The following is a 71,021-nucleotide window of genomic DNA, read 5'->3' as shown; positions in this document are numbered from 1 at the left end:
AGAACACAGGACAGCACAGGAGAACACAGGACAGCACAGGAGAACACAGGAGAACACAGGAGAACACAGGAGAACACAGGACAGCACAGGAGAACACAGGAGAGCACAGGAGAACACAGGAGAACACAGGAGAACACAGGACAGCACAGGAGAGCACAGGAGAACACAGGAGAACACAGGAGAGCACAGGAGAGCACAGGAGAACACAGGACAGCACAGGAGAACACAGGAGAACACAGGAGAACACAGGACAGCACAGGAGAACACAGGACAGCACAGGAGAACACAGGACAGCACAGGAGAACACAGGAGAACACAGGACAGCACAGGAGAACACAGGAGAGCACAGGACAGCACAGGAGAACACAGGAGAACACAGGAGAACACAGGAGAACACAGGAGAGCACAGGACAGCACAGGAGAACACAGGAGAACACAGGAGAACACAGGACAGCGCAGGAGAACACAGGACAGCACAGGAGAACATAGGAGAACACAGGAGAACACAGGAGAACACAGGAGAACACAGGACAGCACAGGAGAACACAGGAGAGCACAGGAGAACACAGGACAGCACAGGAGAACACAGGACAGCACAGGAGAACACAGGAGAACACAGGACAGCACAGGAGAACACAGGACGGCACAGGAGCACACAGGAGAACACAGGACAGCACAGGAGAGCACAGAAGAACACAGGACAGCACAGGAGAACACAGGAGAACACAGGAGAACACAGGACAGCACAGGAGAACACAGGACAGCACAGGAGAACACAGGACAGCACAGGAGAACACAGGAGAACACAGGAGAACACAGGAGAACACAGGAGAGCACAGGACAGCACAGGAGAACACAGGACAGCACAGGAGAACACAGGACAGCACAGGAGAACACAGGAGAACACAGGACAGCACAGGAGAACACAGGAGAGCACAGGACAGCACAGGAGAACACAGGAGAACACAGGAGAACACAGGAGAACACAGGACAGCACAGGAGAACACAGGAGAGCACAGGAGAACACAGGAGAACACAGGACAGCACAGGAGGACACAGGACAGCACAGGAGAACACAGGACAGCACAGGAGAGCACAGGAGAACACAGGACAGCACAGGAGAACACAGGAGAGCACAGGACAGCACAGGAGAACACAGGAGAACACAGGAGAACACAGGACAGCACAGGAGAACACAGGACAGCACAGGAGAACGTAGGAGAACACAGGAGAACACAGGACAGCACAGGAGAATACAGGAGAGTACAGGAGAACACAGGACAGCACAGGAGAGCACAGGAGAACACAGGACAGCACAGGAGAACACAGGACAGCACAGGAGAACACAGGACAGCACAGGAGAACACAGGACAGCACAGGAGAGCACAGGAGAGCACAGGAGAGCACAGGAGAACACAGGACAGCACAGGAGAGCACAGGAGAGCACAGGAGAACACAGGAGAACACAGGACAGCACAGGAGAACACAGGAGAACACAGGACAGCACAGGAGAACACAGGAGAACACAGGAGAGCACAGGAGAACACAGGAGAACACAGGAGAACACAGGAGAACACAGGACAGCACAGGAGAGCACAGGAGAGCACAGGAGAACACAGGACAGCACAAGAGAGCACAGGAGAGCACAGGACAGCACAGGAGAACACAGGACAGCACAGGAGAGCACAGGACAGCACAGGAGAGCACAGGAGAGCACAGGAGAACACAGGACAACACAGGAGAGCACAGGAGAACACAGGAGAACACAGGACAGCACAGGAGAACACAGGACAGCACAGGAGAACACAGGAGAACACAGGAGAACACAGGAGAACACAGGACAGCACAGGAGAACACAGGAGAGCACAGGAGAACACAGGAGAACACAGGAGAACACAGGACAGCACAGGAGAGCACAGGAGAACACAGGAGAACACAGGAGAGCACAGGAGAGCACAGGAGAACACAGGACAGCACAGGAGAACACAGGAGAACACAGGAGAACACAGGACAGCACAGGAGAACACAGGACAGCACAGGAGAACACAGGACAGCACAGGAGAACACAGGAGAACACAGGACAGCACAGGAGAACACAGGAGAGCACAGGACAGCACAGGAGAACACAGGAGAACACAGGAGAACACAGGAGAGCACAGGACAGCACAGGAGAACACAGGAGAACACAGGAGAACACAGGACAGCGCAGGAGAACACAGGACAGCACAGGAGAACATAGGAGAACACAGGAGAACACAGGAGAACACAGGAGAACACAGGAGAACACAGGACAGCACAGGAGAACACAGGAGAGCACAGGAGAACACAGGACAGCACAGGAGAACACAGGACAGCACAGGAGAACACAGGAGAACACAGGACAGCACAGGAGAACACAGGACAGCACAGGAGCACACAGGAGAACACAGGACAGCACAGGAGAGCACAGGAGAACACAGGACAGCACAGGAGAACACAGGAGAACACAGGAGAACACAGGACAGCACAGGAGAACACAGGACAGCACAGGAGAACACAGGACAGCACAGGAGAACACAGGAGAACACAGGAGAACACAGGAGAACACAGGAGAGCACAGGAGAGCACAGGAGGACACAGGAGAACACAGGAGAACACAGGACAGCGCAGGAGAACACAGGACAGCACAGGAGAACATAGGAGAACACAGGAGAACACAGGAGAACACAGGAGAACACAGGAGAACACAGGAGAACACAGGAGAACACAGGACAGCACAGGAGAACACAGGAGAGCACAGGAGAACACAGGACAGCACAGGAGAACACAGGACAGCACAGGAGAACACAGGAGAACACAGGACAGCACAGGAGAACACAGGAGAACACAGGAGAACACAGGAGAACACAGGACAGCACAGGAGAACACAGGACAGCACAGGAGAACACAGGACAGCACAGGAGAACACAGGAGAACACAGGACAGCACAGGAGAACACAGGAGAGCACAGGACAGCACAGGAGAACACAGGAGAACACAGGAGAACACAGGACAGCACAGGAGAACACAGGACAGCACAGGAGAACATAGGAGAACACAGGAGAACACAGGAGAACACAGGAGAACACAGGAGAACACAGGACAGCACAGGAGAACACAGGAGAGCACAGGAGAACACAGGAGAACACAGGACAGCACAGGAGAACACAGGACAGCACAGGAGAACACAGGACAGCACAGGAGAACACAGGAGAACACAGGACAGCACAGGAGAACACAGGAGAGCACAGGACAGCACAGGAGAACACAGGAGAACACAGGACAGCACAGGAGAACACAGGAGAGCACAGGAGAACACAGGAGAACACAGGAGAACACAGGACAGCACAGGAGAATACAGGAGAGCACAGGAGAACACAGGACAGCACAGGAGAGCACAGGAGAACACAGGACAGCACAGGAGAACACAGGACAGCACAGGAGAACACAGGACAGCACAGGAGAACACAGGACAGCACAGGAGAGCACAGGAGAACACAGGACAGCACAGGAGAACACAGGACAGCACAGGAGAGCACAGGAGAACACAGGACAGCACAGGAGAACACAGGAGAGCACAGGACAGCACAGGAGAACACAGGAGAACACAGGAGAACACAGGAGAACACAGGAGAACACAGGAGAACACAGGAGAACACAGGACAGCACAGGAGAACACAGGACAGCACAGGAGAACACAGGACAACACAGGAGAACACAGGACAGCACAGGACAGCACAGGAGAACACAGGAGAGCACAGGAGAACACAGGAGAGCACCCGGTGCTGTGTGTCCTGTCCCCACCCGGCAGCCAGATGTGCTCAGCGGATCCCGTGGGGCCGGGTCGCAGCCTCTCCTTCAGGGGCACACAGCAGGGCTTCTTGTCACTAGGCTCCACCTTCTAGAAGTTCCACCACCTCCTGGCTGTGCTGCAGGCTGGCCATTAAGAGCACACATGTGGCTCTTTGGAGGACATTATTAAATCACTCATCACTGAGTGCCAGGAAAAGGAGCCGGGCTAGGACCCACGTCCCGCTCTCTCAGAGCACAGTGTCTGTCTGTCTGTGGCTGGACTAGGACCCATGTCTGGCTCTCTCAGAGCGTGGTGTCTGTCTGTCTGTGGCTGGACTAGGACCCATGTCCGGCTCTCTCAGAGTGCAGTGTCTGTCTGTCTGTGGCCGGGCTAGGACCCACGTCCAGCTCTCTCAGAGCACGGTGTCTGTCTGTCTGTGGCTGGGCTGGGACCCACGTCTGGCTCTCTCAGAGCGCGGTGTCTGTCTGTCTGTGGCTGGGCTAGGACCCACGTCCAGCTCTCTCAGAGCGCGGTGTCTGTCTGTGGCAGGGGTAGGACCCACATCGGGCTCTCTCAGACCACAGTGTCTGTCTGTCTGTGGCTGGACTAGGACCCATGTCCGGCTCTCTCAGAGCGCGGTGTCTGTCTGTCTGTGGCTGGGCTGGGACCCACGTCCGGCTCTCTCAGAGCGCGGTGTCTGTCTGTCTGTGGCTGGTATCTCCCTATGGTCTCTTTCTATTCTTAGGAGTTCTGTCACGGCCACTGGCGTCGATTGTGCACGGGCTCTACGGTGCTTTCTGCCAAATCTTTACTCTCCGCTGGTGTAATCCATCCATCGCACCCTTACTAGCACTTACGGGAGACTAAGGTCTGGAAAGGCGAATGAACGCACTCAGAACCAAGTTCTCACCCTGGTGGTGTGAGACAGAGCCCCTGACCACCGCCGTCACCACCGCTCTCAGACCCGGCTGCTCAGGGCCCAGCCGGAGCCCTCTCCCCCAGCCAGCAGCCCAATCCCTGTGCTCCTCCCACTGCTGGCTGGAAATCGCATGGATTCCATCTTTGTGGCGTGCCAAGTTGTCCTTATGTGCGTTTGGATTCTGAAAACCTCGATGTGCTGCGTATTGGAGGATGCAGCGCGCCGCCGCCCGGTCTGCACAGCCCTCCTGCCCGGCGCGCCCTCTCGACGTGCTCCCGTGGGCTGCAGGCGGCTGTGAAGCCGAGGCTCTGAACCAGACACGCTCGGAGCCGCCGGTGCTGAGCGCCACCACGTGGTCAGGGAAGGATGGAGCAGGCGCGTTCCGGCACGGCCCGCTTCAGCTCTGCTCTAATACAGACGTCCAGGGGCATCAGCAGCTCTGAGGGCGAGGTGCGCAGGCTCCCTGCACGCCTTCAGCCCCGGAGCTCACTTGCACATTGCAACGGCTCCCGACTGAGATGGCACCACCTGCCCTCATAGCGGAGTCCTCGCTACCTCATGCTACACGTGCGCCTTGTGCCACATCACCCGAACATCGCCCGGCATGTAAACACGCCATTCCTACCACCGACGTCATACATGTAAATCACATGCTATTCACACCCCCCCATGCACCATGTCCTGCACTGCCATACACTATACATCTCTCTCTCTCTCTCTCTCCCTCTCTCTCTCTCTCTCTCTCTCACACACACACACCATAATACACACATTGCACGGTGATCCTCTGGTTGACTTATTAGGATCAGTGAAAAGGAAGAATTAACCCAGTCAGGAAGGCAAGAAGTCCGGATGTTTCCCCAACGGTCCTACTATTTAGAGACACAGAGAGAAAGGTACACTGTCTCCCGGGGACCCATGGCACCCAGGCTGCGGAGCAGCCTCGTGCTCTTGGTATGGGAGAACCCTGCGTGTTGGACCCGGGGTGGAGGGGGTCCCCGAGGCTGGGCCTCCCAGGAAGGGCCTCCGGGCTCACTGGTGTGAAGGAGGAGGGAGGGAAGGGACAGGGTGGAGGTAGAGATTAAAGCGCCTCCGCTCTTCTGTGTGCACACTTCATCACGAGCCTCATTTCCAGAAGGAAATGCGTGAAGGTCAAAGAGGTCAAGACTCAGCTCAGTGGAGCACAGCAGACAGGCAGAGTTGAGTCGGTCCCGCAGGGAGACTCAGAGCCTGCTGCCACTTCTGCAGACAGCAGGGGCCAATACAAGAGGTGGCATCCGTCCGTCTGTCTGTCTGTCTGTCTGTCTGTCTGTCTCTCTCTCTCTCTCTCTCTCTATCTATCTATCTATCTATCTATCTATCTATCTATCTATCTATCTATCTATATCTATCTATCTATCCATCCACCTACCTATCTATCTATACATCCCTAAACATTTCCTCCAGCTTGCAAAGCTCTCCCACAATGACGGTCATCTTACAGGAGCCAGAGTGCAGGAACATTCTGAAGACATGGCACAGCACAGAATAGAAAACACAACAGCAAGCCCCAGCCCCAGCCCTGACCCTGGCCCCGGCCCCGGCCCCGGCCCCTGCCCCGGCCCCTGCCCCAGCCCCTGCCCTGGCTCCAGCCCCTGCCCTGGCCCCAGCCCCTGCCCTGGCTCCAGCCCCAGCCCCTGCCCCTGCCCCGGCCCCAGCCCCTGCCCCTGCCCCAGCCCCTGCCCCAGCCCCTGCCCCGGCCCCTGCCCCAGCCCCTGCCCTGGCTCCAGCCCCTGCCCCGGCCCCTGCCCCAGCCCCTGCCCTGGCTCCAGCCCCTGCCCCTGCCCCAGCCCCGGCCTCTGCCCTGGCTCCAGCCCCTGCCCCTGCCCCAGCCCCTGCCCCGGCCCCTGCCCCGGTCCCTGCCCCAGCCCCTGCCCCGGCCCCTGCCCTGGCTCCAGCCCCTGCCCCTGCCCCTGCCCCAGCCCCTGCCCTGGCTCCAGCCCCTGCCCCTGCCCTGGCTCCAGCCCCTGCCCCGGCCCCTGCCCTGGCTCCAGCCCCTGCCCCTGCCCCAGCCCCTGCCCCGGCCCCTGCCCTGGCTCCAGCCCCTGCCCCTGCCCCAGCCCCTGCCCCGGCCCCTGCCCTGGCTCCAGCCCCTGCCCTGGCTCCAGCCCCTGCCCCGGCCCCTGCCACTGCCCTGACCCTGGCCCCGGCCCCGGCCCCGGCCCCTGCCCCGGCCCCTGCCCTGGCTCCAGCCCCTGCCCCTGCCCCAGCCCCTGCCCTGGCTCCAGCCCCTGCCCTGGCTCCAGCCCCTGCCCCTGCCCCGGCCCCTGCCACTGCCCTGACCCTGGCCCCGGCCCCAGCCCCGGCCCCGGCCCCAGCCCCAGCCCCCGCCCTGGCTCCAGCCCCTGCCCTGGCCCCAGCCCCTGCCCTGGCTCCCAGCTTCTGTCTCCTGAGGGTGACAGCAGAGGAAGCCTGAAGGGTCCAGGCTGAGCCGGGTGGAGCGAGCCGGCCGAGTTGGCCGAGCCGGGCGAGCCAGTGTCGAACCGACTCCCTCTGGCCTCAGCTGCGGCCTTGGAATCCCCCTCACCTTCTAGGTCTGTCCGGACGCCGGCTGGGAAGCGGCTCCCGGTAGGGCTGGGCGGGTGGGAGGCGGCTTTATAGAGCAGGTGCGGTGCAAGCAGAGGCAGTCTGGGCTGGGTGGGGTCTGAGAGGCCGGGCTGGGCCGTGAGCCTCTCGTGCCACACACGTCTACACGCGACCGACGCCCTTTACCGTAATCCTGGGTCACTGGCATTTTCTTGTGTCCGCGGTGGCTCCCTAAGTCACTTCCTGACCCGGGAACAGCACCCCTCATGCCAGCGTAACGAAAAGCCGTTTCTTTATTGTCCCTGAGACACGAAAACAGCCCCTGCGTAGATAAAAAAGCAAAGCACAGGAGGAGGAAGGACGGAGCTGGTTCCACGGCAGACAGGACGGCGCGTGGAGCGCCCCGCGGCCGGGGCCGATACAGGAAGCCACGGACCGGCAGGCCCCGCTCCGAGCCAGCCAGCCCTGCGCCGGGAGAGCAGGCCTGCGGCCGCCGCGGGCCGCACACGCGTGAAGGCTGCCGGAGACGCCGCCCGCCGCCCGGCCACACAGCTCACCTGTGTGCCGTCCCGAGGAGCCGGCCAGGCCGCCCCGGGTCCCGCCACGTCCACGACGCTATGGCGCCCGGGCTTGGACTGTGTGCCTGAGTTCCCGCTGCTCACCTCTCTCGTGTCCTGACACCCCACAGATACGCTCATGGAGAAGCAGCGGGGAGCAGGTGAGCCCCAGGGCACAGCCCGCCCAGACCCCGCCTGCGCTTCTGCGCTTAGTCTTTGATGCGCTTGGCTCTTAGAAATCAACACTCCTTAGTCATGCACTCCACTGGCCTGGGATTTAGCCTCCCCCTCCCTCTCTCTGTCTCTCTTTCTGTCTCTCTCTCCCCTCTCTGTCTCTCTCTCCCCTCTCTGTCTCTCTCTCCCCTCTGTCTCTCTGTCTCTGTCTCTCTCTTTCTCTTCCTCCCTCCTCATGAACTCATGAACTCAACAACTGTTTTTGAGCACCCCATGTTTCTCTGCTCTAGACATCGGGAGGCACCTGTGATCAAGGAGACAAAAATCTTTACTTTCTTTGGAGTGTGTTTCTTGGAGGGGACACAGAACATCCCGAAATAAATAAGAAAGCCACAGGGGAGGTCAGAACGCGAGATCTGAGGAAAGCAAGACAGGGTAAGGCGTCCACACTGCTGGAAGGCGGGGTAAGGCGTCCACACTGCTGGAAGGCGGGGTAAGGCGTCCACACTGCTGGAAGGCGGGGTAAGGCGTCCACACTGCTGGAAGGCGGGGTAAGGCGTCCACACTGCTGGAAGGCGGGGTAAGGCGTCTACACTGCTGGAAGGGCAGGATTCAATTTGAATCAGAAAGTCAGGATTGTTTGAGGGAGGAGGCAAAACAAGAGTCCTACGCTGAAGCAGAGCTTCTGGCCATCTCTTCTAGAAAGTACGGTCAGCACCCTAATTCACCAAAAGAAGACAGAATGCCTGTTCTAACATCAGCTCAGGGATGCAAACCCAGAACTGAGGCCACTCCCAGAGAAGCACCCTGGGTCAATCTGCAACAATTATGGCTTTTCCTTGACCCTCAGCCAAGCTGGGGGCGAGCTTCAGAAACGTAATTATGTTCACATACTTGCCCAAAACAGTATAACATATAGAACAAGTTTGACCAAGCATATTAAAGACCTCTATGACAGAATTATGAAATATAATGAAAGAAATTGAAAAAAAATTGAAAGACTTCTGATGATAATGGACTGGGAGAAGCAATGTTGAAATGCCCATACTCCCCAGAGCTACTTAGAGATTCAACGTAATCCTGGTCAAATGTAGAACTAGAAAAGGCAATACTAAAATTTATATAAAAGCCACAAAAGATCTCAAATAGGCAAAGCAACCTCCACAAAAAGAAATATGTAGGCAGGGGCTGGGAAGGTGGCTCAGTGGTAGAGCACTTGCCTTGCATGCATGAGGACCTGGGTTCGATTCCTCAGCACCACATAAGCAAAAAGAAAAAAGCCAGAAGTGGCGCTGTGGCTCAAGTGGTATAGCACTATTCTTGAGCAAAAAAGCTCAGAGACAGTGCCCAGGCCCTGAATTCAAGCCCCAGGACTGGTACAAATACATACATATAGATGTACTCTGTCTCTGTCTCTGTCTCTCTCTCTTGGTGACATTGTCCAAAACAGAACTGGCACAATACATACATATGTATATATACACATATATGTATACAATGGTGACATTGTCCAAAAGTGAAATGTATGCATGATCTGAATTGTGAAATGGTAACCCTTCTGTACAATACCTTAATAAAAACAATAAAAAAGAATAAAACTAAGCCAGCCATCTCCTGCCATCTATAAAACTCAAAGCGGATCAAATGCAGCTGGGCTTGGTGGTGTAAAAATTCAGGAGCATCTTGAGTTCTAGGCAGGCTAGAATGCATAGTGAGTTTCTGTCTCAAAAGACAAAAAAAGGAAAAAGGAGCTGGTTGTTATGGCTTGAATATGCGCTGTCCCTCAGAGAGGGGTGTGTTGAAGGCTTGGTCTCTAAGGTTTGGACTCTCAGAGCGGAGTGGGTCATTCGGCTCTGACGCCATCCGTGAATGAGCCGATTGGTGACGCCATCCGTGAATGAGCCGATTGGTGACGCCATCTGTGAATGAGCCGATTGGTGACGCCATCCGTGAATGAGCCGATTGGTGATGCCATCCGTGAATGAGCCGAGGGATGAGTTCCCAGCTGCAGGGACTATAGGAGTGCTAGAGGGAGCTGGAGAAGGCCCTGGAGGTGCGCCTCGGACTGTCTTGGCTCTGGTCACTGGGTTTCTCACTCTGCTTCCTGTTGGCTCTCAGGGGAGCCGCTTTGCTCTACCCCACGCATCCCACCTGATGTTCTGTGTCATCCTGACTGCGGAACCAACCAGGCCAAGTGATCACAGACAGAAACCTCTGGAACCATCAGCCAGACAGACAGACAGCCAGCCAGCCAGCCAGCCAGCCAGCCAGACAGACAGACAACCAGCCAGCCAGCCAGCCAGCCAGCCAGACAGACAGACAGACAGACAGACAGCCAGTCAGACAGACAGACAGACAGCCAGCCAGCCAGCCAGCCAGACAGACAACCAGCCAGCCAGCCAGCCAGCCAGCCAGCCAGCCAGACAGACAGACAGACAGACAGACAGACAGCCAGCCAGACAGACAGCCAGCCAGCCAGACAGCCAGACAGCCAGACAGCCAGCCAGCCAGCCAGCCAGCCAGCCAGACAGACAGACAGCCAGCCAGACAGCCAGCCAGCCAGCCAGACAGACAACCAGCCAGCCAGCCAGCCAGCCAGCCAGCCAGACAGACAGACAGACAGACAGACAGACAGCCAGACAGCCAGACAGCCAGACAGACAGACAGCCAAACAGCCAGACAGCCAGACAGCCAGACAGCCAAACAGCCAGACAGCCAGACAGCCAGACAGCCAAACAGGCAGACAGCCAGACAGCCAGACAGACAGCCAGACACCCAGCCAGCCAGCCAGCCAGCCAGCCAGACAGACAGACAGATATAGATAGATAGATAGATTGATAGATAGACAGATTGGCAGGTATTTCCTGCTTTTAAGTTATTTCTCTCCGGCATTTTGTCTCAGTGACGGGAAAGTAATTGACATATGAGATGTCTGGCATTTCTATCCCCTACCCAAGAAATGGTGCGACTCACACTGCTGGTAACAAAAGTTGTCCCAATTTTACAATACTTCCAGCCAGGCACGTGTGACTTATACCTGTAATACTAGCTACTCGGAAGGATGAGATCTGAGGATCGTGGTTCAAAGCCAGTTCATGAAGAAAAGTCCCCAAGCTTCTTACCCTCCAAATAGCCACCAAAAAGCTAGAAATGGGGCATTGACTCGAGTGGTAGAGCACTAGCTTGAGTGAAAGAACCGAGGGACAGCTCCCAGGCTCTGAGTTCAAGCCCCAGGACCGCACCACAAAAATTTAAATTAAGTAATGAATAAATAAACTTTTGTAACTCTCTAGAACACTCTGTGGGGATTGCGCCTCCCAGCTGAAAACTATTGGCCTACCACTGAAGCGTTTAATGGAAAGACTGACTGGTATACACAAACAAAAAAAGCAGCTGTTGGTCCTAGTGGGTGTGTGGGAGGGACATTCATACCACATTGAGGTCAGTCATTGTGAAAGCATGACTTGAATTATCAGCCACATGGCTAGGTTCTGCTGCAGGAATAACTCTCCAGAAGAGAGCCCTACAGGCTAACAGGATGAGTATTTATTTCTCCTTCTGCTTCAAGTCTGCATGCATGGGTAGAAGCAGCCTGGCAAAGTGGCAAAGCCAGTGTCATGTCACGTTACTGGGCAGGGGGCAAGAGCGTGCCCTCCCACGGACACCAGAAGGAGAAGAATCCGTGCAAGTGGCTCTGGTGACGACTGTCGCGGGTTCAAACGCACCCCTCACGATCGGTGACATTTGCGCTCACTGCTTAGTCTTTCTGTGGCCCTGCCATGGGTCTGGGCTTCACGTGAACCTGGTCAGCTCCAGCTGGTACCAACCTCAACGCTCACACAGCCCACCCTCCCCTTTGCCGGATGAGGAATTTGAGGCTCAGTGAGAGTTGATCCAAGTGTCCCAGTTCTCTCCTATACCCACTCCGCGCCAATGGTTCTCAGCTCAGGAAGATGGAGGCTGTGCTGCCCCTCATTCTCAGCTCCCAGAGGAACGGCCAGTCAATGGTAGCGTCCAGCTCCTGGCCTAGGAGGAGCCGCCACGCTGACAATTCCCGGAGACCCGCACACAGGAGAACAAGGCCCCTTGGAGTGTGTGAAGCCTCTACCTCCCACTACAAGGGACAGGTGAGATTTGCATAGCTCAAGGACAGAGCTCTTGTTGTGTAAAGGTGGAGGAGGAAATAAAGCCTGCAAACATTCCATCTCTCTTTATGGCATGCATTCATAGACCTGCCCGTGACTAACCCACCAAAATCCTGTTCTTCCTGGATGGGTAAAATTGGGACAACAACTTGAGCCAAGCAGGGCTGAGGGGAGTCTTGGGGGTGAGAGAATCGAGCCAGCACGGGGCAGCACCCGGAATGGTCATTCTAGAGGAAGGCATTCCACGGCGCCACTGCCGATCCAGGACTCCACAGCCCCAGTGTACACACCGGACAGTGCCACTGCCGATCCAGGACTCCACAGCCCCAGTGTACACACCGGACAGTGCCACTGCCGATCCAGGACTCCACAGCCCCAGTGTACTCACTGGACGGCGCCACTGCTGATCCAGGACTCCACAGCCCCAGTGTACTCACCGGACGGCGCCACTGCCGATCCAGGACTCCACAGCCCCAGTGTTCTCACCGGGCTCCTTACGGGAGCCGGGACATGAGGGGTATAAAAGCTTACCCTTTTCTCTCTTCTCTTATTTTTATTTCTTTGCCAGTCCTGGGGCTTGAACTCAGTCCTGAGCGCTGCCCCTGAGCTGCTTTTGCTCAAGGCTAGCACTGCACCACTTGAGCCACAGCCCCACTTCTGGCTTTTTCTGTGTATGTGGTGCTGAGGAATGGAACCCAGGGCTTTGTGCATGCTAGGCAAGCGCTCTACTGCTGAGCCACCTTCCCAGCCCCAGCTTACCATTTTCCTGCACAGACTCTAGATGGGCAGCTGGCATGTCTGAGCACGCTGTGGCCGCTGCCGCCGCTAACACACTCCTAGCCTCGCTTCTGCGGCTCCTCCAGGAGCACTTCCATGACCCTGGGACCTAGAAGATACACCAGATGTGAATGGGCCCAGACCTTGGTCTGCGCAAACCCCCAATCTGGTGTGGGGAGGGAGACAGGAGACCAAGCACGAGGATTCCAAATTTGAGCCCCAGAGCTTTTGTTCAGACGACGGAGCCTGGCCAGCCATGGCTGTTCATCCCCAAGCCTCGGCTCGGGTCGCCCGGCGGGCGTGGTCCAGGGTCGGGTGTGGATGGGACAGCGTGGCCTGCGGCGGGACTCCCAGCTGACATCACGGCGCTCTGGAAAGCCCGGTGCAGAGATGCCGCAGGGACAGCTGGGTAAGCTGGGCCTCGTCGCTTCTTCCCCGGGACAAGCTGACCCGAAGCCCTGATGCGGGTGCCGTGGCCGTGGGAAAGCACGTGCACCCAGCTGCTTCTCCCGGGCAGCCACGGAGTCACAACCCAGAAAGAACTTTCTAGCTCCCGGGGAAGCAAGCGAGGGGCAACGGTGGGGATTCAATGGTGACCCGAAAGACAGGTAGGGGAGACACAGCAGCTTCACAGCACTGAGACCGAGTCTACAGGAAAAAAGAGAGGTGAAGAATGAAAGAATGAATGAACCAAGCAGTGCCTCCAGGCCTGGCTTCTCCGTCGAGATCTTAACCCCGCTGGAACGGTGTTGTGAAACGGAGGATGCGGGAGGGCCCGGTTCTCCTGGCTGCCATTGGTGAGTGCCTTCTAAGGGCACCTTGGAGCCGCGTGAGGAGACCACGGGGAGGTGGAAGCCCGCGGGGAGCCCTCGCCAGGGCTCAGTTCTTCTGCCACCATAGCTTTCCGATTCCCACCTCTGTGGGCTGTCGGCCACCTAATCGATGATACTTGCTCCAGCCACTAACTCTGACGATAACCACCTTTGCTTCCCAGACCTGCCATAGAGAAGTCCATCCACTGGATGGTTCAAACAACAGAGATTCTGTCACAACTCTAGAGACCAGAAGCCTGAGCTCAAGGTAGGACTGTTTCCCCTGGAGGCCTGGGGGAGACTCTACCCCTCACCTCCCCTAGCTCTTAGCCCGACCAGCCGCCCCGCACCCTCCAGGCTAAATCATTCCATGGCTGCTTCCACCGCGACCTGCATCGCATTCTGCATTTCTCTACTCTCTTATAGTCATCGTGGATTGGAAACCACTCTAAGGTAGTGTGCCTGCATGTCAACCTGATCACATCAGCCATAATCCTATTTCCAAATGACGTACTGTGTCTGTTCATTTCCTGAAGTAGGAGGCTGTGTGTTTCCCACAGCCGACCCCGGTAACCTGAGCCCCGTCCACGTGGCCGGAGGTGACCTGCACGCGGCCTTGGGACTGGGCGAGGGTGTGTCCTGCTGAGGCCATTCGTGGCTAAATGCTGGTTTTGCCCCGGGGAGTGTAAAGAGGTACCCGGCTGGTCAGGGTGCAGCCGGGTGCCGATCGGGGGACAGAACGCGGCGGTGCTGTGTGTCTGTGCTGTGTGTGATGGCCACCGCGGAGTCTGTGAACAGGGGAGCCCCTAAATAAACACATGACATCCTTTCCTACCGTGCCTCCAATGCAGTCAGAGGAGCCGGGTCCCACGGTACACCAGACAGCAGCAGCCGCCCCAGCCTCTCCCCGTTCTCCAGTTCTCACTCCTCACCTGTCATCTGGGTGGCAGCACCAGCTCCAGAAACAATGCCCTGTGAACATGCGTCAGCCACTCTGAGCCGGCCCTCTGCTTCTTAGTTGGTTATTTTGCTTTCTTGCACTTGTAATATCTCCTTGACCTCAACTCAAGGCCAAAACTACAAATAATAACAGTAACTATAATAAATAGCCAAGACTTAATACGTCTGAAACATCTTTGAATCCTCACAAGAATGTAACATAAATTTGTATGCCTTGTAATAATCTTTATCCATGAAAATTAATATTTTAAAAAGTAAAGCACGAGCAAAGATGTACTAAGAAAAAGATGTAGTCCCACAATTCCAGGGTTATAATGGGTGTTGGATCCTTGTGATCGTTCATGGATTTTCATTATTAACTTAGTATACAATTAACATTAAAATTTGTTAAAAAATGAACTGAACATTAAATGAATTTAACATGTGAGGCACTGTGAGTCTAGAAAACCCATAAATTCAAAGCTGAGATAGGGAGGCTCATAGTTCAGGACTAGCCTGGGCAGAAACACTTACAAGACCCCTTCTCAGCCAACGAGTTGATTATGCCTTTAATCCCAGAGGCCAGGCTAGCCCATGCTAGCCTTTCTAGGTTCATCAGACTCCATGTTCGTGGAGAGAAGCTGGGTGTGGTGGGCGGCATCTGCTTCTCATCCCGGCTGCACTGGGAAGCCTAAAATAGGCAGATCAAAGTCCAGGTATTGCTGAGCAGGAAGTGAAGGCCTAGCTCAGTGGTTGAGCACCTGCCTAGCCAGCACAAGGCAAAGAGTTCAAACCTCAGCAACACACACACGCATGCACACACGCATGCACACACACGCACACACACATGTGCACACACACACGCACACACACATGCATGCACACACACACAAATTCAACATGTGCAACATCTAATCCTTTGGAAGAGTGCTTGAGGAAAAGGATATGTGTGGTTGCTTGGCAGCAGGGTGAGTGCTTTTAGGGCTGGAGGAACACTCAGATAACTTTCCTCCAGTGGCTGTCACTAAGTGTTGGGCTGAGCTGCAAAGCCGGCGGCCTGTACGTGTCATCAAGAAGACACAGCAAGCAAGCAGAAGGGTGAAATCATGAATATTTTACTTTCACTGCTGATATTTTTCTTTGAAACGCATCTCTTGTAGGTGCTGTTCCTCAAATCGTTCATTTTTTACTGACTGGAGTGCTTTATTGAGGAAGGACACATTGTGTAACTCAAAAAAAATTTCCTGTTTGGTCAGTCAGGACCTGGGTGCTGTCCCTGAGCTTTTTTGAGCTACAGCCCACTTCCAGTTTCTGGTGGTTTATTGGAGGTAAGAGTCTCACAGACTTTCCAGCCTGGACTGGCTTTGAACCGTGATCCTCAGATCTCAGCCTCCTGAGTAGCTGGGATTACAGGCATGAGCCACCGTTGCCCGGCCTGCCATTCGATTTTAACTTTTTACTTACAGATATACTAAGCATTGGAATAGACATAGCGTCCTCACTGCAGAAGAGTGGTTTGTGGGTCACATGGCCATGGCTGTCCTCTGAAGACATGGGGTGGATTTTTTCCAGAAGTTTCCTTTTGAAATTATACTACCCTGAGCTCTGGACACAGCCTTGTTCAGCTGGGAAAAACCATTGGAATGGTTTCTAACAAAGGCATCCAACAGTGCGCGTGAATCAGGCGGGGAAACACCAGCCAAGCATTGTTTTACAGATCTCCTAGTGTTCGTGATTTTTTGACAAAATAGCGTGTGTCTAGATGGTCTAAACCGGCCCTCCATGTTCAGTTCCTTTGTTGAAAGCAAATGGGGAAATGATTATGAGTCCTGGATAAACAAAAACAAGACACAGATTATTTTTGATAAGAAATAGGAGAGGGCCGGGTGCCAGTGGCTCACGCCTGAAATCCTAGCTGCTCAGGTGGCTGAGATCTGAGGACAATTACCCACCAAGAAAGTCAGAAATGGAGCAAAAGCTCAAGCGGTTGAGTGCTAGCCTTGAGCACACAGGCTCAGGGACAGTGCCCAGGGCTGGCATGGGAAAAAAAGAACCAAAGAAATACTAAAAGGTATTTGGGTCCAAAACAAGAGACACCAGATTATAATTTGACTCGATGTCAAAAACAAAGAGCAGTCAGACCCTGGTGGCTCAAGACTAATCCTCGCTCAGGAGGCTGAAGCCAGCTTGGGCAGTAAAGTCCATGAGATGCTTTATCTCTAATTAACTACCAAAAACCTGGAGATAGAACTGTGGATCAAAGAGGTAAAGCACTAGCAAAGAAGTTCAGGGACAACACATAGGTCCTGAGTTCAAGCCCTGCAACCGACAGAAAAGGGGAGTGAGCATTGGTAAGTATAATTATAAAGTTACAAAAGACAATATAAAGGCCATCTCGTCTTCTTTCTTCTCCTAAAATTTAAAAATTCATCACAAAAGCATATGTAATGTGTGTTTTACCTGTAACACATAAAACTGTAATATACTTGGTAAGAACAAAACTCTATTGGGGCAAGATGGTTATTCAAAACCACACACTGTACCAGGCACCAGTGGCTCACTTTCTAATAACAATAAAAATTCAAATCACACAAAAAATTAGTAAAAGGGGGCTGGGAAGGCGGCTCAGTGGTAGAGTGCTTGCCTAGCATGCATGAAGCCCTGGGTTCCATTCCTCAGCAGAAAAAGCTGACGTGGCGCTGTGGCTCAAGTGGTAGAGTGCTAGCCTTGAGCAAAAGAAGCTCAGGGACAGAGCCCAGGCCCAGAGCCCCAGGGCTGGCAAAAAAAAAAAAAAATTAGTAAAAGGGGAATAAAAGACTAAAAGGATCTATATAAAAATCAAATATATATATTTCATTTGTATATTTTGTATATACATATGCAAAGAAGACATTTAAAATAGCGAATATAAATTTGTTTTGTATCAATAATAATATTGAATGTGAATAAATTTAAAAAGTGTTGATATGGGAAGAAATGTAAAGAGGTTAGGGAAGGCGTCTGGAAGAGGAGAGGAGTTGAGTGATAAAGAAGGGCAGGCGGTCTAGGAAGAGAAGGCAAAGCACGAGCAACGGGTTGATTGCGGTAGAGAGTGTGTCTTGCCTAAGGAATTGAACAAAGGAAAATTACTGAGAATTCACCAGGTAGACTCACACCTTCCTCCCGAGCTGTTTCACAGGCAGCTTTGATGGGGGCAAAGAGCAGTGGGCGGGGCTGGAATCCAGGGTTCGTTTATGAGCTGTATGCCAGCCAGCTTTTCTCAGTGAATCACAAGTTCCTTACCTATAAAGTAGGAATTTCTAAACTAGCTAGGCCTACCTGAGACAAAGTGGTTTTTCCCCTTCTCCACCATTTATGAAGTAGAATGAGAATCAGTTTCTATTAGTTTCAGTAAGCCTGGTAAGTGTGTTATGTGAGCCAGGCCAGAAGTGAGCCCAATATCAATCCATCCGGAGCAGAGGCGTGTTTACAGGAAACATACGCTTTTAAAATAAATATATCTGATACATTTGTAACATATAAACATGTAACAGAATATATAATATATATGCACATGTAATACATAATGTCATATAAATACATATGCTATAGATCACATACATTTAAGGGTTTTGATTCAACCAGATTAGAGGGCTGGGAAGGTGGCTCAGTGGTAGAGCGCTTGCCTTGCATGCATGAGGCCCTGGGTTCGATTCCTCAGCACCCCATAAGCAGAAAAAGCCAGAAGTGGCGCTGTGGCTCAAGTGGTAGAGCGCTAGCCTTGAGCTGTAGAGCTGAGGGGCAGTGCCCAGGCCCAGAGTTCAGGCCCCACAACTGACAGGAAGAAGAAGAAGAGAAAAGCTGATTCAACCAGATTATGAGTAGAGTGCACTTTGATCAATGCCACCGTCTCCCCTCTTTCCCAATCCCATTCACACCTCAGGTTTCACATATGCATGTAGAGTACGCTTTCTTAACACAGGACGACTTCCTGTGTCTTGAGAAGACCACCAATGCCACGTTTGCGTTCCAGATCAAAGGTGATGTTGTACGCAGGTGACCCCGATGGCTGAGGCTCTGGAGACGCCAGCTCACACTTCCACCTCAGACCCTTGCAGAGGGCCATCTCCATGAACGACAGCATTTTTTATCCTGAACTGAAGGTGTTAGTTAAGACTCCAGAAGTATCAGGGGCACGCGTGGCTCACGTCTGCAATCCTAGCTACTCAGGAGGCTGAGATCTAAGGATCACGGTTCAAAGCCAGCCCGGGAAGAGAAAGTCTGCCTGACTCTTATCTCCAATTAACCTCCAAAAAGCTGGTAGTGGAGCTGTAGCTCAAGTAGTAGAGCATTAGCTGTGAGGAGGAAAAGAGTTCAGGGACAGGCACTGAGTCAAGCTCTAGGATCCTGTCTCTTCTGATAAAATAGAAGAAAAATCAGATGTAAGGCTGCACAGATGAAGACAGAGACAGAGGACGCGGGAAGAGGAGAGGCAGAGAAGCAGACAACGCCGCACCTGTCCCCTCCTCCAACCTCTCTGTGAAGCGAGCACAGAGCCACACGGGTGCCACCTCCTTTGTGTGTCTGGAGGAGGCAGGCAGACATGACTGGCCTACTTGAGATGGATACAATGCCCTACAACCACTCTGATGGTGGTGGCAACACAAACACGTATTATTCTGGAGGGCTGTGTGTGTTTTCTTTACCAATACTTAGTCCTTAAAAACAACTTGAAAATTTGGTAGTAGTGGCTCACGCCTGTCATCCTAGCTACTCAGGAGGCTCAGATCTGAGGATCACGGTTCAAGGCCAGTTTGGACAGGAAAGCCTGTGAGAAACCTAAAGGTGGAGCTGTGGCTCGGAGTGGTAGAACATTAGTTTTAAGAAAAAAAGAACTCAAGGACAATGCCTAGGCCCTGAGTTCAAGCCCCATGACCAACACACACACACACACACACACACAGACATATCCCTTGGAAACTCTAGAGTAGCTCAACATATTTAGTCCTGTGGCTTGAACTCAGGGCCAGGACACTGTCCCTGAGCTTCTTTTACTCAAGGCTAGCCCTCTACCACTTGAGGCACAGCGCCACTTCTGGCCTTTTCTGTTTAGATGGAACTAAAGAATGGAACCCAGGGCCGCATGCATGCTAGGCCAGCAGTCTACCATGGAGCCACATTCCCAGCCCTCCATTTGTTACAAAGGCAAAGAATACAGAAGGTTAGCAGAAACAAGGAAAACAAGTGCAGGGCACTGAAGACAGCCACCTTCCCTCAGCTTCCAGCACGGTGCCTGTCTGCTCAGACATCCTGCACTTTGTGAGGTTCCTTCGGGACTCTCATCCCTTTTCCTGGAAATAGCTAATGAACTGTCAAAGTGTGACGTTGATAGTGTGTGAATAAAACGAGTTCTTACTTCTGGTTCTTCGGAGTGACTTCAATCAAAGTCCTTCTCTTGTCTGTGTCCTTGAAACAAACACCGATATATCCCGAGTTCAGGCTAGCTTCAGGGGCGTTGCTCCAACAGAATCAACCCCTCTGAGACTTTAGTCCCAAGTTTAAGTGCTTTCTTAGGATCCAAATATCTTCACCTAGAAACCGGAAAAGTAGGTCAAGTAGGAAAGGACCAGACTTGGGAAAACAAAAATCCAAAACACTGAGCAAGAGGGTGAGACAAAAACACTGAAACAGAGTTCTGGCCTTTGCGGAGAGCTTGAGTTGAATCATCACATAAAGTCTTTCAAAATTACCACGTGGGTTCAAGTGCACATGAAATGTTCATAGGGACAGGAGAAAGACAAGATACCTGTCCCGTATTCTACCTCCAGTGAAATCTGTATTTTAAAATAAGAGTTCAAGACTGGAACTGCAGTGTTAGAAGTCAATACGCAGACACACGTCAGATGCAAGCATGATGGTGAAACTCATTTTGACAAACAACCAAACAAAAGTCTCTGCAATTGTACTGAGAATGCAGCAAATAAAGAAATGGTTTATTTCAGAAAGCCTTCCAAAATACTGTAGGAACAGTGTCTGTGCAGACTTGGACCGGACACCTATTTGCTACATTCCACACGTGGCCAAACTGTGAGCAGACTCCAGGGGGAGCAGGCAGGCAGGCGGGAACAAGGTCTTCCACCCCCAGCTCTGGGGTGAGGGTAAGGGGATCTTCCTGGGAGCTGCTGAATGCTGGGATTTCTCATTTCCCAGAGTTACACCTGGCAGAGGCTAAATTCCAGGCAAACGCAAGCCAGCAGTTCTCCTTTGCCCAGGAATCACCTACTGCAGTAATAGTGTTAACTGTGAGGACCAGGAGTGCGGCTTGAGTGGTAAAGGGCCTGCTTAGCAAGCCCAGGGCCCTGAGTTCAACCCCAGCACAAGGGGGGAAGGCTCACAGCTGTAATCCTAGCTACTCAGGAGGCTGAGATCTGAGGACAAGCTTCAAAGTCGGCCTGGGCAGGAAAGTCTAAGACTTTTATCTCCAATTGACCAGCAAAAGGTTGCAGGTGAAAGTGTGGCTCGTGCGGTAGAACAACAGTCCTGAGTAAAAAGGCCAAATGAGAGTCCAACATCCCGAGTTCAAGCCCAGTACTGGCACACACGCACACCCATGCACGCACAGACACACAGATGTAAATAAAGTATGCTGAAAGTATGCTTTCTCTGCTTTTAAGTACTTGAACCGATTCTATTTTGTCTCCTTTCTTGACAAATCGATTCTGTATACTTCCACCAATATACTTCCTTAAAAAAAATTCCTGCCAGGATGCCCATGCTGGCCTGAGCTTGTGATTGGTCTAAAGCAAGCAGGACCACCTCCTGGGAGGAGGCCTAAGTCAGGAAAGACCCAGGCCCACCCCTGGGTGGGGCTTCCAGTAGAGGGCTCTGGAGGGCCCAGAACCTGTGGACTCATGTTTTCCTTCAGTCCCCTCTAAACAATGCTGCTCTATTTCATGTATGATACTTACTAGTGTATGCATAATCATTTGGTAAAATACTATTTAACAAGTGGTTATCTTCTGGGTCCATGAAAAACAAATATTGTGATTTCATTGATTGCTCTAGCAGTTTTTTCTTTTCTTTGTGCTGATTTGTCAAATGCCTTCATTCTCTCAGATCATTTCTCTCCTTATCTGATTCCCGAAAGGTAAGTCTGCTAGTGATGGATTCTATTTTGGTTTTGAAAAATAATTTTGTTGACATAGAACTTTAATGGCTTTTCTTCTTCTAACACTTTAATATTTTACTCCATTGTCTTTCCTTGGGTGACTTCTTGTGACCCCTTGTTACTTTATAAGTGAAAAGTGTTTTGTTCTTGACCTTATGCAAGATTTTAGTCTTCTGTAGTTTGAATATGATTTACTCAACTTGGCATTTTTCAAGATTCTTTTTTTTTTTTTTTTTTGGGTCTGGTCGTGGGGCCTGAACTCTGGGTCTGGGCGCTGTCCCTCAGCTCTTCAGCTCAAGGCTAGCGCTCTACCACTGGAGCCACAGTGCCACTTCCGGCTTTTTTCTTTTTTCTTATGTGGTGCTGAGGAATCGAACCCAGGGCCTCATGCATGCGAGGCAAGCGCTCTACCACTGAGCCACCTTCCCAGCCCTTTTCAAGATTCTTGGACATGTTATTTTGCACCTGTCATTAATCTTGGGAAATTCTTGGGTTTTATTTCTTAAGACGTGTCTGTAATGCGATTCTTTCTTCCTGCTTTTGTAAATGACACTTCTGTTACTCCTCTTGTCTGTGGTGCTCTAGGTGTTTTCCAGTTCTTTGTTCATCTTGACTGCTCTTTCGGGTCACATTTTCTCATCTAGGTCAATCCAGACAGGCTATTCTTTCTGTTATGCAGATTCTGATTTCTAGCACTTTATATTTCTTAGTTTCCCTCTTTCTGCTTTTATCACCTAACATTGCATAGTTTTTTTTTTTTTTGCATTACAGCACTTATAATAGTTATTAGTTATTTCAAATTCCGGGCATAATTACAACACTTGAACTTGGTTCTGGTGTTGGTCATTTTGTATCTTGAGAGAGTATTTTTTCTTACCATAAAGCATAACTTATTTTTGGTAGAAAGCTGAAAGTGTTATATTCAGTAATAATGACTGATATCAGTAGGTTTTTAAATATGAGAACTGTGATCATCTCACCAGAATTCAGGCTTAATGTGTTCTACCCTTGTAACCACCAATTTTTTCAAATTCCACTAGTTTTCTTATTTTATTTTTATTTTGGAATTTCCTAATACTCTCCTACAGCGATAGTGTGTCTTGTGCTCTTTTATTTACTATCTGCTATTACTGGAATAAAGTCCTGGTGATATTGTAGTCAGATGTGAAGAAGAGCCTTCATAATCTTCCAATTAAGTTGCATTCATTTAGTGGTCCTACGATCTTCACAGATGCTACATTTATAGCTCCACTCCCCAGTCTCTTAGGTAAGATCAGAGCAAGAGGTGTGCTAGAGTAACAGCAACGTCTCCTGTTCTCAGAGAGGGAGGGTGAGTTCTGGTGGCAACTTTTCCCCTGGATAGAAGGCTGATAGGAAACACTTTGAGCTTATTTTACAATGATTCCTCTTCCTCTGTTGATGGAGAAAAAAATCAATCTAGTTGAGAATGAAGAAAATTATATTATTTGGGGCTAACAGTCTGAGGAAACAGATCTGAGCAATCTTAAAAATATGCTCTTATGTTTCACAAAATGGAAGGAAGCTGAATGTGTCCATGACATCCCTGACTAGCCGGGAATCCTAACTGATGCTGGCAAAGGTCAAGCTGTCCTGTAAGAAGGAGATGGGCGTGATGGGGAGAAGTCAACAGAGGTTTCAGGAACCTGCAGTATGGCCCAAAGGTTTGTCCCCATGTCTGGGCTAGGACTAGCAAGAGCCTCTTGATACCATATTAAGAAGGTCCCAAACCAAAGCCGGCCTCTATTTTGATTTAAAAATTTCCCCCTGTGTTGGGTCACTGGAGCTGTGAGCTCATCCTAAAACCCTTGCCATGATCCAGGCAGGGTCCTTCAAGCTCTTCACCACAAGCGGCGTGTCCCGTGGGCCTGCAGCCCGGGCAGTTACTCACTCTGGCGTGAGGCTTCACACCGGCTCGAGCACTCCGTCAAAATACTCCTTAACGATTCTTACAAGCTTATGGCTCCAGTGCCTTGCGGGGCTTAGCGATCTCTTCCAAAGCTTGCGATTTTGTAAGTTTTGCAGTAGAATGTTGCCCTGAGACTCAGGCTTGGATGGATCTGAGGAAAGTTTAGCCTAGTCTCGGTGTGAGTCAGGGTGACAATGTTCCAAGCTCTTATCGTGTCCTGGGGGGCACCAGGGGCTCATGCCATAATCCCAGCCACTCAGGAAGCAGAGAGGTGAAGAGTGCAAATCCATGAGTCGGATCTCGAATTAACCAACAAAAATTTGGAACTGACTCACCACAAACAACAAACACACGAAGAGAAAAGGAAAGGGAGGAAAAGGAAAGGAAGGGAGTTAATAGTCTCAGAGAATGTAAATCTTAATAACAGAATATTTCATAGGTTTATGGGATTATTAATCCAACAAACTTGTTTATATATTTAGTGAATTAATACAGTTCTAATAAACTTTATTAGTGTATTGATTTAGTTAAAAAATTGGGGCTCCTTCAAAATCAAAATACAGTTTTTGGGAGACTGTACCTAAAATGCGTGTTCCCCTAGGCTAGCTCTTGTATCACAACGTAGTATCACTGCGCAGCTTGGAGCCCCTGAGAACAGATCGCACTGTGTGTACTGAGATCTTGGGAGGGTTTTTTTTTTTTGGGGGGGGGGTCTGGCCTTGGGGCCTGAACTCTGGGCCTGGGCATGGTCCCTCAGCTCTTCAGCTCAAGGCTAGTGCTCTACCACTTGAACCACAGCACTTCTGGCTTTTTTCTTTTTGCTTATGTGGTGCTGGGGAATCGAACCCAGGGCCTCATGCATGCAAGACAAGTGCTCTACCAGCCCTGTCTTGGGAGGTTTGATACCACCACTCCAAGTGTGTTCTATTAGTCGAGGAACAATAAGCTGGCCCCAGAGCTTCCCAATTGCCATATTTACAGGAACTTGGATTTATGACTAAGAAACATTTTAAGTTGTCTGGTTGCAGAAAATACTCCAGAAGAAGCAAGCAGTGCTCAGTGTTGGAGAACGCAGGCCGGCCCAGAAGAAGTGCTGCTCCAAAGCCCAGCAATCCTTCCATTAGGCAGAACACAGGTGTTTAGGCCTTGTTTACCCTAATAGTTACGATTTCTTGAAACTTACTGTTGCCAGGTGTTTCTTGCAATAGCAGGTTGAGCTAGTTCTGATAACAGCAGGGTTGAACGAGCTCTGATTGTTGCAGGTTTTCCTTACGTGTGTCCTGGGGCTTGAACTCAGGGCTGTCTTTGAAATGGGTGCTTGTCTTTGAGCTTTTTTTTTTTTTTCTTTTGCTAAAGGCTAGTTCTCTACCACTTGAGCCACAATTCCACTTCTGGCTTTTTGGGTAGGTAATTGGAGATAAGACTCCCTTGGATTTCCTGCTGCTTTGAACCTTGACCCTTAGATTTCAGCCTCCTAAGTAGCTAGGGTTACTGGCGTGAGCCATCGGTGCCCACCAAGGATATGCTTTTTTAATAATAATAATAATAAATATCCACCTCAAGAGAGGGAATGTGGTCAAACTCCTTCCAACAATAAAATCCAAGTGCAAATCCCAAGTTGGGCTAGGTGACTTAGCTTTGGCTGGTGACAGGTAAGTAGACGGCAAGTCTTGGGACCCTCCAGGCTAATTGCCATGAGTCTTCTGTCTGCCTGGGTGGTATGTTTATTCAACTCTAGCATATACCAGAATCACTGAATACACGCTGGGGCCCATTCCCAGAATTTCTGAAATGCCTGGACAAGGGGAAGACCGAGGATCTGTGTTTCTGACAAATTCCAAGTAATCCTGTATTGTGGATCAAGAGAACATATTTTACCACTTTGTTTTTTGGGGGGATGGCGGGGGTCCGTTCATGGGGCCTGAACTCTGGGCCTGGGCACTGTCCCTCAGCTCTTCAGCTCAAGGCTAGCGCTCTCCACTTGAGCCACAGTGCCACTTCTGGCTTTTTTTTTTCTTTTTGCTTATGTGACGCTGAGGAATCGAACCCAGGACCTCATGCATGCAAGGCAAGTGCTCTACCATTGAGCCACCTTCCCAGCCCCTCAAGAGAGGCCACAGTTAGACAAGGTCTTCTCTTGGACAGCGTTTCTGAATCCTGTTTAGGATAAAGCTTGGGTAAGAAATAAGTCTTTACTCTGACCTCATTCCACAGCAAGATTTTGATGTTCATACTTGAAAGAGCATATTTCACTATCTCCAAGCAAGCAATAGTTCTGATTAGAGAATGGCTTGTTAGATTCAGCCGGTTTCTAAGTAACCAAATCCTCACAGATCAAGGATACCTAGGAAGACTACACCCGAGCAAGACTTCAGAGATGTGCTAGGACAGAGCCTGCACTGTGCCTCAGCTGGAGTTCTGTGTCTCCCATTCACTTACAGCCTCTGGACTGTCACCACGAAATTGGAAAGCAAACAATACTGGACCCACGCTTGGGTGGAGTTTGAGGAAACTTTAATCAGTGATTTTCCTGGTATCAGTCATAAACCTCTGGCTATCACACAACTAAAGAATTCGGGCAGCTCCAGAAAAAGCCCCACTCCTACGAACCTTAACCAGATCAGGATAAGGGAGGGCACTAGGTCTGCCCGGCTCATTACAATCCAGGCCGCCCTGAGCGTTTGTGCTAGAGCGAGTCACTTCCAGGGGTTTTCCTCCTCGTCTTTGGGGTCCGTTCTTCCGGCAGAATGAATGAATCTTGGGGATTCTCTTCCTCGCCTCTCCACCCCTTCTTCCACATTTTCGAGTTCTTTCGGTGTCTGTGGACAGGATGTGCAGCTCGACTGGCCTGCCTGTCTCGTTCTGCCTTCTTCGCGCCCTCTGCCTGATTCTCAGACAGTCTTCACAAAAGCAGGGACAGGAAACAGAAGTGTGTCAAAGGTGACCAAAATACTTGTTTTTTAAAAAATTTTCCTGGAGTCCCTTCTGTTTGTTGTGAAGTGCTACACCAGCTCTTGCAGCTGGCTGGGCATGCCACACCTGCACGGGACAGTGGGCCAGCGGGCCAGCAGGCCAGGTCTGAGCAGAGGCTTCTGATGCCCTGGCCAGTGGAGAGGGGGTGAGGAGGAAGGGTGTCTGTGAGGCAGGGTGGTCGGATGTGGGACCGCAGGACCTGTCACAGCCCAGACTCCTGAGCCTGGGGCCGGCCGGCAGGCGGGACCTGTCACCCGCCCAGACCCCTGAGCCCAGGCGGGCGGGGCCCTGTCACAGCCCAGACCCCTGAGCCCAGGCGTGTGGGGCCACAGGACCTGTCACAGCCCAGACCCCTGAGCCCAGGCGTGTGGGGCCACAGGACCTGTCACAGCCCAGACCCCTGAGCCCAGGCGTGTGGGGACCTGTCACAGCCCAGACCCCTGAGCCCAGGCGGGCGGGACCTGTCACCTGCCCAGACCCCTGAGCCCAGGCGTGTGGGGACCTGTCACCTGCCCAGACCCCTGAGCCCAGGCGTGTGGGGACCTGTCACCTGCCCAGACCCCTGAGCCCAGGCGTGTGGGGACCTGTCACCTGCCCAGACCCCTGAGCCCAGGCGTGTGGGGCCACAGGACCTGTCACCTGCCCAGACCCCTGTGCCCAGGCGTGTGGGGCCACAGGACCTGTCACACGCCCAGACCCCTGAGCCCAGGCGTGTGGGGACCTGTCACAGACCCAGACCCCTGAGCCCAGGCGGGCGGGGACCTGTCACCTGCCCAGACCCCTGAGCCCAGGCGGGCGGGACCTGTCACAGGCCCAGACCCCTGAGCCCAGGCGGGCGGGACCTGTCACAGCCCAGACCCCTGAGCCCAGGCGTGTGGGGACCTGTCACCCGCCCAGACCCCTGTGCCCAGGCGTGTGGGGACCTGTCACCCGCCCAGACCCCTGTGCCCAGGCGTGTGGGGACCTGTCACCCGCCCAGACCCCTGTGCCCAGGCGTGTGGGGCCACAGGACCTGTCACAGCCCAGACCCCTGAGCCCAGGCGTGTGGGGCCACAGGACCTGTCACAGCCCAGACCCCTGAGCCCAGGCGTGTGGGGACCTGTCACAGGCCCAGACCCCTGAGCCCAGGCGTGTGGGGCCAGCAGGACCTGTCACAGACCCAGACCCCTGAGCCCAGGCGTGTGGGGACCTGTCACAGGCCAGACCCCTGAGCCCAGGCGTGTGGGGACCTGTCACCCGCCCAGACCCCTGTGCCCAGGCGTGTGGGGACCTGTCACCCGCCCAGACCCCTGAGCCCAGGCGGGCGGGACCTGTCACAGCCCAGACCCCTGAGCCCAGGCGTGTGGGGGCACAGGACCTGTCACACGCCCAGACCCCTGAGCCCAGGCGTGTGGGGCCAGCAGGACCTGTCACAGACCCAGACCCCTGAGCCCAGGCGTGTGGGGCCACAGGACCTGTCACAGCCCAGACCCCTGAGCCCAGGCGTGTGGGGCCACAGGACCTGTCACACGCCCAGACCCCTGAGCCCAGGCGTGTGGGGCCACAGGACCTGTCACAGACCCAGACCCCTGAGCCCAGGCGTGTGGGGCCAGCAGGACCTGTCACAGACCCAGACCCCTGAGCCCAGGCGTGTGGGGCCAGCAGGACCTGTCACAGCCCAGACCCCTGTGCCCAGGCGTGTGGGGCCACAGGACCTGTCACACGCCCAGACCCCTGAGCCCGGGCGTGTGGGGCCACAGGACCTGTCACACGCCCAGACCCCTGTGCCCAGGCGTGTGGGGCCAGCAGGACCTGTCACAGACCCAGACCCCTGAGCCCAGGCGTGTGGGGCCACAGGACCTGTCACACGCCCAGACCCCTGAGCCCAGGCGGGCGGGGACCTGTCACAGACCCAGACCCCTGAGCCCAGGCGGGCGGGGACCTGTCACAGACCCAGACCCCTGAGTCCAGGCGTGTGGGGCCAGCAGGACCTGTCACAGACCCAGACCCCTGAGCCCAGGCGTGTGGGGCCAGCAGGACCTGTCACAGCCCAGACCCCTGTGCCCAGGCGTGTGGGGCCACAGGACCTGTCACACGCCCAGACCCCTGTGCCCAGGCGTGTGGGGCCACAGGACCTGTCACACGCCCAGACCCCTGAGCCCGGGCGTGTGGGGCCACAGGACCTGTCACACGCCCAGACCCCTGTGCCCAGGCGTGTGGGGCCAGCAGGACCTGTCACAGACCCAGACCCCTGAGCCCAGGCGTGTGGGGCCACAGGACCTGTCACACGCCCAGACCCCTGAGCCCAGGCGGGCGGGGACCTGTCACAGACCCAGACCCCTGAGCCCGGGTGTGTGGGGCCACAGGACCTGTCACACGCCCAGACCCCTGTGCCCGGGCCGGCGGGCTGGGACGTCTCCAACAGCAGCATGAGGGAGAAAATCGCAGCAGCGGCACTGGGGCTGGGAGCAGGCAGTGTTAGGCTATGGTCTCCTCCGCCCATCACCCACAGTGGCTGCCCCAGGGAACCCACACAGCTCCAGGACCCCCAACAGCCTCAGGACCCCTGGCCCTGCCAGTGCCTGCTTCGGGACTGGGAGTGTGCGAGGGTGCGGCCGGAGCTCAGCCTAATGCCTGGCTCCTTCTGGGGGGGGTGGGGGGGGCGTGATGCCGGCCATGAACCACAGAAATCCTAAGAAAACTAAGAAAACCAGAACTGCGGCAGTGGACGGGGCCTGGAAAGAGGACTTCATTTCCTTTTTTTTTTTTTTTTTTTGGTCGGTCGTGGGGCTTGAACTCTGGGCCTGGGCCCTGTCCCTCAGCTCTTCAGCTCAAGGCAGGCGCTCTACCACTTGAGCCACAGCGCCACTTCTGGTTTCCTGGTGGTTTATTGGAGATAAGTCTCACGGACTTTCCTTCCTGGGCTGGATTTGAACTGCGATCCTCAGATCTCAGCCTCCTGAGTAGCTAGGGTGACCGCGTGAGCCACCAGTGCCGGGCTGATTTCATTTTCTTCTATCAGCCTGGTCAGCCTCGGGAGGCGTCCCTGGGCTGGTGGTGGAGCTGGCAGCGCAGCCCAATGCTCTGGGACCATCCCTCCCCTTGGACCAACTGGCCACTCTCGGCACAAAAACATGCAGACGATGTTTTAGAAGTTTTGAAGGTTTCAGAAAGCGTTTACCAGACTAAAATAAAAATGCTTGCAATAGCCAGGCACTGGCGGCTCACACCTGTAATCCTAGCTACTCAAGAGGCTGAGATGGCGGTTCAAAGCCAGGCAGGGCAGGAAAGGCTGTGAGACTCTGACCTCCAATTAACCACCTAAAAACTAGAAGTGGCTTGTGGTTCAAAGTGGTAGACCTCTAGGCTTGAGCAGAAAAGCTCAGGGACAGCGCCCAGGCCCTGAACTCCAGCCCCACAATGGGGGGGGGGGAAGAGCCCCTCCTTTCAGCCGAGGTGTGGGGTGCTCTCCCTGCCACCCGCCGCCGCCCCCCCCCCCCGCCTTGGTGGGCACAAATCCCTGGACTTGGAGGCGATGCAGCCTGGCCGACAGCCAGGACCAGGAGGGGCGTGGAATCCCTTCAAGGCGGCTGCTGCGATGCCAACAGAAGGCCCTTTGTGGGGCCACACACTAAATCTGAAGAGCTCGTGGACTGTGGGATACCGATGGGGCCCGACACAGGAAACCCACCAGGGTTTGTTGGGCCTTTCCCAAGATCCACAGTGTGGAGAGGTCCTAGACCAGACAGACAGAGGCCCTAGTTGAGGACGGGGGGGGGGGGGGGGGGGGGGGGGCTCTGGCAACTTTGGGGATATGGAGGCCGGTGAGCCCCGACAGATCCCAGTAGATGGGGATTTATTTTTACTGCGTTTAAAGCGAAGGAACGTCTCAAGCTCCCAGTGGACGCGGGCCTGCCAGAGGTCTAGCAGCAGCGGATGTGGAAGCGGCGAGAGGGAAGAGGTGGGGGGGCGTGGGGCTGGGGCTCGCGCAGCACAGGGCACAGGCGGGTGCTGCCCGCCGGGGCAGCTGGGGCACTGCCCGTGGCTATGGGCCAAGGCCGCACAAATCCTGGGAGGAAACCAGGGTCGACGGCATCAAGGCAATCACCAGACACACGGAGGCGTGGCAGGGGCCGCCAGGTGACCAGCAGCGAACACGGTGCCGAGTGAACACGGGTACGCACTGACTCTCACCCGCCTGGCTCTCTGGGCTATCCCAGGTGCATCCCCCCCACCCCTCTGAGATCACTCTCCCGGCTACCGCTTACAGAGCTCTACTTGCAGCCTGCTGTGTCTCAGAAGTGAGCGGCTCTCAGGGCTGACTGGATGACCAATTTCCCAGGAGGGGACGGAAGGGCAGCCTCCTGCTGCTGCCCGGCAGCCTGGACCTGTCGGTCGTAGCTGTAAGCGGCATCTTAGGGAAAGGTGTTCATCTGTTAGTTTTGTACTGTGTGCACCACGCAGTTCCTGAGAGGGAAGTGGTAAGGTTTTTTGGGGTATCTTACAGAGGTATCTTACAGAGTTTTATTTTGCCACAATACAGACACTGAAGCCATTCAAGCTTTTAAACTAAAAGTTTAACATCCCCCCCTAAAGCGTTTGTTAAGTTTCCAAGTACGGTGAAGTGTGTACCTTGTGGCGCTGTCAGGCGGTGGACAGCCATGGCGACATGAAGACGTAACGAAGCACAGAGCGCCTCCTCACGCGGTGCGACTGTCGACTGCCTTTACTTCTAGTTAGTGCTGTACAGCCTACGCACCCTGGCATTCAGGATGGCAGGATGAGGTTTGCAGACTACCTGTGAGGCAGACGCCCCTCCACAGCGGGGGCCTCTGCCCTGCTGGCGGGGTAAGGCCACAAAATCACCCGGTCCTTAGAGCCGACGCTTCTCCTTGGCTTCCCTGAGCCGGCCTGCCTGCCGGGATAACTCGTACAGCTGCGGACCACGTTTAAACACCCCAATGGCCCTTGGCAGTCAGAAGGCTCCCGGCTCCGGCACGGGACACAGACCACCTGAGGCCTGACAGGTGACAGCCCTTTCTGGACAGCGCGGAAAACGTTTTCCACGCCTGGCCTCACGCATGAGAGCGACCACCGAGCCTGGATGACCCAAGCCAGTCTTGGGTCCTACCTGCCCTTTAGGAGCCACATACAGGAGACAGATGTTTACATCAGGATAGAGCTCCAGGAATTGAGAAGAGCCATGTGGAACTTGGGATTATGGGAATTCATCCGATTGGGCCGAGGGCTGGAAACCCAAGTCCACACAGAGCAATGGCAGCAGTGCAGCCTACCATCCCGGCTCGCGGGAGGCCGACACAGGAAGATTCCAAATTCAGGCCAGCCTGGCTATACAGGGAGATGGTCTGAAAACCAAGCAGTCACTGAGCTTCGAAACCCAGGAAGGAGTTTAACAGGTAGACAAGGGGGTAATTTGTATCTGGGTAGCACAAAAGGAAGTCAGGAGACACATGCTTGGTGCTAAGTCCTGGGCCACAGAACAGAGCCACGTTTGTGAGGAGGAGGGAGGGGAGCCAGGCGGTCCTGGGCGGCGGTGGGGTCAGCCTGCAGTCCACGGCTCAGAGCCACAGAAACAGCAGCCCTTCCTAAACGCCCTGCTCTCCCTCTGAGCCGTCCAGCTCTCTGTGGTCACTTCCTTCCTGCGCTCTCCTAGAGCGTGCTTGGTGTGTGCTGTTATCAACCCCGCCGTGTTCTGTAGTAGAAATACCTGGTAAATAGTTAACAGGCTACACACATTCACCTGCCAGCCAGGGACGCAGGCCCATTTCCCTGTCAGGGCGTGAGCGAGGCGAGGCAGCCTGGGTTTAGGAACAATGGGGGACAGGAGGGTGGGGCGGGAGACAAGCCCTGCTGCGGGGCACCCCTCTCCCCCAGCGCGCAGGGAGCTCTCCCGGGGTGGTTGGAGGCTGGAAGGCCAGTGGGGACATGGACAAGGCCAGCTCTCCGGCCTACCCCAGGGTGGCCGCTGCTCGGGGATCACAGCCCACTCATTCTGAAGGCTGCTGCCCCCCTGGCCACCGTGACCGTGACAAGCTGAGAAGACAACCCACGGGGCAGAGGAAGGACCAAGTGGGCCAGGTGGGGAAATTGGAGGCTTTCCTGGAGACATAACGACGTGATCGTGATCGGGCCGTGCAGCTGACCTCCTCAACACGGTGCCAGTGACGTGCGGTGGGGTGGAGCTGGGGCGGAGCACTGCTGCTGACCAGAGCTCAAGGCGGGCACAGCGCACCAGGGAGGCCTGCCCCAGCCTCAGAGCCAGTGCAGACACAGGCGCCGCCAGCCAGGGCGACGCGGGACACGAATACACAAGCAAACGCGTGTTCCTGGAGTGACGCACCACGTGAGTACAAATACCTGGGGGTGTGAGGAAGCATCTTTGCTGCGCGGAGGATTCAGAATTTGTTTCAACTTTCTCGGTCTCTCTCCACACTTGCCCTATCTGGGAGATGACTCTGCAAGAAGAATCTTCCAGGCCCAGCCCCGTGTTCCTTGGGGTGGCTCTGAGCCAGGAGCCTGCACGTCCTGCCTGCCAGGGCCGGGGGTCACTCAGGAATGACAATCACATATATGTCTCCAAGTCTGCCAGGAGAGGTCAGGCCTTCTGAATTCAAAAGGAACATGCTACTATGCAGTAAAACGTCACCTGCGCTCTTCACACACCACTCTTGGGGAAGGGAGGGAGTAGGCTTTGCACTCAGGGTTTTATACCTGCTAGGCAGACATCCTGCAACTTGAACGATGCCTCCAGCCCTCATATCGCTAGTACTGTTGTTGTATAAGCCATGCACACTCCTAGCAGCTTTTCTTTGAGTTGTGGTCCTGGGTTTGAACTCAGGGCCTCGGGCGTGCTACCCCTTGAGCCATCCACCCAGCCTCCCAGCAGCTTCTCTAGCAATGAAAGGAAATTATGTTGGCATCCATCACCCATGGCAGGAAAGGTGGTGTCAGAGATCTGGCTAGGACCTGTCGCAGGGCACACAATGACTGACACAGTGGCCGTTCAGCTCACTGTCACAGGACACACAGTGACCGTTCAGCTGTCACAGGACACACAGTGACCGTTCAGCTGTCACAGGACACACAGTGACCGTTCAGCTGTCACAGGGCACACAGTGGCCGTTCAGCTGTCACAGGACACACAGTGGCCGTTCAGCTGTCACAGGGCACACAGTGGCCGTTCAGCTGTCACAGGACACACAGTGACCGTTCAGCTGTCACAGGACACACAGTGGCCGTTCAGCTGTCACAGGGCACACAGTGGCCGTTCAGCTGTCACAGGACACACAGTGGCCGTTCAGCTGTCACAGGACACACAGTGGCCGTTCAGCTGTCACAGGACACACAGTGGCCGTTCAGCTGTCACAGGACACACAGTGACCGTTCAGCTCACTGTCACAGGACACACAGTGGCCGTTCAGCTCACTGTCACAGGACACACAGTGACTGTTCAGCTGTCACAGGACACACAGTGGCCGTTCAGCTGTCACAGGACACACAGTGGCCGTTCAGCTGTCACAGGGCACACAGTGACTGTTCAGCTGTCACAGGACACACAGTGGCCGTTCAGCTCACTGTCACAGGACACACAGTGGCCGTTCAGCTCACTGTCACAGGACACACAGTGACCGTTCAGCTGTCACAGGGCACACAGTGACTGTTCAGCTGTCACAGGACACACAGTGACTGTTCAGCTGTCACAGGACACACAGTGGCCGTTCAGCTGTCACAGGACACAGTGACTGTTCAGCTGTCACAGGACACACAGTGGCCGTTCAGCTGTCACAGGACACACAGTGACCGTTCAGCTGTCACAGGACACACAGTGGCCGTTCAGCTGTCACAGGACACACAGTGGCCGTTCAGCTGTCACAGGGCACACAGTGGCCGTTCAGCTGTCACAGGACACACAGTGACCGTTCAGCTGTCACAGGACACACAGTGGCCGTTCAGCTGTCACAGGACACACAGTGACTGTTCAGCTGTCACAGGACACACAGTGGCCGTTCAGCTGTCACAGGACACACAGTGACCGTTCAGCTCACTGTCACAGGACACACAGTGGCCGTTCAGCTCACTGTCACAGGACACACAGTGACTGTTCAGCTGTCACAGGACACACAGTGACCGTTCAGCTGTCACAGGACACAGTGACCGTTCAGCTCACTGTCACAGGACACACAGTGGCCGTTCAGCTGTCACAGGACACACAGTGACCGTTCAGCTGTCACAGGACACACAGTGGCCATTCAGCTGTCACAGGACACACAGTGACCGTTCAGCTGTCACAGGACACACAGTGACCGTTCAGCTGTCACAGGACACACAGTGACCGTTCAGCTGTCACAGGACACACAGTGGCCGTTCAGCTGTCACAGGACACACAGTGACCGTTCAGCTGTCACAGGACACACAGTGACTGTTCAGCTGTCACAGGACACACAGTGGCCGTTCAGCTGTCACAGGACACACAGTGACTGTTCAGCTGTCACAGGACACAGTGACTGTTCAGCTGTCACAGGACACACAGTGACTGTTCAGCTGTCATAGGACACACAGTGGCCGTTCAGCTGTCACAGGACACACAGTGACCGTTCAGCTGTCACAGGACACACAGTGGCCGTTCAGCTCACTGTCACAGGACACACAGTGACCGTTCAGCTGTCACAGGACACACAGTGACCGTTCAGCTGTCACAGGACACACAGTGACCGTTCAGCTGTCACAGGACACACAGTGGCCGTTCAGCTGTCACAGGACACACAGTGACCGTTCAGCTGTCACAGGACACAGTGACTGTTCAGCTGTCACAGGACACAGTGACTGTTCAGCTGTCACAGGACACACAGTGACCGTTCAGCTGTCACAGGACACACAGTGGCCGTTCAGCTGTCACAGGACACACAGTGACTGTTCAGCTGTCACAGGACACAGTGACTGTTCAGCTGTCACAGGACACACAGTGGCCGTTCAGCTGTCACAGGACACAGTGACCGTTCAGCTGTCACAGGACACACAGTGGCCGTTCAGCTGTCACAGGACACAGTGACCGTTCAGCTCACTGTCACAGGACACACAGTGGCCGTTCAGCTGTCACAGGACACACAGTGACCGTTCAGCTGTCACAGGACACAGTGACTGTTCAGCTGTCACAGGACACACAGTGGCCGTTCAGCTGTCACAGGACACACAGTGGCCGTTCAGCTGTCACAGGACACACAGTGGCCGTTCAGCTGTCACAGGACACACAGTGACCGTTCAGCTGTCACAGGACACACAGTGGCCGTTCAGCTGTCACAGGACACACAGTGGCCGTTCAGCTGTCACAGGACACACAGTGGCCGTTCAGCTGTCACAGGACACACAGTGGCCGTTCAGCTGTCACAGGACACACAGTGACTGTTCAGCTGTCACAGGACACACAGTGGCCGTTCAGCTGTCACAGGACACACAGTGGCCGTTCAGCTGTCACAGGACACAGTGACCGTTCAGCTGTCACAGGACACACAGTGACTGTTCAGCTGTCACAGGACACACAGTGGCCGTTCAGCTGTCACAGGACACACAGTGGCCGTTCAGCTGTCACAGGACACACAGTGGCCGTTCAGCTCACTGTCACAGGACACACAGTGGCCGTTCAGCTCACTGTCACAGGACACACAGTGGCCGTTCAGCTCACTGTCACAGGACACACAGTGGCCGTTCAGCTGTCACAGGACACACAGTGACCGTTCAGCTGTCACAGGACACACAGTGGCCGTTCAGCTGTCACAGGACACACAGTGGCCGTTCAGCTCACTGTCACAGGACACACAGTGGCCGTTCAGCTCACTGTCACAGGACACACAGTGGCCGTTCAGCTCACTGTCACAGGACACACAGTGGCCGTTCAGCTGTCACAGGACACACAGTGACCGTTCAGCTGTCACAGGACACACAGTGGCCGTTCAGCTGTCACAGGACACACAGTGGCCGTTCAGCTGTCACAGGACACACAGTGACCGTTCAGCTGTCACAGGACACACAGTGGCCGTTCAGCTGTCACAGGACACACAGTGACCGTTCAGCTGTCACAGGACACACAGTGACCGTTCAGCTGTCACAGGACACACAGTGACTGTTGAGCTGGCTCTGTCACCGTTACAGGCGGTGTCACCGGTAGTGCGGCTCTCCCTGGTCCCTCGAGCTCCTGGCCGCCCCTCTGCGCTTGCTGGCCCCCCACGAGCTTCCTCGCTGGCGGTGTGTTCTCCCTTCCGTGGCTGGCAGCACACCCAGCTGTGGCTCAGGCTCGACCAACAACCTTTGGTTTTCACTCTGGGGCCCCAAGTTCACATCCCTTCCCAACCTGCTTCCACCCGAAGTTCACAGCTATCTACCACCCCTCCGCACAACCCCTCACACTCCAACCCGGAGTCTTCTTCCACTGTTTACTTCAGATACACATGGCTAACAATATTTAAAGCATGTCCTAATGACTACAGGAGACACAGGCCACTGTCTACTTGAAACTGCGTTTAAGCGGTTCACTATCTGATATGTCCCGCGCTCCGCTTTGAGTTCTCCCTGCCCCCTCCCCACGCCAGGTCCAGGGCGCTCCTGCTTTGAGCTCTCCCTGCCCCCCTCCCCACGCCAGGTCCAGGGGGCTCCCGCTTTGAGCTCTCCCTGCCCCTCCCCACGCCAGGTCCAGGGGGCTCCTGCTTTGAGCTCTCCCTGCCCCTCCCCACGCCAGGTCCAGGGCGCTCCCGCTTTGAGCTCTCCCTGCCCCCCTCCCCACGCTAGGTCCAGGGCGCTCCCGCTTTGAGCTCTCCCTGCCCCCCTCCCCACGCCAGGTCCAGGGGGCTCCCGCTTTGAGCTCTCCCTGCCCCCCTCCCCACGCCAGGTCCAGGGCGCTCCCGCTTTGAGTTCTCCCTGCCCCCCTCCCCACGCCAGGTCCAGGGGGCTCCCGCTTTGAGTTCTCCCTCCCCCCTCCCCACGCCAGGTCCAGGGGGCTCCCGCTTTGAGCTCTCCCTGCCCCCCTCCCCACGCCAGGTCCAGGGGGCTCATGGTCTCAGCTCTCAGCTTCAACGGTGCTCACGACCCCTCGCCCTGTCTGCACCCCGCCCGGGGACGCCCTCACTTCTCGGCAGAGCTGCGGGGCTCCCCGTAGCTGGCTCCATCTCCAGAGCACAGAGCTCGCACGCCTGAGCACAGTGCTGAGCCCTGACCTCCTTTCCCCAGCCTCGCCTCTGCCCTTTTCTCTAACAGGGACAGAAAACACTACTGTTACATAAACTATTTTTATTTGTACTTAAATAAAACCAGGACTGACCCTTACGTGCACGCACATGCGTACCCACTCACACACGCGCACACTCACACGCACGCACACACTCACACGCGCGCACACACACAGCCTTCCGTTCTCCTCTCCATCCACAGTCACATCAAACCCCAGAGGTTCTCATTGTGACCATCTCACATCAATCCGAAGAAGGGAGACCGCCGTGCTAGCTGGGAGGCCCCTCCTCACCCGGAGCTCACGGTTCTCAGACAGCTCCAGGCGGACGCCAGACTTCTGGGGTGACCCACTGGCAGGGCCCCCTCACAACCTGTAAGCACCACCCAGTACCTAAAACTGCTCGCTAAGGGCTGACACTTCACCCAGGACAAATCCTGCCCTGCACAGGGGGAAAGAGAAGCAAGAGCCTTGGGTGTTTCCTGGGAAGAAGCAAAAAGGAGCATTTGAGCACCAAATTCCCTCATGCCACATTGCAGGAAGGCGTGGACATACAGCTCTGCCACTTCCACCCAGAAGGAACGAAAAAGCACAGGGGCAGGAATGGCCAGGCTGCTCAGCCTCGGGATCCCGCGTCTCTAGGCCCCGCAGGGAGCCTGTGAAGGGCCCTCTAGCACCTTGGCAGTGCTGGGCTCAGCCAGCGGGGCAAACACGCGCAGGCCAGCTGAGCTGACAGTGCTCTCCATGGCGAGGGGAGGGCTGGGCAGCCCGGAGCCCCGCCCCAGCACTCGTCACACAAGGCCCAGGTCAGAAGGGACCTCGCAGGGAAGACGGTGCCTTCCAGAGGCAGGCAGGGCAGAGCCACAGGCCTCAGCAGCATTCCTAGGGCACCCTGGGAGCTGCCTGGGGTAGGGCCAGGGTCAGGGGGCAGCAGGGGGAAGCCTGTCCGTCCAGTCAGGTCAGAGGACTCATTTTCTCCGAAGAGCTTCCTGTGTCTTCTATATCAAGTTCCCTGAGGGGAAGAGCCGGACAGCTGGAGCTCAGACAGAGAGAGGAAAGCAGGCGTTATCCGACAGAGGCGGCAGCACAGACGAGGAGATGGGCAGGCCGGAGAGCAAGCCTTCGGAACGAGCAAGGCCAAGAGAGAGCTGCCTCTTGGTGGATGCGTGAGGGGAGGTGGAGACCACGAGGCGCCGGGGCACTGGACACACGGACTCTCCTGGGAAGCACTGCCGACGAGGACCTTGGGGGAGAGCCCGGAGGCGGGGCTCGGGGCCTGGGAGGCCCACGTCCGGGAGGGTGATGCCACCAGTCCTGGCCGGGTGCTGGCTACAGGCTGACGCTGCGCTGGTGGCGGCCCCCCCGGGCCCCTCCGTCGCTGCCCCGGCGGCCCCGGCTCTGCGGGCCCAGCTCCTGGCCGTCCAGGCTGGCGTGGTCCGAGAGGCCTCTCAAGTGCTCCACGGAGTCACACTTCTGCAGGTCAGAGGCGACCGTGCGCAGGCTCAGCAGGCTCAGCGTGTCCACGTCGGGGGTGGGGCCGGGCCCCAGGCCCGCCTCCTCCTCCAGCCCCCCACCCTCAGCCCCCTCCGTCCCGCACTCCCCGTCCTCGGCGCCCACGGGGGAGGAGCGCCGGGGGCCGGGGGCGTGGGGGGGCAGCCCCCGGCGGCGCGCGTGGATCTGCTCGCTGATCTGCTCCAGGTTCCGCAGGGCCACGGAGTAGCGAGTCTTGGCCTGAGCCACCTGCTGCTCCAGCTCCGTCACCTTGGCCTTGTGCTCCTGTGGGGGGTGGGGGTGTGACCGCACGCAGGGGGCGGGGGCACCCCAGGCCTCTCCCCTTCCCACTCAGAACCGCAGGCCCAGCACCCCTAGGACCCACCGCAGGCCTCAGCGCGACCGCTTTCTCTGCTGTCTGCGCTGCCTGAGCGCTCCCTTCTACAGCCCTCCTCTTCCTGCCGGTAACTGGCTTGGCTCCTTTCCCCAGCCCTGCGTTCCAATCCTTCCTTCTTCTCATCCACCTCCTCTTCCTCAACTTGGTTCTCGTGGGCACACCTCCACCTGGCCTCCCTCCTGCAGCCGTGTTGCAGGTGGTCAAGGAGAAGCCTTTCCCTGCCCGCCCCACAGGAGGCGCCCAAGGCGCACTGAGCCCCGCCCCGCCTCCCAGGCCTTTCCTTTTCTTGTTCCACTCAGCTACCTCCAGGATTTGGCTGAACTGGGCCTTGAGCTCAAAGTAGGGGCGGCTTTTGCCAATGGCCCGCCGGAGGGTCTTCTGCAGGGACTGGACGCGGGCCTCGGCCTGCTGGCACAGCCGGGTCACTCGCTGGTGTTCCCGCTCTCCTCGGAGCCGCTCCTCCTCTGCCTCGTTCACCTGGCCCAAGGCGGTGGGAAACACATCAGGGATCGGGGGCAGGAGCTTTGCCTGGTGCCTGCCCCAGGCTGCCCATTCGAGCCTTGCCTCGGAGAACTGCAGCAGAGCTGCTCTTGTGCACGGAACACACGTGTGTTAGCCACACGGCTCGGCCTGCTACCTGATCCCAGCTAGCCCTGGAGGACATGTTTCTGCAGCCACTGTGTCCCATTGTCTTATCTACCGTCAACCATGGCGCCCTCCACTCAGCCTTGCTGACGCTTGGACCAAGAATGCTGAGCCCATCCAGGGCACTCAGGAGCAGGAAGGGTACCTGTGAGCACTCACGAGCAGGAAGACACACTGTGAGCACTCAGGAGCACTCATGAGCACGAAGTGCCCGTGAGCACACTGCACACCTGCGGCAGTGCAGTTCCGGGGCTCTCGTGTTCCTGAGTCGGGGTCAGGGCCAGAAGGAGGCCCTCAGAGGGAAGCCACAGCTGTGCCGGGGTCCCCGGCTTCCACACACCGCCTGGGCAGCTCGTGTCCATGTTCGAGGAGCACAGGATGACTCGCCCGCCGGGCTAGCAGTTCACACGTGCCACACTCTGGGTAGAAGCAGGCCCATCACCCTCATTACCCTACCCATACCATTTTAAATCCCCCCACGGGGAAGTTCTTTGTCCCATTAGCACGAGCTCCTCAGTACAAGAAGAACCAAAAGACACAGCCACCTCCGACGGGCTGAAATGGGCCCAGCTCAAGATGCAGGTGACAGAATAAACCCATGACAGGGTCTTCTCATTCCTCAACCTACTTTCAAGCAGAGAAGGGAGACCATGCTGAGAACAGAAGCAGTCACCAAAAAGAAGCCTAACAATGTGGCTGGCGGATCTGGGCGTCCATCAGCGACACACTGTTTGGGTTAGTCTCACTCAGAGGGGAGGTGCCCGGAGGGACATTCTGAACTGAGGGAAGGCTGCAGGGGAGGCAAAGAAAGGAACACAGAGAGGAAACGGAGAGAGGGAAGGAGCGCGAGGCCTGGCGAGGCGCCGCGGTGTGCGCACTCACCTTGCAGGTCGCGTGGTTGAGCATCTCTTGCCACGTGGGGTCTAGCCGGTTCTTGTCAGCCATGACACCCTGTTCAGCCACAAACACCATCTCCCGGGCGGCATTGTGCATGCTCACGGCCCGCTCATACCGCAGAGCAGCCTTCTGTGTCTCCTGCTGGGCCTGGGGGGAGAAGGCCATCAGGATGGGTGGGGGGGCTGCTCTGAGCCTGAGGACAGTAGACGGACAAAGGCCCACTTGCAATCACTGCTAGTGCCATTGTCTAAACTTCACCAAGAAGGCCATGAGAGCCATGTGCTATAATGCACATTTCCTAAGGATATGGCTGAGGAACAGAAATACATATTAACACTGGCGCTGGGTGGTTCATTTCTATAATCCTTGTTACTCAGGAGGCTGAAATCTGAGAATTAGAGTTTGAAAGCAGCCCAGGGAAGAAAAAGAAAACAAACCCAAGATTCTGATCTCCAATTAACCAGCAACAATCTGGAAGAAGTGGTGTAGCACAAGAAGTGGTGCTGTGGCTCAAATGGTCAAGTGCTCGCCTTGGGCTGAAGAGCTCAGTGACAGTGCCTAGGCCAGAATTCAAGCCCCACGACCAACCAAAAAAAAAAAGGAATAAGCGTAGCACAAACCAGCCATAGTGAAAAGGTGGAAGAGCATGAGAGCTGAGTTCAAGCCCCAGGACCAGACCTAGATACATACACATATGTATACATATAAATGCTACCCATGGACGGCAGGGAGGTTTATACTATCAAAGGCGGTGGCCTTGGGCCCTAGAAAAGTTCTTACCATTTCAGTTGGAAGGCGGGAAGGGCTGTGGGCCAAATGTTACAGGAAATAAGCTTCAGAGATCCACATCCAGAGGGTAAGTTGAAGAAAATAACCACATACGTGTTCAAAGATATTCATCATAGCCATACAGATCGACTGTCCTTAGTCAAACATCTAAAACCCAAAATGCTCCAAAATCTGAAACTTCTTGAGTGCCAATGTAACACCGCAAGCAAAAAATTCTAAACCCGTAAAATTCAACCATGCACAAAATGATTAAAGATATTTGGATAAAAATTACCTTCAGGTTCTGTGTATAGGGTATTTATGAAATATAATGAATATTTCAACATGAAACCAGAAACACTTTTGGTTCCAAGCATTTCAGATAAGGGATTTAACCAAGCAAAAAACTGGAAGTAAATTTTGTTTTCTTTTCTTTTTTCCTTTCTTCTTTGCCAGTCCTGTGGTTTGAACTCAGGGCCTAGGCACTGTCCCTGAGCTTCTTTTTCTCAAGGCTAGCACTCTACCACTTAATCCACAGCACCACTTCTGGCTTTTTCTGTGTATGTGGTACTGAGGAATGGAACCCAGGGCTTCATTCATGCTAGGCAAGCACTCTACCACTAAGCCACGTTCCCAGCCCTGCAAACTTGTTTTCAATTGCAAGAAATTCACTAAGCAAATAGCAGTGTACCTAATGTGAAGAAATACTCAATCTTTTGAAATGGCATGGTTAAGTTAAAAGCTGTAAGTCAGCTCAGTGGCAAAGTACTTGCTTAGTATGCAAGACTCTGGGTTTGATCCCAGCACTCCCCACTCCATTATATATGGCCATACACACACACACACACACACATATATATATAGATATACGTATGTATATACACATGTATACGTGTATAAGCATATATATACACACACATACATGTATTTGTATATATGTGTGTGTATATACACATACAGACATGGTATCATATATCATAATGGTAATAGAACAAGAACAGTATTGTATAATCTCATTTTGTAAAATACATAGCAAAGTCATTTTTAAAACAAACTACAAAAAACACACATGGTTATCTGTGCTATATTAATCACATTTTGTATTTTCTATTTTTTGACATCTTGAAGGCAAGCTGATTTGGAAGGGACTGTGCCTCCCAGGGCTAACAAATTCCTACACTGTAACTCCTCAGTTTCACCAGCTAACCTAAAGCTGAATTCCCTGAACTCCTTTACCGAACTAATTCTAACACACCAAGCCAATATTTTGCTTGCCCTAAAATCACCTCAGGGCCAGGAACTAGACAACTAGATACCACTCTTATAGCCCAGAGTCTATCATATCTGTCCAGACTAGCCCATCCTAAAATCACTCCAACTTGCCTACCAGCTTTACCCATTCTTTCCTAGGAAAGCCAGAGTCAGGCAATGGGCTATGTTTTCTTCACTAGTGCCACCTACTGGGGCCTAGTGAGACCCTCTCCTGGCTGGGCATGGCACATGGCCTTTCTGAAGTCTTCTTTAGAAATAAACTTCTTTGGAGGCAGTTGTCCACAGATCTAGCACCTTTACATACTGGAATAAAACAAATAATGGATATTCGAGTAGGATTTGGGGCAATTTTGGATTTCTTTTCATTCTTTTTTTTTTTTTCTTTTTTGGTAGAAAACTGTAGACAGAGTCTCATGGGCCTTTCTGCCTGGGCTGGCTCTGAGCAGTGCCCCTGACCTCTTGAGTAACTAGGGTTACAGGCATGAGCCACCAGTGCCTGGGCTGGTTTCTTGTTTCTACTACAGTCTTATGGTAAACAGATAATTTATGTAAAAACACAGATGAGGACTGGGTCAAGAGGGTGGATTAAGCAAAGACAAGACACATAAAAGACACAAGAAGCAAAGGGAGAGAGAGAATGGTGGGGGGGGAATGAAAATAGTAAAACGTTACAAGTAGCATAATAGATAAGCCCTAAGACCCGACTCTTGACAAACAGAAGACATTTCAATTAAACATCAACAAGGGAAGAGTGGTCGAATTTTTGCCTAGCATTTGTAGCCACTGGGTTTGATTACAAAAAGAAAACAAGAAAAATAAACAAAAATTTAAGGAAAGCAATAAAAACAAAAGCCAAAAAATAAATAACAATGAACATTAGCAGAACGGAGTTAGACTTTCTATCTCAGGACTCACAAGCCTGCATCCCACCATGTCTGAGGCCGTAAGCCCAATTTCTAGATCTTAGCCACGGGAGGAGAGGAACTTCCTCAACCGGCGGGACTCAGGGACTCTCTCTGTCAGGTGCGACGCTTTGTTTATACTCCATCCAGACACAGCAGTTTGAAGCCCTCCCTGAGGGCCAGCCACCGTACCTCCTTGGCCAGCCGCCGGGCCTCGTAATAGGGCCGGGCCTTCTCGATGCAGCTGCCCAGGTGGGAGCCCTGAGTGTTGAGCTTCCTGGCCGATTCCTGCAGGATCCTGCGATAGGTAGTTCTGGCTTCCTGGCGGAGGGGAAACAAGCATATTGATTCTGTACTCTCTTCTTTCCACGACTGTTCTTCCCCCTGCCACTGTCTCGATCTGGGACAGATACAGACAGAGACACCCCGGGACCAGCCTGAGCACGGGACAGAGACACACTCACATCTAGCTGTAGCTCCACCTGATTGATCTCCTCACTGGCCTGGTTCAGGTGCTCCAGCTCTTCCTGCCAAGAGGAGCAGTGAGTTAGCGCAGAAGGACGTTGCCGAGCGGGTGCACGCCCAGAGCAAGCCCCAAATGACCAGAGGAGGGAAGGGAAGAGAAATGAACTATTCCAATGCCCCCTTCTCTGGAGACGTAACGTAGACCATTACATGTAACCTTCACAACTCCACTTTGTGCTGGGCAATCAAATCCTTATTTTAAGGATGAGGAAACTGACGTTCAGGGAATGCATTACTAAAATGCGCACAGTATGGTAGCAGTGAGTCAACCACCTGTTGCACCGCTTTCTCTTAAGGGAGACCCCTTGGAGCTGCAGGGCTCCTACAAGAGAGCCCTGGCCAGGTCCACTGGGTGCATGCACACTGGAGACTCACCACCTCTAAGCAGGGTAACTCAGGAACTTACCACACAGACAGTGAGGAAGAGCATCACGCACTCCTCAGGCTCCTGGAGTAGGAACTCTGAGTGAGCCTTGGTGATGCAGCGTCATCCGCCTGGGCAGCTGGCCAGGGCAAGATGCCCGGAGTGGCGGCTCCACCCCACCCCAAGCACCAACCAGCAGGCCCCAAGGTAAACAAGTTCACGTCATGGAGTACCATAGGGCTGGGGTACTTGGGCTCCTCCCAGTGGCAAAGGAGCCCCTCGGAGCCTAGTGTGGTTTTACAATAAAAGAAAGCTCGGGAGGGCAAGGAGACCAAAGTAAAAACTGCCACCAGCCAGATGTCCGTGGCTCACGCCTGTAATTCTAGGTACTCAGGGGGCTGAGATCTGAGGATCATGGTTCAAAGCCAGCCCCAGCAAGGAAAGCCCCTGAGACTCTTATCTCTAATAAATTACCAGAAAACCAGAAGTGACGCTGTAACTCAAGCGGCAGAGCGCTCGCCTTGAGCTGAAGAGCTGAGGGACAGCGCCCAGGACCAGAGCTCAGGCCCCACGACCAACAAAAAACAAAAAAACCTGCCACCGGCATTTCATATGGAAGAGAGAGGGTAAGCCCAAGGAAACAGTGCACAGAACCACAAGGGATTGGTGGACGACACAGACCAAGACCAGGGAGAGTACCGGCTCCCAAGAGGCCTATGGCCTGCTCGGACAGTTGGGACCCCATTTCCCAGTGAAGTCCCCCGGGACATAGAGGTGTTCCCAGGGGAAAGCAGCAGGTGTGCCTTACTTGTCCCCGAGCTGGACAAAGAAGCAATGAAACGACTGCAGGCTTCCTGTGGATTGGCTGAGGGCGAGTGGTCCTAGTCCGGAGGCACCCTCCTCGGTGCCAGGAAGCACACAAGCTCCCAGCGTTCCTAAGGAGCGAAGAGACTCCCAGAGAGCGCTGGTCAACCCCAAGGGCTCTGTCTCCAGAAACGCTTAGTGCTTGGCTGCAGGACCCAGACCCGCATTTGCACAATACATACACACTTTGATCCTGAGTACTCTGCTCCCATCAGCACACACATACATGCTTTGATCCTGAATACTCCCTGTATAACTCTATACACACACACACACACACACACACACACACACACACACTTACTTTGATCCTGAATACTCTAAGTTAGTAAGAAACAGGAAATCAGTCAGATGCATTCAATACAGTAAAAGAAATACAAGAGCAAAAACCTATAATGGAATAAAGAACCAGTATATGAAATTACGCAAAATGCAGAGCCTACTCAGAGGGAGCACGAACTTGTCTCTACATTTTCTAGAATAGAGCAGTAGACAGAGTATAATGTGAACTGCATATGGAGTGTTTACATTTTGTCTTGTGTGTTCTACTTCTTGGTAGGACTGTGACTTGAACCCAGGGCCTCTACTTGAGCCACACCTTTTTTGCCTTTATTCTTCAGATAGAGTCTCACCAACTTTTTTGCCCAGGCTAGTCTTGAACCACATTCCTCCTATCTTCGCCTGTCTAGTAACTGGATAACAGTGTAAGCAACTCTGCTTAGATAGAATACAAACTTTCTAGCAATCACATTTTTTTTTTGGTCTGAGACCAGAACTTGAAGTCAGTACCTGACGCTTCTGCCCATGCCTCCAACCCCACAATCACATTTTTAAAAACTAAAAAACCAAGTGAAATTTAAATAATACATTTCACTTCACCCAATATATCTAAAATGCCATTTTAACATGTAGACATAAAATATTAACTACACTTTTATATTCTTTAAAACGAACTCTACTATATCCACATGAATTTGGCTTTTGTTACATCTTAAGACACTGGCATCTGAATTCTGGGTTGGGCCATGTGGGTCTAAAAGCTGACATGCATATTGGGAACTGAACCAGTCAAACCACCCAATGATGTCAAACAACAAATCACGCAAGAACAGGGAGCTGACACAGTTCAGAGGACTCGGGAGCCCTTACCAGGCAGAATCAACACCACAGAGACACAGAGCTCCAAGCTTCACAAAGTCTCCTCCACAAGGCCATCACCACAGCTGATGGGATTACGGGGGGGGGGGGGGGGGGGTAGGGGGGTGGGGGGGGGCGGCTCTCAAAAAGGCAATCCTGTCAGAGTTAGAGGCAACATCATTCATGATATGCCCTGCCCCACCACAGGGTTCCAGGCTGTCTAGAAGTGACCAGTCCTTCGACGGCTTGTACCGAAATGATCTAAGGCTGCTCATTTGCATTAGGTGAAAATGATGAGAAACAGAATTTGTGACAGTTTGGTCTAGACCCAGGACCCAGTCTTTGATTTCACTGTCCTGCCTGAGTGGCACTTGGGTGAGACTGAGGCTGTCCTTGCTCAGATGTCTCAGAAGACAGGAAGTACTCCTAGAAAAGTAACCTAGAAAACACACAGCCCTCGTAGAAAAGGCCTCAGGAACACAATAATCATTGATTCTAAGGGTGAAGAGAAATTATTGAAGACCACCTGGCAATGTTCGTATAAGCAAACTGAAGTCCAAGATCAGATGCCTATTGTTTGAACGGAGACTGCTCACAGTCCCTAGCCCTCTGCTTCAACAAGACAATCAGAAGTAGATAGCTCGGCATAATCTGTCCCCAGTGGAAAGTAATAAGTGCTCTTTCTACTGCCCGTGGTGGGGGTGCCACCATCCTGCAATGGAAGAAAATCACTAGCTTCCAGGAGTGGAGGTGCACACCTGCGATCACCAGTTTTGGGAGGCTGAAATAGGAAGATCACAAAGCAGTCAGGCCGAGCCTGTCTTTAGAAAAGTAAGATGGACACTGGTGGCTCATCCCTGTAACTTAGCTACTCAGGAGGCTAAGATTTGAGGTTCATGGTTTGGAGCCAGCCCAGGCCAAAAAAAAAAGTCTGTGAAACTCTTACCTCCCATTAACCACCCCAAATCCAGAAGTGGAATTGTGGTTCAGGTGGCAGAACACTAGTCTTAAGCAAAACAGCTCAAGGGCAGTGCTCAGGCCCCAAGTTCAAGCCCCAGGATCAACAGATATACACACGTGTATACGTACATAGGTATATATGTGTGTGTGTATATATATGTATATACACACACACACACACACACGTACATGTGCATACGCGCATGGGATGTATATATGACGAGGAGAAGCCAGGCGGTGGCGGCAAGACGGGAGGGCAGGGCAAGCTGGGACCCGGGAAACCAGCCTGGAGCAGGTCCAAGGCAACTATGAGTGGGAGTCACTGCGCAGTCAGGTTTTGTTTGGGGCAGTCACAACACATTCCATCTGGCCTGCTCCACCAGGGCCTCCGGCCCTCAGCTGAAGTGGAGCTCTGAGTCATCACCCCTCGGTGAGCTGCGGCCAGCAGGGAGGGCAGCCTCCCTTGGGCACGTTGGACACGGTCCCAGAATGCCAGGCCGCTGACTCGAAAGCACAGCCACGGCGGCCAGCGCCTCCCACCCCACCTGTGGCCTCTTGTCCCCTCCCACAGTGCACTGAGAGACTCAGGGAGATAATAAGCAGGACCCACAACTTTTCTGTGAGAGTTCCACCAACAAGGACATAGAGATAACAGCTCAGCCCGATGATGCTGGAGAGGAGTAATCATAAGAGCGTGTCCACGCAGCTGAATAAACCATCGTGAATAAATTACATGAGCATGTCCACGTAGCTGAATAAACCATCATGAATAAATTACGTGTGTCCACGCAGTTGAATAAGCCATTGTGAATAAATTACATGAGCATGTCCACAGTTGAATAAACCATTGTGAATAAATTATGTGAGTGTGTCCACACAGTTGAATAAACCATCGTGAATAAATTACATGTGTGTATGGGCTGGGAAGATGGCTCAGTGGTAGAGCGCTTGCTTTGCAGGCATGAGGCCCTGGGTTCGATTCCTCAGCACCACAGAAGCAAAAAGAAAAAAGCCAGAAGTGGCGCTGTGGCTCAAGTGGTAGAGCGCTAGCCTTGAGCTGAAGAGGTGAGGGACAGCGCCCAGGCCCAGAGTTCAGGCCCCACGACCGGACCCAAAAAAAAAAAAAAAAAAAAAATTACATGTGTCCATGCAGTTGAGAAAACCATTGTGAATAAATTATGAGTGTGTCCACACAGTTGAATAAACCATTGTAAATTACATGTCCACACAGTTGAATAAATAATTGTGAATAAATTATGTGTCCACGCAGTTGAATAAACCATTGTGAATAAATTATGTGTGTGTACACGCAGTTGAATAAATAATAGTGAATTACATGTGTCCAGTTAAGTAATTGTGAATAAATTATGTGTGTCCATACAGTTGAATAAACCATCATGAATAAATTACATGAGTGTGTCCATGCAGTTGAATAAACCATTGTGAATAAATTATGTGTGTCCACACAGTTGAGTAAATAATTGCAAATAAATTGTGTGTACACGCAGTTGAATAAATAATTGTGAATAAATTACGTGTCCACAGTTGAATAAACCATTGTGAATAAATTATGTGTGTGTACACACAGTTGAATAGTGAATTATGTGTGTCCACGCAGTTGAATAATTGTGAATTACTTGTGTCCACACAGTTGAATAATCCATCGTGAATAAATTACGTGTGTCCACGCAGTTGAATCAACAATTGTGAATAAATTGTGTCCACAAAGTTGAATAAATAATAGTGAATAAATTACGTGTGTCTACACAGTTGAATAAACCATTGTGAATAAATTACGTGCGTGTATCCACGCAGTTGAATAAACCATTGTGAATTATGTACACACAGTTGAATAAATGTGAATAAATTACGCGTCCACAGTTGAATAAACCATTGTGAATAAATTATGTTTGTACACATAGTTGAATAAATAGTGAATTATGTGTGTCCACGCAGTTGAATAATTGTGAATAAATTACGTGTGTCCACACAGTTGAATAAAGCATTGTGAATAAATTACGTGTGTCCACGCAATTGAATAAATAATAGTGAATAAATTACGTGTGTCCACGCAGTTGAATAAATAATAGTGAATAAATTACATGTGTCCACGCAGTTGAATAAACCATTGTGAATAAATCACGTGTGTCCACACAGTTGAATAAACCATTGTGAATAAATTACGTGCGTGCATCCACGCAGGTGAATAAACCATTGTGGTATCACAAAAAGGCAAAGCACAGCACAGGGATTACTAGACCCAGGCCACGCTGGCAGCACCCTTCCTTCCACCGAGACCCTTTCTAAGAAAGCCCGAGGACTGTGAGAACTCTCAAGGGATGTCAACAGGGAGAGCCAGCCTTCCCTAGAGTGGGAAGACAACATAGTGCAGTACCAGCTGGCTTGCTGCCACTATGAAATGGACACAAGCGGCCTGCACACCAGAAGTCCCAGCCCCACATCAGAGGACAGCCACTTTGCGCTACCCCTCGCTGGTGGCTTGGCCCTGGCTGTGTGCCGGGCCACCTCATCCCACTCACACCAAGCGAGTCCAGATGTCTGGCAAATATTTTATGACTCCCTGGTGGGGTTTGATGGGTTTATGGGTGGAGACCAACTGCATGAATTGAAGATTCAGGAAGATGGACACTCACTGAAACTGCCAACAGTTACATGAACCTCAGAAGGACACGTCTTCACCTTCCCCCATCCAGGGCCACGCACAAAAGGCATGAAGAAGGGCCCCGTACTAGGGTGACTTTCACACAAGACATCAAATCTTGACTGGGCTGGCGGAATGGCCCGGCCACACACATCATCAGGTGCTGGAAATACCCCAAAAGCTCTCCTCCCTATGCAAATACAAGGCTCCACAGCATGCCACACAATGCACAAGAGAAACAAGGAGATAGCCTCCTCCTGTAAGTCACATTGCAAGCTCCGTGGTGGCAAAGCGGCTCTTACACCTCCTCAGGATGCCAACCCGCACAAGCTCAGCTGAGAGAATGAACTCTGGAGTGACAGAGATGTTCCACTGCTGCACTATCGGTGCAGCACTGCCAATACAGTACAGAAGAACTCCGCTTTTTATCAGAGATGTTAATTTCCAGAAACATCACAGAAGACTGGAGGCTGCTTGAATATAGCCCAAGACTTTTACACAACTTACCTTCAGTGGACAATAAACCAAACAAGAAAACAATTCACCTGTTTTCAATGTAGCCTCCTGAGGCTCAGCAGAAATAAATTACTGACTTACGCCAGAAATAACCAGCACATCGCTGCTTCCATGTAAGCACTTTTGCATCCTGAGAGGCATTCCCCTCACCGTCCCATGTCCCGGGAACCCACAAAAAAATGGCCACATAAGACTGGCTTTGGTTCCTTCACAACTTACTGGAACAATCCAGTCAAGGTTTGTTGACAGAGAAACCCTTGGGTTCAAGCCTGAGATACTCTTACTCAGAAATGACCGAAAGGCAGGCTGGGGCACAAACACACATGAGCGTCCTGTTCATTACCTGCCCAAGCAGCTCCTCCAGCAATTCCTTCTACCGAATGCCTTGGAATACCACAACCCGGCCGTAGTTGGCCAGCCATCAGCTCTGCCCGAGCCCCAAGGCTCCCACACAGAGGTCTCTACCAAGCAAACTGTGACTAGTCTAAGGCAAGAAACTTCTTTCCCCCCACTCTCTGAGCCACGGCACCCCAAGCCTGTAAGTAAGAACTGATCATAGCGAAGCACATTCTCGTACATACAAACACTGTTAATAGGCCTAAACCTGACACCGCCTGAAAGGTCTGACAGCTAACAGAAGTGAACGTCACTGCAAGAGGGAAGCAGGAAAGGGAAGACTGCTTCCAAGCCGTCCAATCGTGGAACCACCTCATTTCGTCTCTGAAACGAGCAGCAACTCTGCTTCACGCCAACTTAAAGCGCGCCGGGTGCTGACCAGGCTCACCGCCCCCCCCCCCCCCCCCCCCGGGCACCCACAAGGCCGACCCCGCACTCCAGCGCTGGCGACACTGGCCAGCCACAGGGACGCGGTGTGACAGGCCTTCCCAGGCCGGCGCGCGGAGGGGCGGTGCGGGCGCGGCGCGGGGTGCGGCCGCGGGCTCCTCACCTGTATGCGGGGGTCCAGCTCCTCCTCTTCCCGCGGGGGCACTTTGGCGTCGCCCCCGCGGCCTCGGCCCGCCGCGGGCGGCTCGGCGGCCGGGCTCCGGGGCGCCGCGTCCTCCACCGGCTCCGGCCGCAGCTCGCCCGGCGGGGTCTCCCGGCCCCCGGGGGCCTGTCTGCACTCGGCCATGCTGGGGCCTAGGCACGGGAGGGGGCCGCCATGCCGGCCGGCCGGGCTTCCGGGCCCCGGAGACCCCCGGGGAGAGCTCCTCTTCTCCAGCGCGCAGCGGCGGAAGGCACAGAGGCCGGCGGCCCGCGAACGCCGCCGGAGCCCGCCCGCGCCGGCCGGGGCCGCGGCCTGCGAGCGGGGCCGGACCTGTCAGGAGACAAAAGCCGGGTCGCTCGGCCGCCGGCGAGCGCGCGGCCCCCGCGCGTGCCCCCGGGCCCGGGCCCCGCAGCCCGCCCCGCCGCCCGCCTGCAGCCCGCCTGCAGCCCGCCGCGGCTGTCACCCCGGGCCCGGGCCCCGCCGCCCGCCTGCAGCCCGCCTGCAGCCCGCCTGCAGCCCGCCCCGCAGCCCGCCTGCAGCCCGCCCCGCCGCCCGCCCCGCCGCCCGCCTGCAGCCCGCCTGCAGCCCGCCGCGGCTGTCACCCCGGGCCCGGGCAGGGCCGCCCGCCCCGCCGCCCGCCTGCAGCCCGCCCCGCCGCCCGCCCCGCCGCCCGCCTGCAGCCCGCCCCGCCGCCCGCCCCGCCGCCCGCCTGCAGGCCGCCCCGCCGCGGCTGTCACCCCGGGCCCGGGCAGGGCCGCCCGCCCCGCCGCCCGCCCCGCCGCGGCTGTCACCCCGGGCCCGGGCAGGGCCGCCCGCCGCCACCCCCGGCCGCCCGCAGCCCCAACGCCGGGCGCGAGCCGCGGACTGCTCTGCCTTACCTCAGTTTACCTCTCCATGTGCGGAGCTAACCAGCAGCAAACAATCTTCCCCCGCCCTCCCGGCAACAAGCAGGTCCAACCACAGAACGACCCGGCCGGCAGGAAGCGGAACTGCGTCATGCCACAACAACGCCCTCCCCGCCCCGCCCCCCCCGGCTGGGTCCAGCGAAGCGGCCCCGCCCCGCCCGCGGCCCCGCCCCCGCCCGCGGCCACACCCCGCCCGCGGCCACACCCCGCCCGCGGCCCCGCCCCGCCCCGCCCTCAGCCCCCCGCCCTCAGCCCCGCCCGCGGCCCCGCCCACTGCCCCGCCCCGCCCGCGGCCCCGCCCCGCGGCCCCGCCCCGCGGCCACGCCCCCGCGGCCACGCCCCCGCGGCCACGCCCCCGCCCGCGGCCACACCCCGCCCGCGGCCACACCCCGCCCGCGGCCCCGCCCCGCCCCGCCCTCAGCCCCCCCCCCGCCCACAGCCCCGCCCCCGCGGCCCCGCCCCCGCGGCCCCGCCCCCGCGGCCCCGCCCCCGCGGCCCCGCCCCCGCGGTCCCCCGCCCCCGCGACCACGCCCCCGCGGCCACGCCCCCGCGGTCCCGCCCCGCGACCACGCCCCCCGCGGCCACGCCCCACCGCGCAGCTGCCGTGCAAGATGGTGGCGCGGTGTCCGCCACCGCCTTACGTTTCTCCGATTCCCCGTCGACTACCGCCAAGGATAACGGTGAAGCCAACGTGAGCGCGCAGCCCCGAGGAAGCCGGAATCCTCCTGAGGTGTTAGCCGTGACGCGAAGGCCACAAAACGACAGCGGGTAGAGTGCCGCCATCTTGCTTTACGGTACACAGACGCCAGCGCGCCGGAAAGTCACTTCCTGCCTCGGCCGGAAGTGAGTGCCGCACTTCCGCGGGCGGCGGGCGCTGCCGCCCGGCCCGTGGGCGCGGGGAGCCGCGGGGCGGGGCCGCGGTCGGGGCGGTCGGTCCGCTCGGAGCGCCGCGCGGCTCCTCGGGTGGGCCGCGGTGGGGCAGCCGCGCGGCCGTCCCCGCGCTCGCCCGGCGGCCTCGCGGCGTCGGGGCCGCGGCCGAGGAGCCGCCCTCGGACGCCCGGCGGGGCGTGAGGCCCCGCGCTCGACCCTCCGCACCAGCGGCGCGGGGAGCCAGAGAGGCGAGGACGGCCCGGCGGCAAAAACGCCAAGTTCTGAGGACTGGTCAGTGCTTGGCTTGCGCGGGCGAGCGCCCTGCGAGCGCTGCTGGTGCACACAGACAGACAGACAGACAGACACACACACACAGAGACAGACTCACATACACAGACACACACACACATGCCACACCCATACCACACACACACACAGACACACAGACAGACACACACACATACATACACACACACCACACAGACACATACACACACACAGACACCATACACATACATACACACATACCGCACACATGCATACACATACACTACACACACAGACACACAGAGACACCACACACACACACACACACATACATACACCACACAGACACACCACACACATACCACACACACACACCACACACACACAGACACACAGACACCACACACATACACATACACCACACACACAGACACACACAGAGACACCACACACAGACACACACACATACATACACACACCACACAGACACACACACAGACACCACACACATACATACACACATACCACACACATGCATACACATACACTACACACACAGACAGACACACAGAGACACCACACACATACAGACAGACACACACACATACATACACACACACCACATAGACACATACACACACACAGACACCACACACATACACACATACCACACACATGCATACACATACACTACACACACAGACAGACACACAGAGACACCACACACACACACAGAGACACATACATACACACATACCACACAGACACACCACACACATACCACACACACACACCACACACACACAGACACACAGACACCACACACATACACATACACCACACACACAGACACACACAGAGACACCACACAGACACATACACACACCACACAGACACACACACATACATACACACACACCACACAGACACACACACAGACACCACACACATACATACACACATACCACACACATACATACACATACACTACACACACAGACACACACAGACACATACATACACACATACCACACAGACACACCACACACATACCACACAGACACACCACACACATACCACACACACACACCACACACACACAGACACACACACAGACACACACACAGACACACACACAGACACACATACCACACAGACACACCACACACATACCACACAAATACACATACACCACACAGACATACACACACCACACATAGACACCACACAGACACACACACCACACATAGACACCACACACACAGACACACACACCACACACATACACCACACATACACACATACACACATACCACACACACATACCACACACACACACCACACACACCACACACACACACATACACACAGACACACACAGACACAGACATACACACATACCACACACAGACACACATACCACACACAGACACACACACCACACACAGACACACCACACACACATACACGCACACACACAGACACCCACACCACACACACAGACAGACCACACACACATACGCACACACACACACATACACACACACCACACACAGACACACACCACACACAGACACACACCACACACACAGACACACCACACACACAGACACACACACCACACACATGCACACACACACACAGACACACCACACACATGCACGCACAGACACACCACACACATGCACGCACACACAGACAACCACACATGCACGCACACACAGACACCACACACACATGCACGCACACACAGACACACCACACACATGCACGCACACACACACAGACACACCACACACATGCACCCACAGACACACACCACGCACACACAAACACACCACACAGACACGCACACACCACACAGACACACACACAACACACAGACATGCACACACACCACAGACACACCACACACACACCACACACACCACACAGACACACCACACACAGACACACCACACACAGACACACCACACACAGACACACCACACACAGACACACACACCACACACATGCACACACACTCCACACACACACACACACAGACACGTTGGTGCGTGGGAACGCAGTTCGGCCTGTTAGTGGTCTACCCTCGGTGAAACAAGACAACTCCATGGTTGTTTTCACCAGTGAAGAAGGCTTTATTCAGGGCCTTAAACATAAATATCACGGTGTGGGAGGGAGCTGGGGCTTGATACCGCCTGGAGGACTAGCTTTACAAGCCAAGAATCGGTGAGTGGAAGGCTTGAGAAACGGCTAGGGAGCGAGGGCTGGGCCACCCTGCCAGGATTCCTGCTGCCTGGCCAGGGTGATGAGCCCGACCTTTGCCCAGGACACACAGGTAGGTGAGGATCCCCATTACATGTCTAGTATCAAGTAGCTCCTGGATGGGGAGGGAATTCTGCCTGCAGAACTTGAGTTTACAAGATTGTTCGCTGTTAAACCTCGGTGGTGGTTCTGTGGTGCTTTCTGAGACCAGGAGATAGAGACCCTATCCTTCCCGATGCTTACATTTCAAAGGAATGGCTCTCTGGTTGTTGAGAATGATGCCCCTAAATTGTGATATGCAAACATCTTAAAAGGATAACTGTAGGCATTTTTAGTACTATAAGAAAGAGATATCAGAAGTCAATTACTAGGTGTTGGCCATATTAAATAGCAAGTTCTGGTGACAGCACTGTGCTTTCTCAGGCTGGTGTCATTTTAGGGACATGACCATTGCTGCTAGCTAGAAGCAGAAAAGTCTGTTTTTCTTTGCTTTTATGCTGGCCATGGAGCTTAAGTATGGGTCTGGGCACTGCCCCTGAGCTTTTGTGCTCAAGGCTGGCACTCAGCCACTTGAGCCACAGCTCTACTTCTGGCTTTTTGGTGCTTAATTGGAGGTGAGAGTCTCAAAGGATTTCCTGACTAGCTTTGAACTGCAGCCCTCAGATCTCAGCCTTTTGAGTAGCTAGAGTTATAGGTGTGAGCTACCAGTTTAAAACAGAAGTTTGGATGGCGGCAGTCTATGCCACAAGTTCTACATTTCTTAGTCCTTTCCTTCCATCCCCTGGCCCCAGGAATAATCACTTTTTTTAAAAAAGGGGGGGAGGGTTTGCTGGGCACCAGTGGCTCACACCTCTAATCCTAGCTACTCAGGAAGCTGAGATCTGAGGATTGTGGTTCAAAGCCAGCCCGGACAGAAAAGTCTGTGAGAGACTCTTACCTCCAATTAACCAGCTGAAAACCCCAAGTGGTACTGTGCTCAAGTGGTAGAGTGCTAACCTTGAGCTGAGGAGCTCAGGGACAGCGCCCAGATCCAGGGTTCAAGCCTCACAACTGACACACACAAAAAAAGGTTGAGAACACAGCTCAATAGTAGAGTGCTTGCCTAACATGCAGGAGCTTCTGAGGGAGAAGGGTAGGACCAAATATATCCCTTCTAAAAAGAAAACGTAAAATGTTTGGGGGGCTCCTGGGCTCATACTTGTAATCCTAGCTATTCAGGAGGCTGAGATCTGAAGATGTTTTTGAAGTCAGCCCAGGCAGGAAAGCCCACAAAAGTCTTATCTTGAGCTAACCATCAAAAAGTGTGATATAGAACTGTGGCTCAAGAACAAAAGTGCCGAAGGACAGCGCCCAGGCCTCAGGTTCAAAATTGCCCAGGGACAGCGCCCAGGCCTCAGGTTCAAAATGCCCAGGGACAGCGCCCAGGCCTCAGGTTCAGAATGCCCAGGGACAGCGCCCAGCCCCCCGGTTCAAGCTCCAGGACAGGCACACTGAAGAGGAAAAGAAGGAACTTTTTCCAAAAAATGGAAAGTTTCAGTTTTAAAATGCCAGAGTGACCTGTGCCATTTCATTTGATCAGTAGGACCCTAAGTCTTAGATAGCTCAAATGTATAATTCCACAGTCTTCTATGTCTTTTTTTTAAATTAAGGGGTCATACAGCCCATATTAAAATAATATAGAGAAGTCACAAATGCAGTTTACTTGTTCTATACTACTTTAATTTTGTAACACTGGAATTTCACTGCCGTGACTCGGTTTAACCCACTGTCTCCTACCTACCCTACCCTGAACTTCTCAACCATTCTTGTTCAGCACTACTACAGTTCCTGGTATCCTACCTGTGTCCACAGACTCTGATACCTGTGCATCCATGAATCCTTAGCAATTCAAGCTGCTTTTACTTGTCCAGGTCTTTGATGGATTTGGGTGGTGGGAAAATACAAACTCCCTTAAGGATCCCATCCTAAAGTTCAGCAGCATTTGTTGTTGTTGTTGTTTTGTACTAAGGACTGGACGTGGGGCCTGTCTGCTGCAAGGCAGGTGCGCTACCACTTGAGCCACTTGCTCTGTCCGCTCTTCTGTTTTTCGAACAATGTCTCTAGCTGACGAGGCCTACACGGCATTCCTGATGTCCTCACTCACCTCCTGGAGTTAATTCTCAGCCACTGGAATCAATTGTAATTTTTGTCATATATAGGTCATAATTTCCCAGGGTTTTTTCTGCTAGGTTGGATGATGTTCCATTGCTAATTAACCCACAAGAAGTAAGACTTAAGGGGTGGCTCAAGTGGTAGAGCATCAGCCATGAGCAAACAATCTGAGCGAAAGCTTGAGGCATCAAGTTCAAGCCCTGGAACTGGCTAAATTAAAACAAACTGGCTAGTGATTTCCATTATTGGACAGTATAGTTTAGGGAATGCCTTTATCATAATGATCTCGTACACACTCAACTTTGACATCTTCAGTACAACACAAAAATACTTCTCAGTACCCACTGCCATTACTGTCATCTCTACTTCTTCACTTCCTGTTTGTTTTTGCAAAAGATTTATGCCCCCATAAAATCCGTATCAACTTCTGCTGCCAGTCTACAGAAATTGCAAATCTAAATCACAGACATCTGGCTCTGGGTTATTTATCTTATTTTGTATCTTCTCAAGTCAACATCCTGGGTTTCTTCTTTGGTAGTCAGCTACTGCATTCCTTCACAGACTGTTTTTACTGTCTATTATGTGCCAGAACTTCAGGTTGTGATTTTTGTTGTTGTTGTTGGTTGTGGGGCTTGAACTCAGGCCTGGGCGCTGTTCCTGAGCTGGGTTTCTTTGGTAGTCAGCTGGTGCATTCCTTCACAGATGGTCTTTACTATTATGGTGATTTAAAAGAAAGTTGGGGTTGTTTTTTGTTTTTTTTTTGGTCTGTCATGGGACTTGAAATCAGGGCCTGGGCGCTGTCCTTCAGCTCTTCAGCTTAAGGTTAGCACTCTACCACTTGAGCCACAGCACCACTTTCCGGTTTGGAGATCAGTCTTATGGACTTTCCTGCCCGGGCTGACTTTGAACTGCAGTCCTTAATCTCAGCCTCCTGAGTAACTGGGATTACAGGTGTGAGCCACTGGCACCCCGCTGTGCTATATACTTTTCCTGAGCTTTGGACAGTCTCATGCTGTGTATTTTCCTGAGCACCCTCGCCCAGGTGCGTGACTCCAGCCCCACTGTGGATGAATATTACTTCTTCCATGGTGCTGTGTCCATACATTCCTCATAGATCACACCCTGAGATCCAGAAGTCTCACAAATGCCACTGGTTTGCTCCAGATTTGCTAGATTGCATCCCCTTTTTCTAAATCCTACCCTTCATTTAAAATGTTGAGAAATGCTTTGATAACATTTTAATTGCATTTTCTTTCATCACTTTTGATGGAAAATGTCTGAGAGAGATCTTAGTGCTTTTGCTTCAGCTTAGCCCTGATTCCACCCTACTTCAAGAAGCTTCTGCATTGGCTCTGTTTAGTAGCACTTTCAGTGATGATAGAAATTTCTACATTTTCATCTGTCAGTAGGATAACTACTAGCCGTGTGTAGTTCTTTTTTTATTTTATTTTTTATTTTTATTTTTTCCGTGTGTAGTTCTTGAGCTCTGAAAATGTGGTTTGACTGGGGAACTAATTTCATTTGGATGTTGTAGGGGAGAGCAGGACACTGTGTCCCTTTGTTTTCTTGGCTGGGTCTAACTTCCTGGATTCAGGATCCTCAACCTCTTGAGTCCCTGGGATTTGAAGATTTGAACCTCGATCCTCAGATTCTAGCCTCTTGTCCAGGCTGGACTGGCACCACCAGAGTACCAAGGGAGGAAGGGGGAAACCATGGTTTTAGAAGAGACCTGCTTCCTTTTCCTTCCTTCCTTCCTTTCCTCCTTCCCTCCCTCCTTCCTTCTTTTTTTCCTTCCCTTCCTTCCATTCCTTCCTCTGGGTTCCAGTACTAGGGGTTGAACGCAGGGCTTGGGTAATTTCTCTTGGCTTTTCTGAAAGGGTGTTCCTTTACCACTGAGCTATACCCCCACTTCCTGCTTTTTGGTGGTTAATTGGAGGTAAGCATCTCATGATAGACTTTACAACCCCAGCTGGTTTCAAACTGTGGTCCTAGATTTCGGCTTTTGAGTAGCTAAGATTAGAAGCATGAGCCGCTGCTAGCCAGCTGCCCTGCACTGGTCCGCAGCCCTTCACTCAGCAGGCATCTCTGACATGGGTGGAGTCAGGGAGCCCAAAGGCTCCACGAGCAAGAAATTGGATATTATTATATTATCTAATATAATGTTGTTGACCGTTTTCTCTGCTGTTTTCCTGTTTTGCTTCTGTCTTCTACCATCTATTCTAGCTTACACTTATTCTGCCTCCTATTCCCACTTCTTTTTGGGAGGAGGATGGGCTTGAACTTGGAGCCTGGCCACTGCCCTGGAGCATCTTTGCTCTACCACTTGAGCCACAGTGCCACTTTCAGCTTTTTGATGGTTAATTGGAGAAAAGAGTCTCACAGGCTTTCCCCTCCCAGCTGGCTTTGAACCGTGACCCCCAGGTCTCAGCCTCCTGAGTAGCTAGGGTGACAGGCGTGAGCCACCAGCGCCCGGCTCCTTCCCCCATTTCTTTTGCCGTCCTGCTTCTTCAGGTAGTGATCACGTATCTGGTCCGTTGGGCCAGCTCTGCACTATTTTTGTTTTAGTTCTACCGATTAACCTCTGTTGCTATCTCATTCTGCTTAAGATGCAGGCAGAGTGGGGGCGCTCACTTCAATGCCTGGCATCTCCACGCCAAGTGCTGTCCACGCCTAAGCAGAGGTAAGCCACTCACATGACAGTGGCCTTCAGTGCGTCCCCGTCTCTCCCCTCTTCAAACGGTGGTTTCCAGTCAGTTTGGGACATTTGCCCTGGAACCCACACCAAGACTACGTGGCGCCTCAAAGCCCAGTACTGCCCAGTGGACCGTCAGAATGCTCTTTGCAGAGCCTGGAGCCGCGGGGAAGCAGGCTTTGTATTCACAGCCGGTGGCTTTTTGATGTGAACGGCCCATTGTGTCAGCTGCGACTTTGTCTTCTCAGACCTGTGGAGTGAGTGATCCAAGAGCCAGTTGGGTTCATAACTCCAGGTCTCTCACCTCTTCTGTGTCAGTCTTATTCACTCTTTGCTGTGACACAATACCGGAGAAAATCCACTTAAAAGACAAAACGTTTATTTTGAGTGATGGTGTCAGAGGTCTCTTCTTATCGTGGATCGCCTCCGTGGCTTTGGAGCCGAGTGGGGCAGAATGCATTGCAGTGGGTAGGAGGTGACGGAGCAGAGCCTCATCTCAGGGCAGCAGAAAGCGGAGAGAGGAAGAAAGGGTCTTCTGGGGGCGATATACCCTCTTCCAAGGGATGCCCTCAGGGCAAGCAAACCCGTGAAACTGCAGCATTCCCTCAACCACCCTGCTGGTAGAACACCGCTGCACTAGGCCAGACCCTTCGAGCCTTCCCGCTTTCTCAGGATAGACCCAGGGTCCTATGTCTTGTCCTGCCAGAGCCTGGCTCCAGTGCTGTCCCACATCGCTCTGCTGGAGCGTGAGTGCAGGCATCATGCTCAGTAGAGAAGGGGGTGTGTGGTGGGGGAGGGGGGACCCTGGGCTCTCAGGTTCACGGCGGGCGAGGGCCTGCATTTATACTGCACTCTGGCACATTCTAACAGTCTGCTTTCAGAGGAAGCCAAAATTCCTGCCTCCAGTGCTAAGTATTTGCTCTGCCATACATGCTTCTTTAGAACTCCGCTGACCCCTTTCTTCAGGAGGACTAACGCAGTCTGGCTTCGCTAGAGCCCTTCTTGCCTCCATGCTGCGTTCCTTGTAATCCCAGGAGCCAGGATATGGGGCATCTCCTCACACCTTCTCGGTACCTGGGGGCTGGTGTCCCGGCTCAGAGGAGGAGCTCACTGCTCCTGCCGAGGAGGCGGACCCCAGGGACTCAGGGGCAGACACCCCGGGACAGGCCTCCTCTGGGGCAGCTGGGAGCAGCGCCGGGTGGCTTTTGCTGCAGTGAGCCGCAACGCTGCCTGGCTTCTCGAAGCGCTTGCCGCAGAAGTCGCATGGGAAGCGCAAGGTGGCTGCTGTCTCTGCATGCTTACGCCGGTGCCAGTTCAGGGAGGCCTTCTGGCGGCAGGTGAACCCACAGATCTCACACCTGCAGCAGGGCGGGGAGGGAAGGAAGGGGCTTCGGGCTCCAGGGATTCCTCCTGTACCCCACTGCCAGGCTGCCAGTGCCGCCCCCACGGCCTGACACCCACTGCCAGGCTGCCAGTGCCGCCCCCGTGGCCTGACACCCACTGCCAGGCTGCCAGTGCCGCCCCCACGCCCCCGACACCCACTGCCAGGCTGCCAGTGCCGCCCCCACGGCCTGACACCCACTGCCAGGCTGCCAGTGCCGCCCCCACGGCCTGACACCCACTGCCAGGCTGCCAGTGCCGCCCCCACGGCCTGACACTCACTGCCAGGCTGCCAGTGCCGCCCCCACGGCCTGACACCCACTGCCAGGCTGCCAGTGCCGCCCCCACGGCCTGACACTCACTGCCAGGCTGCCAGTGCCGCCCCCACGCCCTGACACCCACTGCCAGGCTGCCAGTGCCGCCCCCACGGCCTGACACTCACTGCCAGGCTGCCAGTGCCGCCCCCGTGGCCTGACACCCACTGCAGGGGTTTCTCCCCGGTGTGGATGCATCAGACACCTCCCCACACCCTCCCCCCCACGGCCCTGAGACCCTCCTTCCCGACACTCACTGCAGGGGTTTCTCCCCGGTGTGGATGTGTCTCAGACACCCCCCCCACCCCCCCCACACGTGGCCTGCAACCCTCCTCCCTGACACTCACTGCAACTGCAGGGGTTTCTCCCCGGTGTGGATGCGTCTCAGATACCCCCCCACACCCCCCCCCCCCCCCACGGCCCTGAGACCCTCCTGACACTCACTGCAGGGGTTTCTCCCCGGTGTGGATGCGTCTGTGGATGACGAGGTTGCTGCTGGTGCGAAAAGACCGGGCACAGAACTCACAGATGTAGTCGCGGGTGTCTGTGGGCACAGGAGGGGAGCTCCAGCCACACCCTCCTTGCCACCCCTGCCCGCCACTTCTGAGGCAAGGCACAGTGCCGCCGGGCAGGAGCCTGAGCTCCGGGAGCGGTCCAGACAGCTGAGCGAGGCAGGCACACAGGAAGCGCGCCCGGCTAGACTGCTGCATGGTCATCAGCTGCGCTCTCTCCAAGTGGAGGTGACCTGGGTCCCTCCGCGGAGAGTCAGGGAGTGGAATGCCTAGTCCGTGTGCATGGTTAGGAAGCGGCTCATGCAAGCGGAGGGTCAGGGACTGGAATTATAGTTTAAGCCCAACCCCGGGGACCCCGCACGTGGAATCATCTTCCCAGCAGGCTGGCCGACCTTACCGCTCCACATCCCCTTCCCTGCCTTTCAGGCCACTAATCTCTCCTTTTCCTGTACCAACCCTTCCTATTGGCTCCAGTAGCCCCTGCCTGTTGCCATGGTTACTGCGTCTCCAACAGCTCTCACGGGCTGCTGTGGCTTTCTCCTGTACCACAGCCTACAGTGCAACAGCTGTCCTTGCTTCCCTGAGTGCCTTCAGGCCTCTCCACTAACCACGCAGCCTCCCCCTGGGCTCCCGGCTCCACGCCGTCCACCCGCAGCCACCATCCTGCCTTGGGGCAGCCTCACCCCCTTCGGTCCCGGACACCCCTCAGCCGCTCCCAGGGGACACAGGAGCCCTCCTACCTGTGACCAGGCTCCTCTACCTGGCCCCAGGGTGGTGACCTCGTGACTCCAGACCCCCAGCCCCAGCCCATTACTGCCTCTGCTCTGCTGAAGCCCAGTACAACCCCCCGGCCTGCTCCAGACCTGAACCCAGGGCGGCACGGCTCCCCGTGACCTCTCCTTGCGCCCGGCCCTGTGCGTGCGCTCCCCTGGCTAGGTCTCTCTCTGCACCTTCTCCATCCGCATTCAGCAGTGCTCTTATGCTTTAAAGTCAACGTGGGCATGAGCCTCCCACTGTCTACACTGTCTGGAGCCCGCTCCATTCTGGCTGTCCTCGCTACACTTCAACCATTTGCCGGTTCTGTCTTGTTCTCTAAGCTAGGAAGATGTCAGGGCTACGTTTGGTGGGATGTTCGAACCCTCACCTTAGTGTGCCCTGGCTGGCAAGTCGCTTTCTGCACTTGTGTCTTCAAATGCCTCTTCCGTTCCCTTCCTCTCCTCCCACCTCAGGCCTTTTCTCCACTACCTCCCTACGCAGAACATTCTAGCCGTACACGCTAGCTGTACATCTCGCTCAAATTCTACATTCACGTCTTCTGGAATACCTAATCACCTTCTCTGATTTCAGGACCTCACACCATGGTCTGCCTAGCTGCTCGGGCTGGAGTCCTGAGTCTCCCCAAGCTCCTTGTCTGCCTTGGGACTAGCCCACTCTTACCCACCCAGCCTGTCTGCCACCACCTGCACACACTCGAGCCTCCAGCCACGGCTCACCAACCAGCATCACCATCCACGCGCACGAGCTCAGGAGCTCACCTGCCACCAACGCCCAGTTCCACCCATCTGCAGGCCCTGCTCTCCTCTCCACACAGCAGGTACAACAATCTTTTTGAAAGTCAGAGCCAACCTTATCTCTGATGGTCTCCTCGCACTCAAAGCTAGAGATGCCATCCTGACTCTGACCTTTCTAATGTGTGCTTAGAACACACCAGACCCCCGTTCCTCACTCCTCTCAGGTCTTCGCTGAGTCTTCCTTCTCCTTGCTGGTACCAGGGCTTCACCCTCCCTCGCTAGCCTGGTAACACGAGCCACTCCTCCAGCGCCACTTGTTGCTGGCTAATTGGAGTCATGGGAACTTTTCCACCTGACTAACTTCAGACCACAGTCCGCTGGCTCTCAGCCTCCTGAGTAGCTAGGTGTGAGCCACCAATGTCCAGCAACGTTTCTACAGAAGCAGCTTGTCCTTCGTGTTCTGCTCTTCTGGCTTTCAGTGATGTCTCACAGGAGCGTATGCTACCTTCTTTGTTCATGACCTTAGCGGCAACTACAAGTCTTGAGCAGACACGTGGACGTGGAATGGGGGAAGAGAGTCGTTGCTCAGGGGAGGGAAGGGCGCCACCGCACCACAGCGGGGCAGCGCAGCGCCGGCACTCACCACTGTGCAGCTTCACGTGCTCCTTCAGGTGCTTCTTAAAGTTGAAGGACTTCCCGCAGGCCGGCTCCGGACAGCAGAAGGACTTCTGGTGGAGGTGCTGGTACTTCTTGTGGTGCTGCAAGGAAGGTAGCGGTGGAGAAGGTGTGGGGGACTGGCTGAGCTGACCCAGCCGGCCGGGGCCCCAGACACCCTCCTCCTCCCCACACCGCAGCCATCCACCGTCGCCTGACCCTGACCCCGTCCTCACCTAGCCAGCCTACCAAACTGCCCTGTGGTGTGCTTGCCTCCCATCCGCCCACTTCCTCGCCACACCCTGCAACGCTTTGCAGTGTTCCTGTGCCAGGTACCTCTCTGGGCACATTCCTCCTTCCCAGCACAGGTCCAGTCAGCGGAAGGAGCACTGGGTGACCGTGTTTATTCCATCAACATGCCGCTCGCTCTCACGCTCTCTCTCTAAAATAACTTCAATGGGTAAGGGCTTTGTTCCCCCTCCCCTTTTTCTAAGTGCTAAAGATCTCATCTAGGGCCTCGAATACTGTAGACAAGTGTTCTACCACTCAGCTATACCCAGCCTAGGCAATGGGCCTACATCAACTTTAATCCTCCATTTATCTTTTCATCTGATCTAGTTTTGCATCTTGGATCATCATCATATTAGAGCTCTCTCGCCTTTTCCATGATCCTGGTTTACCTCCAATTTAGTCTCCTCCACAAAGCTCAAGCATGACCTGTTCCTGCCAAATGTCCTTCTTACAGTCTCAATGTTGCGTTGGGACTTTCCCCCGTTTCTCCACCACGCCTTGCAGTCCCTTTGGCTCTCGGCCCCTCACCCTCAGGGCCTGCTCCGCTAAAGGTCCAGGCCCAAACTCCCTGTGTGGTGTGGAGCCGCCCCTGCTCAGGAGATGCCTCTCAAGCCACGTGGGCCAGGCGGGCTGGGTCGGGGCTCAGAGCGCCAGCTAGCACCAGCAATGTGTGCCTCGGGGCCAAGTGGGAATAACATCAGCACCGTGTCCCTCCCCGGGGCTGTGGTGAGGGCCAGGGCTCACATGCAGCAAGTGCCTGCAACGTCGCTATCAGGCCACAGAGCCCGAGGAAGCTGGCACTGAGCGGCACTGGACCGGGGTGCTGCGTGCCTGAAGCTTCGTGTTCTGCCTCCCGGTCATTTAACGATTATTACAGGAAAGCTGTTTGCTTCTGGACTCCAAATCCCAACAACCCCAGATTGTCTCCTCCCCTGCCTTTTGTTGTTCTTTTAGTGGTGCCAGGGACACATCCAGGTCCTTGTGCATGGCAGACACTGAGCTATGCCCCTATGGGCTTCCTTTCTTCAGCTTTTCCCTGCGCATTGGCCGTAGGCCTCAATCTCGCCCCTCACATTCAGATACTGCCGGTTGGAGAAGATCCTTCCGCAGCCAGGGAAGTCACAAGGCATCAGCTCTCTCCTGGCAGCTTTCCTGAGGGAGGAAAGTAAGAAACAGCAGGACTCCTACCTGCTCTCCTTTCCTCCTCTCTCCCCTCCTCTTCCCAGAGTCTACCCCCCAAATCCTACCGAATTCTCTTGGGTCCAATCTGTGCAGTGTCCTGGTCTCGGGCTGGGGCTGACCGCGCCCGGCTCCCAGGGCTGTGGGCAGCAAAGAAGGAGCAGAGGGCCTCTAGGGAAGCGCATACAGGACACCCCTGCACTCCACCTGGGCCCACAGGTTACCTGGCCAGAGGCTCCGTCTGCCCGGCTGTCAGAGGGGTCCTGCTCACATCAACTCCGGAGCCGGCTGCGAGTGCGGGTGAAGAGCAGCCAGCAAGAGGAGTGGGGAGAGCCTCCGGCGCCTCAGCCGGGGAGCCAGCAGGGGCGCGGGGGTGGCCGGCCGACATCTGGTTCACTGCTAAAAGGAGAACCGGGGGTTGGACGTGACCCCTCCCCAGCCTTAACCGCAGCTGACAGATCTCAGATCCCCGTCACATCCGGCTTTGCCCCTGCTCACGGCCTCCATCTCCCCCACCCCCGCCACAAGACCGCCCCACAAGCCTGCCCAGGCCAACGCCGCCCCTCTCCTGTCCCACAACCCCAACTGGCTCATCTGGGGAGGAGCTGTAGGTCCACGGGCTGGCATCGCTGAGCATCTCCTCTTCATCTCCATCATCCTCATCTTCCTCATCTTGTTCCTCTCCAGGGGACGGGACGGGCTCTGCTGGGGGTCCTGCCCCCCTGGAGGCCCACGGAAGGCAAGCATGAGATTCTGCTCCCACCCCTACTATCTGACAAGTCCGGCCTGTCCGGCTCCGCCCAGCCCCCCGCCCATCGCTCACCTGGGCAGTTTGGCTTCTTGAGTTCTCTCTTGCTCAGACCCCAAACCTGTTGGCACAGACAGGGTCAGAGGGAAGGCGCGCTGGGGCCATGCAGGGAGGGGGTTCTGAGGTCTGGAGGAGGAAGGGAGGGCACCGCACAAAGGCTACTGGAACGGGGGAGGGGACTTTTTAAAGTATCACAAGGATACCTTAAAACATATTTCTAATACAATTGCATCGAAAAGCACAGTCCTTCCAGAGACTGATTCCAGCATGCGCCGGTGTATGAGGCCGTTTTTACCCCTAGGCCTGCTTTTTTGTATCTAGGGGTGTGAGACGGTTCTGCCAGCACTGACCCTGCGCAAGCTGGTTCTCAGCTCTCCCCCCCAGCCCAGCCTACCTGCCGGCTTGCTGCGCCTCCTGGCCTCCGGGCGCGGGGCCGGGGGCCTGCGTGGACTCTGTGGACGCTTCCGGGGACGCAGGGCGGACTGTGGGCTCCCAGGTAGAAGGTGTGGCCCGCCGAGCACTCCCACACGAGACCCCCGTCCCGGCCTCGGGGCCCCCGGAGCCCAGGCACCAGGCTGCATTCCCGGCTGTGCGCGTGCGACAGGAGCACCAGGCCCTGCAGGCCCTGGTGCGGCCCCGGGCTGGGGACCTGGAGGGCGGCGCGGGTCAGGCCAGGCCGTGCTGGGAAGAATGCCCCCCCCCCCAGCACCCAGCACCCACCTGCACAGAGGACGCAGCCTGGAGAGGCAAACCTGCGGACAGAGGCTGCGGTCAGAGCTCTCATGGCCCGCCTGGGCGGTCAAGCCCACAGGACCAGGCATGGACGCAGGCCTGGGGGAGGCCAGGGATGGACTGGGGGGCTGAGGATGACTGGGGGAGGCTGGGGATGGACTGGGGGAGGCCAGGGATGGACTGGGGGAGGGCTGGGGGAGGGCTGGGGATGGACTGGGTGAGGGGCGGGGGATGGACTGGGGGAGGGCGGGGGGATGGACTGGGGATGGGCTGGGGGAGGCTGGGGATGGGCTGGGGGAGGGCTGGGGATGGACTGGGGGAGGGCGGGGATGGACTGGGGGGAGGGCGGGGATGGACTGGGGGGCTGAGGATGGACTGGGGGAGGCTGGGGAAGGCTGGGGGAGGGCTGAGGATGGACTGGGGATGGGCTGGGGAAGGCTGGAGGAGGGCTGAGGATGGACTGGGGATGGGCTGGGGAGGGCTGGGGATGTGCTGGGGAAGGCTGGAGGAGGGCTGAGGATGGACTGGGGGAGGCCGGGGATGGACTGGGGGAGGGCGGGGATGGGCTGGGGGAGGGCGGGGATGGGCTGGGGGAGGGCTGGGGATGGGCTGGGGGAGGCTGGGGATGGACTGGGGGAGGCCTGGGGATGGGCTGGGGGAGGGCTGGGGATGGACTGGGGAAGGCTGGGGATGGGCTGGGGGAGGGCGGGGATGGGCTGGGGGAGGGCGGGGATGGGCTGGGGGAGGGCCTGGGGATGGACTGGGGGAGGCCTGGGGATGGGCTGGGGGAGGGCTGGGGATGGACTGGGGGAGGGCTGGGGATGGGCTGGGGGAGGGCGGGGATGGGCTGGGGGAGGGGCTGGGGGAGGGCTGGGGATGGGCTGGGGGGGGGGCTGGGGATGGACTGGGGGAGGGCGGGGATGGGTTGGGGGAGGGCTGGGGGGAGGGCTGGGGAAGGGCTGGGGATGGGCTGGGGGAGGGCTGGGGATGGGCCTGGGGGGAGGGCTGGGGATGGGCTGGGGGGAGGGGCGGGGATGGGCTGGGGACGGGCGGGGATGGGCTGGGGACGGGCCGCCCCGCGCCTCCGCCGCACCGGTCCAGCAGGAAGGCGGCCAGCTGCGAGTGCAGCGCGAAGCCCAGCCGCTCCTTGAGGCGGCACCAGCGCTCCGTGTGGCCGCCCAGGCGCACGCGGCCCTTGCTGCGGCGCGCGTCCAGCTGCCGCCCGCTTCTCCCGCCGCCGCTCGCGGGACGGCGTCCGCCCCGGGGGAGGCCATGGGCCGCGCCTGCAAGAGAGGGCCGCGCCGTCGGGGCTGGGGAGGGGGGGGCTGCGGGGCGGGGGGGGGGCGGCGGGGCGGGGGGGGGCGGCGGGGCGGGGGGGGGCGGCGGGGCGGGGGGGGCGGCGGGGCGGGGGGGGGCGCGGCGGGGCGGGGGGGGGCGCGGCGGGGCGGGGGGGGGGGCGGCGGGGCGGGGGGGGGGCGGCGGGGCGGGGGGGGCGGCGGGGAAGGGGGGGCGGCGGGGCGGGGAGGGGGGGCGGGCGGGGAGGGGGGGCGGGCGGCGGGGGGGGGCGGGGGGCGGGGGGGGCGGCGGGGCGGGGGGGGGGCTGAGGGGCGGAAGCACGGGCGAGATTCAGAACAAAAGCCCGGGACTTCCACCGAGAGGCGTCCACGGAGGACGGGGTCCGGGGTCCGGGGCGATCCCGGCGGCGCAGCCGCGGCGGGACCGGGGCCGGGGCCCGCCCCGCCCGGGCCCCGGGCCCCCCGCAGCCGCCCGCTCCCCGCCGGGCCGTCCGGTCCGCCGGGCCTTACCTTGGCGCCCGCCGCCTGCCTCGCCCGATGCGCCTGCGCCGCCCGGGCCGCTGGGACGGGGCCCACCCCGCACGCGCGCCGCCGTTTCTCCTTTAAGAAGAACCGGACCCGCGTCCGAGGCGGCGCCGGGAGCACCGGGAGGGGGCGGGGTCTGTGGGGGGCGGGGCCTGCGTGCGCCTGCGCACTGGGCCGTCCGCGCCGCCCCTCCCCCGGCTGCCCTTCTCCGCGTCGCCGAGCCCCGCGGAGCCGAACGCGGGATCTTCCACCCGGAGCGCCGCTCTCGCTGGCCAGCGCCTCCGGGCGCAGTGAGCCCCGTGTCCCCCCCGCTCCCCCCCG

The 71,021-nt window shown here is 55.2% G+C and overlaps 2 protein-coding genes across 3 annotated transcripts; both read right to left on the bottom strand.

Moving 5' to 3' along the window:
* Positions 1-38,003: 38,003 nt before the first annotated feature.
* Positions 38,004-53,316, bottom strand: Sh3bp5l (SH3 binding domain protein 5 like). Of its 2 annotated transcripts, XM_042669485.1 has the most exons (6): positions 52,308-52,613; positions 44,798-44,860; positions 44,526-44,654; positions 41,377-41,538; positions 40,153-40,326; positions 38,004-39,737 (listed from the first exon to the last, which is right to left on the bottom strand). In XM_042669485.1, the coding sequence occupies exons 1-6, from the start codon at positions 52,488-52,490 to the stop codon at positions 39,291-39,293; spliced, it is 1,158 nt and encodes a 385-aa protein (XP_042525419.1). In that variant the 5' UTR covers positions 52,491-52,613; the 3' UTR covers positions 38,004-39,290. The 2 variants fall into 2 exon arrangements, with proteins under 2 accessions (XP_042525419.1, XP_042525420.1); XM_042669486.1 differs by lacking the exons at positions 44,526-44,654; positions 52,308-52,613 and adding an exon at positions 53,225-53,316.
* LOC122098935 (zinc finger protein 692-like) lies at positions 44,337-70,158 on the bottom strand. The gene is made up of 14 exons (XM_042669484.1): positions 69,974-70,158; positions 68,869-68,900; positions 68,543-68,797; positions 68,164-68,209; positions 67,931-68,062; positions 67,565-67,739; positions 67,409-67,480; positions 67,235-67,313; positions 65,860-65,974; positions 63,638-63,737; positions 62,671-62,857; positions 47,595-47,602; positions 47,467-47,468; positions 44,337-44,350 (listed from the first exon to the last, which is right to left on the bottom strand). The coding sequence occupies exons 1-14, from the start codon at positions 70,152-70,154 to the stop codon at positions 44,343-44,345; spliced, it is 1,392 nt and encodes a 463-aa protein (XP_042525418.1). The 5' UTR covers positions 70,155-70,158; the 3' UTR covers positions 44,337-44,342.
* Positions 70,159-71,021: the final 863 nt, after the last annotated feature.

The sequence above is a fragment of the Dipodomys spectabilis genome, unplaced genomic scaffold (assembly GCF_019054845.1).
Source record: "Dipodomys spectabilis isolate Male_0828 unplaced genomic scaffold, ASM1905484v1 ptg000496l, whole genome shotgun sequence".
In the NCBI taxonomy this organism is placed as follows: Eukaryota; Metazoa; Chordata; class Mammalia; order Rodentia; family Heteromyidae; genus Dipodomys; species Dipodomys spectabilis.
The sequence above is the reverse complement of the archived record's forward strand: the minus strand, read 5'-3'. Positions and strand labels throughout refer to the sequence as shown.

Bases quoted from the DNA above. Each gene is read 5' to 3' on its own strand.
- Sh3bp5l (XM_042669485.1), bottom strand. From the start codon at position 52,490: ATGGCCGAGTGCAGACAGGCCCCCGGGGGCCGGGAGACCCCGCCGGGC. The intron at 44,861-52,307 runs GTGAGGAGCCCG...TCCTCTTGGCAG, and splicing joins AGCTGGACCCCCGCATACAG to GAAGAGCTGGAGCACCTGAA. The intron at 41,539-44,525 runs GTACGGTGGCTG...TTCTCCCCCCAG, and splicing joins CCCGGCGGCTGGCCAAGGAG to GCCCAGCAGGAGACACAGAA.
- LOC122098935 (XM_042669484.1), bottom strand. From the start codon at position 70,154: ATGGCCTCCCCCGGGGCGGACGCCGTCCCGCGAGCGGCGGCGGGAGAA. The intron at 68,210-68,542 runs GTAGGCTGGGCT...CTGTGCCAACAG, and splicing joins GAGGCGCAGCAAGCCGGCAG to GTTTGGGGTCTGAGCAAGAG. The intron at 68,063-68,163 runs GTGAGCGATGGG...GTGGGCCTCCAG, and splicing joins CAAGAAGCCAAACTGCCCAG to GGGGGCAGGACCCCCAGCAG.